The sequence below is a fragment of the Physcomitrium patens genome, chromosome 21 (genome assembly GCF_059467195.1).
Source record: "Physcomitrium patens ecotype Gransden chromosome 21, ASM5946719v1, whole genome shotgun sequence".
NCBI lineage: Eukaryota > Viridiplantae > Streptophyta > Bryopsida > Funariales > Funariaceae > Physcomitrium > Physcomitrium patens.
This window is the reverse complement of record NC_143430.1, coordinates 328,506-383,404: the sequence shown is the minus strand read 5'-3', so window position 1 is coordinate 383,404 and position 54,899 is coordinate 328,506. Positions and strand designations below refer to the sequence as shown.

Here is a 54,899-nt window from a genome sequence, read left to right as displayed (position 1 = left end):
GAAATGTAATAATTGGCTTTTTGATTTTTGATCTGAGAATCACACAAGAAAACCTTAATGTTATTACAATTCAATGACAATACCAACAACTTCTCAATCTAAACATTTGGAAGTAGAAGACATGCAAATTGATACAATATATTTTAAACCTCTTACCAAATAAGAAAAGACTTGTTATCGTCAAAAAAGACTATGTTTATATTGTGGAGAAACTAATCATACTACTCAATATTATCCAAAGAAATGATGCAACTATAAAATGAGGAGTATTTCTGTCAAAGATAAAACATGTTAGAAAATAAATTTGTCTAGCTACAATAGGAAACATGCGACTGGAACCTTGTACAATTCTTAATGAAGGTCCTATTCTCTCCTCAGGACCCTCTCATTGTTTTATAATAGATGTACGTTTAGGATCTACTAATCACAAAGCCTCTACCTTAATAGATTCAAGAGCTTCAACTTATTTTTTAGATGAAGAATTTCTTAAAAGTCATAATATACAGTTAATACAAAAAACTAAACTTGTATATGTAGAAGTCATAGACGATTGTTCATTATCTTCTGGAAATATTATTCATGAAACACTTCCCATAGATGTAGTAATAAATAGTCATAATAATTGTATAATTTTTAATATAATTAGATCTCTTTCTAATCTAATAATTTTAGGTTTATTATGGCTAAAAAAGTATAATTCTATGATAGATTAGATTTCTTATAAACTTGAATTTTCTTCAAACATCAATAAGAATTTTTCTAATTTAATAGAAAGCTATGAATCTAGTCTAATCAAACTTATACTTGTATGTGCAAAAGCTTTTTTGTATGCTATAAAAAAAATATCATCTTTTGTTATTTATGCCACATCCATTTTAAATGATGGAAAGATTTTAAGTGAAATTCCAAGTCAATATCAAGATTTTCAAGATATTTTTGAGAAAAAAAATGAAGATATTCTCTCAGAGCATCATATGTATGATTATTCAATCGATCTTAAAGAAGGAACTTAGCCACATTTTAGTCCAATATATAGTTTATTACAAAATGAGTTAGCTGAACTCAAGAAGTACATTGATGAGAACAATTTTATCTTCAAGCAATGAAATCAACATTGACTATTGATTTGAATTTTTTTAAGCAAATTTAAGCAAGTATGTCCTCTAATCTTCTTGTTTATGATATTAAAAATAATTCCTCTAAGTCTTAAGATACTTCCAAGTTTGAATTTTAGGAGAACCTATTCTGCTTTGAACGATGCTTATATGTTCTAGAAGGAGAAGTACAATTATGTGTTCTTAAAGCTCATCACAATTTTCCTACAATAGAATATTTTGGATATAATAAGACTTTAGAGCTTATATCTAGAGATTTTTGGTGGCTTCAAATATAGAAGGTTATTAAAGAATTTGTGCATACATATGATATTTGTTCAAGATCAAAAACTCCTCGATATTGGCTTTATAGACTCCTTCAACCATTATCTATAGTAAAACAACAATGGTTTTCTATTTCTATGGATTTTATCATGGATCTTTCAATTTTAAATTCATATGATTCCATATTCATGATTGTATATCATTTCACCAAGATGGCATATTTTCTACTATGTACAAAATCTATCACAGGTGAAGGAACATTTAAACTCTTCTTTGACAACATCTATCGCTATTATGGATTATCAAGGGATATTATATCAGATAGATGAACATAATTTTTATCAAGATTTTGGAGAATTCTTTTCAAGATATTGAAGGTAGATATAAAACTATATTTGGCTTTCTATCTTTAAACTGATAGATAAACAAAACAGGTAAATCAAGTTTTAAAATAGTATTTGAGATGTACCATCAACTATCAACAAAATAATTAGACAATGCTTTTGCCATTAGCAGAGTTTTCTTATAATAATTTGGTATATTTTTTTATTCAATAAATACCTTTTTTTGCCAATTTCCGCTTAACATCCACAATTTGACATTTTTGACTTTTCAAAAGTTGATAATCTTGTGATAGAAGATGTAGCAAATCAATTGTGAAAGCTACATAGAATAATGAAGGCATAATTAAAAGAAGCTCAAGAATGACATTAATGATTGTACATAGAAGCCATTTAAGAATCTAGCAAATACATCAGTCAAAATTAAAGCTTTTCATCAATGACATCCATCCAAACTAAGATAAAGAGTCAAGAAATTCTTTGCTATGAAGCAATGTCAAGGACAAAGACTCAATGAGGGAAAATATACACAAAAGGCTATCTCGATATAATAAGTCAAAATATAAACAAGTAGGTATATTAAAAGGAAACTGGAATGGCTATTGCCACAAGACAAGAAACTAAAGACTCTTGAACCTGGACTAGAAGCAAGAAAGGAGTTGACAAGAGTGAAGAAGCCTTCACTCTTGTCTCTATATATACTATCTAACTAGGGGCTATGTGGCGACGTTCTATAGGACCTCCAATATGTGTTGACTTTGTAGGACACATGCCTTGACTTACAAGGCAAGTTTTTCTACGTGTGGGCCACATAGTTAGCTTGATCTTCAAGCTAACAACATGTGTGGCACATGGCCAACTTGTTGACCACGTTTCTAATCCAAAAAGTCAATTAAAGACACCTATGAAGTCAAAGCAGCGTCTATGAAGTTTCTATGAAGCTTCTATATTAAATATTATAGAATTAACTTACTTTTATCTACTTTTACTTATTTCTACCTATTTTTATATGTAATTATTAGCTTACATGATTATGGCCGTGACATTACCCCCCCTTCTAGAGACGAGTTCCACGAGGAGCGGTCATCATATGTTGAGGAAATCTATGATGCGACGAATTGTATTCGCCACATACTCTGATCTTTGTTCTCTTCGAAGATGATTGATAGGGCCTCTCAACCATCGGTAGTGTCCCATACCAGGGCGGAAAGACCACCTAGTTATTTGATCATTGTTGAGGCCTTCGTAACTTCCTTCGAATAGAATATTTGGAACACCATCAGGAGTTGTTCCTACCTCTAGCAAAATCACCAAACATCGGGAGTCCCTCCCCAAATCGTGATACCAAACGCGTTGTATCTCACCATCTATTCGAGGAAGAACATGTCGTTCTTGAAGATGTTCATCTCGATTACGTCGTCTTGAAGGTTGTGACAATCGTAATGTCTCGTCCGGTAGGTCAGCAAACGAAGGTTCTTGAATTGAATCCGCTGGTTGTTAGCTCTCCATCTAATTAGCGTCACAAATGCAAAGAAGTTACAAATAAGGATAGGAAATTGAATGTTATCTTGCCTCAATCTTGTCTCTTTTATAAGAGAGATTTTCATCTTAGTTTTGATGGATTTCGTTGATGAAAAACTTTGACTTTAGCTGATGCATTTGCTAGATTCCTGGATGGCTCCTATGTGCGTTCACTAATATCATATCCGCGCCAATGAACAAGATATTCCAGCTTATTTCGGCGCCTCCTTGAGTCTAATATCTCTTCCACCTCAAATTCTTCATTATTATCTACTTCTATAGGAGGCGGTGGCATTTGTCTTCTTCCTTGTATATCCACTGTCTTATATGGTTCAAGAAGAGATACGTGGAATACAGGATGGATCTTCATTGACTCTGGTAGATGTAACCGATATGCAACTGGGTTGATCTGTTCAGAAACAGAAAAGGGGCCAAGCCTACGATAGTCCGACTTGTCACAAGGTCGAGTAGTCTTGATATTGCGACGAAGTAGCCATACCTTATCACCCACGTTGAGTTGTGGTTGCTCCTTACGATATAGATCTGCGTTTATCTTTTGTCGTTCTTGAGCTTCCTTCAATTGTGTCTTCATTATTGCATGTAACTCTGACAACCGATTTGCCATATCTTCTGCTGCAAGATTATCAACTTTTGAAAAATCAAAAGTATCAAGTCGTGGATGATAGCCATAATTGGCAAAGAAAGGTGTTTGTTGCATGGAAGAATGTACCGTATTATTATAAGCAAACTCTGCCAATGGCAGAAGGGTTATCCAATCATCTTGTTGGTAGTTGATAGTACACCTTAAATACTGCTCCAAGACTTGGTTTACACGCTCTGTTTGTCCATCAGTTTGAGGATGGAAAGCCGAAGATAGCTTTATGTCCACTTTTAAAATCTTGAAAAGGGTCCTCCAGAATCTTGACACAAATTGAGTTCCCCTATCCGATATGATATCTTTAGGTAATCCATGATAGCGATAGATATTATCAATGAAAAGCTTAGCTGTTTCTTCACCTGTGATAGATTTTGTACATGACACAAAGTGTGTGATCTTGGTGAAACGATCTACTATCACAAATATAGAATCATAAGATCTTGAGCTTGGAAGATCTGTGATGAAATCCATAGAAATAGAAGACCATGGTTGTTCTGGTATAAGTAATGGCTGAAGAAGTCCGTAAGGTTGATGACGAAGAATTTTTGATCTTGAACAAATATCACATGATTGTACAAAGTCTTGGACTGACTTCCACATTTGTGGCCACCAAAAATTTCTTGATATGAGTTCCAAAGTCTTATTATATCCAAAGTGCCCTGCTGCTGGAAAGTCATGACGTGCTTGAAGAGCACGTAAACGTGCTTCTCCTTCTGGAACATATAGGCATCCTTCAAAATATAATAGATTATTCTTGAACTCGAACTTAGAAGGATCATGAGACTTGAAAGAATTATTCTCGATATCATAAACAAGAGAGTCAAAGGACATACTGGACTGGATTTGCTTGAGAAAAGTTGAATCAACAGTCAATGTTGATTTCATTGCTCGGAGATGAAATTGCTCCGATTTCAAGGGGACCGTTTTTTGTTGCTCAAAAGCTGCATCTCCTTCTTTTGGTGCAAAATAAGAACGTCTAGATAGGGCATCAGACAAACCTTGTTGTTTTCTTGGCCGATAAGTGATAATGAACTCGAATCTTGATAAAGACATACTCCAACGAGCTTGACGACGATTCAACATGCGTACTGACATGAAATACTCGAGGTTTTTGTGATCTGTATACACAGTGACTGGACTAGAAGCGCCTTCTAGATAATGACGCCATTCTTGAAAGGAATCCACGATCGCAAGAAGTTCTTTATCGTGGATCTCATAATTGATCTCGGTTGCTGAGAATTTTCTTGAATGAAAAGCTATCGGATGAAGTTTGTCATCTGTTCCCATTTGTGATAAAACTGCACCCAAGGCAAAATCTGATGCATCTGTTTCCATAAAAAATGCCTTTGAAAAGTCAACATGATATAAGACTGGTGCAGAGACAAACGATGTCTTCAAGGCTTCAAATGCTGCTTCCGCTTCTTGATTCCATTGAAATTTATCTTTACTAGTCAAGCGTGTAAGTGGAGCTGCAACTCGTGAGAAATCTTTGATGAAGATCCGATAGTAATTGGCAAATCCCAAGAAACATTGGACATCTCTTACTGTCCTTGGAATCTTCCAATCCATGATTGTTTGGACTTTCTTAGAATCCATCATGAGACCATCATTTGAAATGATGTATCCTAAAAAGTCAACTTGAGTAGTGTGAAATACACACTTTTCCATCTTGGCGTACAATCCTGCATCTCTAAGTTTTTGTAATACTTGACGAACATGTATTTCATGTTCTTCGACGTTCTTAGAATAGATCAGGATATCGTCTAGATAGCAGACGACAAAATTGTCTAAGAATTCACGAAATACATCATTCATGAGATGTTGAAAAGCAGATGGTGCATTCGTGAGTCCAAAGGGCATGACATTATATTCGAAATGTCCATACCTGGTTCGAAACGCAGTCTTCCATTCATCTCCTTCTTTGATCCGTACTAGATTATATACTCCTCTTAGATCTATTTTTGTATAGATCTTAGCTTGATTCAACTGGTCAAGGAGTCTTGATATCAAAGGTAATGGATACCTGTTCTTGATTGTGATCTTGTTGAGTCCTCGATAATCAACACACATTCGTAAAGATCCATCTTTTTTCTTTACGAATAGAATTGGAGCTCCTGCTGGAGATTTTGAATGGAGTATGAAATTCTTCGCTAAATTCTCGTCAATATATGTCTTGAGTTCAGCCATCTCATCTTGCGATAAACTGTAAATTGGTCCAAATGGTGGCTGAGTTTCTTCCTTGAGGTCGATTGAACAATCATATGGACGATGCTCAGGAAGAATATCTGCATTCTTTTTCTCAAAAACGTCTTGATATTCCTGATATTGACTTGGAATGCCACTTGAAGTCTTTACGTTTTCAGAAATAGGTGCAACATAAATAGCAAAAGTTGATCCTTCTTTTGCTGCGTGTATAAATACTTTTGCACCTATCAGTACGGGTTTTATTATTCTAGACTTATAATTTTTTACTTGGTTAGTAGAACTATTAATAACGCTCTGGGAAAAGTCAAGTTTACGCGAATTCCAATCTATTCGAGGATTATATTTTTCTAGCCAAGATAAACCTAAAATAACTGGATTGGACGGAGATTTAATTATGTTAAAAGCTATGTAGCTATGATGACCGTCTATTGTTACTTTTATAGGATGAGTTTCATGAGTGACATCTCTAGAAGACAAGGGACGACCATCTATGACTTCTACATGTACTGGTTTAGGTTTCTATACAAAAGGTATTTTACGACTTTTAACAAATTGTTCATCTAAAAAACATGCTGAGGCTCCTGAATCTAATAAAGCAGAGGCTTTGTAATTCTTAGGTCCTAAATATAAGTCTATTATAAAACAAGGAGAGGGTTCTGAGGAGAGGATAGGACCTTCATTAGGAATTATACAAGGTTCCAGCTGCATGGTCCCTATTGTAGCTGGACGAATCCGTTTTCCGACATGTTGTTTTCTTTGACCGTCGTACCCCTCATTTTATAGTTACGTCGCTTCTTTAGACAATGTTGAGCAGTGTGCTTAGGTTCTCCGCAATATAAATATAATCCTTCTTGACGATGACAAATCTTTTCTTGCTCAGTTAGGAGTTTAAAACGTACCGCATCAATTTGCATGTCTTCTACTTCCGAATGTATGTTTGGCAAAGATGTTGATGTTGCCATTGAGTAATAACGTTGAGGTTCCCGTGAATGATTCTCAGATCGAAATTTGAAAAGTTGATTATCACATTTTACCGCAAAATCGATTGCTTGACTCAAAGTTTGAGGATCAGGTAAGTTGAGCATCAATTTCTTTACTTTGTATTGCAATCCATAAAGAAATTGACTAATGAATGCAGCATCATCCCACTTGATGTCAATTGCAAGTTGTCAAAATTGTGAAGCATACACTATTACTGAGCGATTTCCTTGTCGTAGAATTCGGATCTTATTTGTTGCAACACGAGTTACATCGTGTTCACCATACATAGATCAAAACTCCACCAAAAAAGCTTCCAAATTGTCCAATATTGGATTTCGTTGTTCAAGAAAAGATGAAAACCATGATAATGCAGAACCAAAAAGTAGAGTGTCAATAAACCTGACTTGTGATCCTGGAATTGGATAGCTTTGCGGTTGAAGTTCAATTGCCAATTGTACTTGATTGATGAACCCTCGAAACTTTGATCTCGTACCATCAAATTTCTCGGGTAAGGCAATTCTTGGTTCTCTAGTGCTTACAAGGTGTTGTACAATTGGAGAAGGAATGTGATTTGTTGTAGATGTTGAAGCAGCTCCGATCATCTCTATATCTCCACTTTCTGCTATTCTTGTTCTTTCATGTGTTGGTGAATTGAGTTGATGCATGGCAAGCATTAACTCTCTCATTTGCTCTTGCATTTGTGCCATTGCACTCTTCATTTCAACAAGCTCTGCCATAATGACACTAAGAAAAATTTGTTTGATACTGCTCAAAACAAAAGAAAAGAAAGACTTGATAACAAAGAAGATACTAAGAACAATATCAGTTTAGAAGTGGGTAATCCACAAACTTCTAATACGCTTATGTCTTGTCAAGAGAAAGGGGTAATCCACTCTCACTCAAGAAAAACAAAGCTCTGATATTGTAAGTGCACTCTTGTCAATCTGTCAAGGACAAAGACTCGATGAGGGAAAATATACACAAAAAGGCTATCTCGATATAATAAGTCAAAATATAAACAAGTAGATATATTAAAAGGAAACTGGAATGGCTATTGCCACAAGACAAGAAACTAAAGACTCTTGAACCTAGACTAGAAGCAAGAAAGGAGTTGACAAGAGTGAAGAAGCCTTCACTCTTGCCTCTATATATACTATCTAACTAGGGGCTATGTGGCGACGTTCTATAGGACCTCCAATATGTGTTGACTTTGTAGGACACATGCCTTGACTTACAAGGCAAGTTTTTCTATGTGTGGGCCACATAGTTACCTTGATCTTCAAGCTAACAACATGTGTGGCACATGGCCAACTTGTTGACCATGTTTCTAATCCAAAAAGTCAATTAAAGACACCTATGAAGTCAAAGTAGCATCTAGGAAGTTTCTAGGAAGCTTCTATATTAAATATTATAGAATTAACTTACTTTTATCTACTTTTACTTACTTCTACCTATTTCTATATGTAATTATTAGCTTACATGATTATGGCCGTGACAAGCAAAGCAAGCCCAATGGAGATTTTATTCTATCTTGTATCATTTTTTTTTGAATATTTTAGTGCTTAGGAGATGAAGAACCAACAACTTGCAAATTCAACTCAAGAGCTATCATTTACTGAGCTATTAGATGAGACATTGCAACTATCACAACCTTCAAGACAGCAAAATCAAGACGAAGATCCTGAAGAACGACATGTTCTTCTTTAAATACATGGAAAGATACAATGCGTTTGCTACTACAACCTTAGAAGGGATTCCAGATATTTAGTGATACTTTTAAAGATAGGAACCATTCTTGATGGTATTATTAATGTTTTATTTGAAAGAAATAATAAAAGCATCAATAATGATCAAATATCAGGGTGGTCTTTTTGCCCTAGTATAAGACATTATCAATGGTTGAAGGGACCTATCAACTACCTTCGAAGATAATAAAGATCAAAGTACATGACAAATATAATTTAGCACATCTTAGACTTCATCAATATATAATCATCGCTCTTTGTACAACTCGTCTTTAGAATGAGGGAAAATATCATAGACATACATATTTACCTTGATAATTTTCTAGATAATAAGAATAGGTAGAAGTAAGTCAAAGTAAATAAATATGATAAGATCTTGTAGAAAGCTTCCTACAAGCTTCATAGATGCTGCTTTGCCTTTATACATGTCTATAGGTGATTGCTACATTAAAAACTTGGCTAACAAGGAAGCTACATATCAACATGTTGACCACTTGTAGTATAAGTTGGACATATGGCACACACCTAAGAAACTTGTCTTGCAAATTTGACATGTGTCTTGCAAGTTGGATGCATATTAGAGATCTTATAGCATGTCGCTACAAAGTTCTTAGTTAAGTAGTATATATAGACGCAAGTGTGAGGTCTTCTTCACTCTTGTCAACTCTTTTCTTGCTTTTAGTCTAGTTTCAAAAGTCTTCTGTTTTCTAGTCTTTGGCAATAGACATTCCAGTTCTTCCTTGAATATACGTATTTTCTTTTATTTTGTCACTTTCTATTTGACATAGATTCCATGACTTTATGTATCTTTTTTTAGATTGTGTCATTGATAATTTTTAATAATCTATTTATTGAGGCATTAATAGTTGATGCAAAGCCCAATTCTACCATCTATCTTAGATGCAAAGAGTATAGGTGCTTTCCATGATATTATACTTTTTCAAATGAGGCTCTTCTCCAAAAGTTTGTCCAATGTCTTCTATAGCTCTTCAACTTCATTTGGTGCTAGATATAAATTGGCCGACTTATTGGTTTGGTTCTAGATAATAGTTCTATTTGAAAAGAAGCATACTAATGATAATATCATATTTTAGCTTTGTTACCTTAAACATCTATCTTAAGTTGTAGGTGTCACTCAACCTCAAGGTTTTCTCTTCACATATCTCATTGTTAAGGACACAAACCAAAAAAAGATACATAAACTCATAGAATCTATATCAAATGAAAAGTGACAAAATAGAAGAAAGTATGTATATTCAAGGAAGAACTAGAATGACTATTGCCTAGGACTAGAAAACATAAGATTCTTGAAATTAAACTAAAAGGAAGAAAAGAGTTGACAAGAGCGAGGAAGGCCTTACACTTGAATTGTCGTACTATAATTACTTATAGTATGTAAAAATTAGTTAGGACATTTAATATGTTCATTAGTCTTGGTGTATATTAGAATGGTTAAAAGATTAATTTAAAGAGAGTGGATTTAAGAAACTTTATTTTGAATTTTATCTATTTTGATTATAGCATTTAAAAAAAAATTAAAGGACCTACATGTTTAGTATGAAGCCTTGAGAGGAGATTAGAGCCTAAAGAAAAAACTCTTAACTAGTAGGAGGCTTATTGGGAGGGATGAAAGCAAGGCATGGTTGGATGAAGGCAAGGAATGGGAATCTTTATTCCTATTGGTCGAAGGCCATGCCCAATGGGCTTTAAGGAGGCTGCTTGAGGCCTTATTAGGGATTAGGATTTTTCTTTTGAAGCCATTTGAGCTTTAGAGGCTAGATTCATCAAGTTTAAGATTTTGAGTACAAATTGGGTGTAAATTTTGTATGATTTGGAGTTTTTATGAAAGAATTATTGGTGCTCAAAATTAAGGTGTCAATTTTGTACCTACTATCATTCTTTAGGACATAACATGCATTCACGGAGAGCAATAAAAGATCTATGATTGGTGTTGAAAAGAAAACTTTTTTGATTACACTTTTCATGTACTATTTAATGAATTTGGAGTTTGAATGAAGAAATTATAGAGAGTTGAAGTCAATGCATCCAAATCAAAGGCAGTAAGTAAGTGATTTTGTTCATAGTAATGGTTGGAGCCATATCTTCAGTTTCTGGTAGAATTTTTAACTCAAAAATTTTAAAAAAGATAGATAATTGTGTTAAAAAACTATATATACAAACTTTGTGACATTTGGATGTTTAATTTGTGAGATATAAAGAAAATTACATGCAAGTGTATAAAAACTAGGGTTTGAAGCTATTGTTAGGATTTTGGTGATATCTTAAGATCCGCAAAGAATTTGCAATTGAAATTTTTTGTAAGAATTGATAAGAATATATCAATACTCTAAGTAAAATTTGAGTAAGTTTAGATAGTCGAATCAAGAGATATGAGGTATTAAAGTTTGGAAAAATTTTCATATAAGAATATACAAGGTTTTAGAAGATTTTATCATACTTTGGATGTTGTTGATTACTTCAGGCTTATGTATTTGGTACAATTGTTTCAAAAAGAAAAAATTTATATATAAACTTAGGACTTTCCTTATTTTAAAGCTTGATTGAGTAATTAGTGATAGCTAAGAACTTAGTGCTTTCTTGAGGCAAACTCTCTCTATCCTAACACTGTACTCTTTGCATCCAAGGAAACGGTAGACATTGCCTTTGCATCAACTATTGAGGTTTTAATAAGTAGATTGTTAAGAATGCATATCTATTTCTAAGTGTAGATGATCTTTTTGACAAACTTTGAGGTACAACTATCTTTAATAAATTAGATCTTTAAAGCAGTTATTTACAAATACCTATTGTAAGAGAAGATGTCAAAAAGAGAGCATTTTATATGCTATCATATTATGTGTTGTCTTGCTTGGAATGCATTGGGCACCTAGCTGTAGAAGGTGAGGTTGCATTTCACAAACATCCAAAAAATCCTAATAGGTTTCATCCACATGAGAAGAATATAATCCATATTTCAATTCAAAAGTACTGAAAAAATATTCTTCTTAGTAGCTTTATTCACACATAAACCTCAATTATCTTATTAATTTTATATTTAAGCAATTTAAATTTTTCTTATAAGCTCCAATCTTAATCAGTGAGCTTTAACAAGCTGTAACTTCTAATCTGACCATTCACTTGATGTAAAATTTTGCATGTAATTGTCAATGTAAGTCTTCTGTATATTCAAGTTTTTTCAGCCCAATCTAACTTACAAAATGTGAGAAAACCTCCAAAAATTGCATTGATATCATTCAACCACCAACTTAAAAAGTGAAGCAAAAATTCGAGTAGTGATTTCTCCTTCTCTAATTTTTAACTTTGACTCAAAATTGGTGTGAAACTTGATCTTCAAGTCCTTCAACATCATGCCAAATTTTATCTTGATCCAACTCATAAATATCTAGATATCATAGAAATCCTACCCAACTCCAAACTGCCATCTTCCAAAGCCTTCTTGTGATTAAACTAGATATCTCTAAACCACACCGTTCGATTATCACAAATTTTTTTATAAACTTAGCACACCCAATAATATAAATAGTTTAAAATTTTAAACCGTAGATATTACATCAATTGCTTGTTCTAGCCAAAATTGCTAGTCCTAATTATATTGTATAAAATCCAATTACCAATACAAACCTTGACTTTGAACAACCATTGCATAGTCTTTAAAAATCTTATTAAGACAATTCTTATGCCATTAGAATGAGCTTCAAGCTCACTCTCCATTTCTATTCTTCGATCATTGAATGAATCCTTAATTTGTCCTAGGCAGTCATTTTAGTGATCAGAGGTCTGATTTTGATCCTATCTCACAAATCGTCAACCCCCATGTATCAATCTAATCTATCTTAAGGTTTTTTTAGCCCAACACTACCCTCAACTTAATTCTAGTATCAATCATATCAATCATTTACTTCTTCTATTCTAATTTTGAAAATTTGTGGCCTTTATAAGGTAATAAAAAAAATTCTATATCCTAGAAGGTAAAAATACTATCTAACTTTTATCTACTTGCTATTAAGACAAGAAAATAGGCTAAGAAGCTTTCATAAAAGCCTTATTAAAATATTTTTAATTTTTATTAAATTAATATAATAGAGTATTAATTAAAAAATCATTATTAATCATATTTTTACTATATAATCGTATCACAATACGACAACGCACTATAGACATTTTGAATGGCTGATTTTACCTTTTGGCCTCACCAATGTTCTAGTCTCTTTCTTGGATCACATGAATAGATTGTTTTGAGAATTTTTGGATAAATATGTAGTTGTCTTAATTGATGATATTTTTTGTATATAGTAAAATCCTTAAAGAGCATGAGTAACACCTATGAGAAGTGTTAGGCCAGCTACAAGATAATTGCTTCTATTGCAAGCAATGTGGAACTTTGAATTTTGAATATGTGAACTTTGAATTTTGGAATTCATCTTTTTGAGGCATGTGGTGTCCTCCAAAGGCATGCGTATAGAGCAAGATAAGGTGAAAGCAATAATAGATTGGCCAACTCTTAAAAATGCTTCTAATGCCCGCTCATTTTTAAGCCTTGTTGGATATTACCACCATTTTATTTGACAATTTGCTCACGTTGTTGCCTCATTGACAAATTTATTGGAAAAAGGTGCCCTATTTGAATGAAAACTAGAATAGCAAAGTATCTTTGATAGGTTGAAAGATGCACTTATTACTACTTTAATATTACAATCATATGATTTTAATCTTTCTTATGAGCTTGACATTGATGCTTTTAACTTTGCTGTTGGAACGGTCCTTCAACAAGACTTTATTAGGGGCCCTCAACCTATGGCATATGAATCATGCAAGCTCAAAAGGATAGAGTGCAATTATTTTACACATGATTAAGAGTAATTAGCAATTATACATGCCACCAAAAAGTAGCAACACTATCTATTAAGGAAGCCAGTGGTTGTTTAAACTGACCATCAATCCTTGCTACAAAATTTGCATCTAAAAAATATGAAATCACAACATCATTATTAGAAAGAACAATTATAGTTTTTTCATATCTAGCTTAAATATAAGGAAGAGCAATAACATACTGTGCCAGATAACTTATCGCAAAGATTAGACTTGAAAGACAAATCAAAAGACACAATTGAAGTTGCTACCATTAGTAGTGTCATTTCAAATCTAACAAAAGAAGCATAATAGAAAGAAACTATACATGAAGATGCTTATTTCAAGATGATTAGCAATTGACTGAAGGTGAGCAATATATAATATTAAGATTACAGTCTTAGTGTTGACTTGCTCTATTTCAAGAAGTTGATTTATATATCCAATAATGCTATATTTTGGATATGCATACTTTAAGAGAGACATGACATTTGGACATTTGATACTAGAAAAGACTTTAGAAGGGGTTTCAAGGACATAATTTTAGACCAATTTGGATCATGATGTTTGAGCCTTTGTATGCTCCTTCGAGTCATGTCAACATAATAAAGCTTCCAATACAAGGTCTCCTAGATTATTACAACCAATTCAATCATCTACAGCATGTTGAGAGCAAGTGATTATGAATCTCATTACATTGTTGTATAGCATGATTTACAATCTGGGCATACATTAGTTATCTAGCTATAGAGAATTAAGCTTTGGCTTATATATGATGACTTGTTTTTCAAAAAAATCCCTTTATCTTAGACAAAAGCTCAGATTATAATAAAATCCTTCAAAATATTTTCTTTCTCTAAAGGATGTTTTTACCCTAAACTTTGGAAATTTATATCTCTTGATTCAACTATTCAATTTTCTCAAATTTCTATTTAACATAGATTTTATCCTTAAGCTTTACCACAAAAAAAATGAACTATAAATCTATTATCAATCTTTAAGCATCTTTGAAACCCTAATAGATGCTCTAAATCCTAATCTACAAGCATCCAAAAACTATTTTCTTCATATTCCAAAACTCCAAAATTTAAATGCTACAAAATTTGTACATAAAGTTTATTAACATGATTACATACATTCTTAGAAATTTTGAGCCAAAATCTCATCAAATTACTCAAGATATAGCTCAAAATACAACTACTAGTGAATCGGGTCACTTACTACCCTTAGATTTGTAAGTGCTAATTTCAACCTCCAATATCTCCTTCATTTCAACTTAAAATCCATCAAATAATATACCAAAATTGTAGCCAAAAAAGTATTATCTTCAACATTAGTTGCCGATCTTCTTTTTCTTTCTATATACATGTGTTATATTCAAAAGAGTGATAGTAGGTACAAAATCAACACCTAGACTTTAAGCACTTATACCTCTTTCATAAAAACTCCAATTGATTCAAAATTTGTACCAAAATCATAGCCAAAAACCTGAAATTATCAATCTTAGCCTCTGAAAGCTCGAATATTCAAAAGTGTAACCCTAATCCCTAATATGGCCGCAGGTAGCCTCCTTGAAGCCCATTAGTCCTGATTTTTTATCAATAGGAATAGAGATTTATATCATCCATCTCCATTCATTCACATAGGTGCCATAGTTACCTTTTTTGCTATCAAAGCCCCTCTCCAACTCTTTTCTTCATAAGATTTATATAATATATGTCCTAAACACTATATAAGAGAAACAAAATAAGACTTTAAGGATCACCAATATCTAACAAAGGTGACTCTAAATATTTTAAAGTTACTACTAATAAGATCAACTTCAAATTCACTATCAAAAGGAAATAAAGTTTTATGAATTCTAATAGTAATCATTTTAAACAACTTCCTTTTAAAGTAGTAATTTAACTACACTCTACAACCAACTAAAATCTAGTAACATGGCTCTTACCATATTATTAAGTAAATTATACATTAAACATATAAACACATTATTTTCACATGGTAGCCAAATCACAACACAACAACATATTTGCCACAAACACTTTATAATTATACCACAATTTCTATCTTTGTGGATCGACTCTTAAATCAACTTTACTTAATTATGGTACCCTCGGATATTGATGCCTTAGTACTTAAACAGATCTTCTTTAATACAAACTTTCATCACCATGGATTACCTCATGTCATTATTTCAGGTCAAGATCCATGTTTCACGAGAAGTTTTTGACAAGCCTTATTCAAACTACTAGGCACACAACTTGCTAAATCTACAGCTTTTTATTTCTAAATAGATGGACAAATAGAACGTGCAAATTAGACCTTAGAAAATATGCTACGAGCATTTGTAGTGGTTCATCATAATAATTGGAATGAATATTTGACTCCTTTAGAATTTGCTTACAATGATAGTATTTAAGCAAGTTCCAATCATTCACCATTTTTCTTTAATATCAATTAATATTCGTTTATGGCACCAACTTTCCATTGTCTCATCAACACCAACAACATGACCATGGAAGAATTTATACAATGGCTTACAACGGCCTTACAAGAGGCACAATAGTACCTCTTTACTATACAAAATCAATAAAAGTAGTGTGTAAATGACCATCAGCAACACAAGACCTTTTGAGATGATGATTAGGTGTTACTCTCCAATACCAACTTACTACTTATTACATCAATCCAAATCTATAAACTAGTACCTCAGTGGCTTTGACCTTTCTATATTTCTACAGTGATTTTTCATGTTGCCTATTGCTTCAAGCTTTACCACATATTTAGGGCCATCCAATCTTCTATATTTTGCAATTGAAGGAATTTCATACTTAGCCAAAACACTTTTCGGATCAACACCAACTACCACCACCACCAGTTGTAGTTGATGACCAACAAGAATATGAAATGGACAGTATTTTGGAATATTGCTACGTTTGCTATGGCAATGGATGTTCACAACTTCAATACAAAGTTCTTTGAAAAGGTTATTCTATTCACGATGCAATATGAAAACCTACACAAAACCTCACCCATTGCTAAGAGATAATTCAGAAATACCATTAGAAGCAAAATAAGGACATTTTGCATTAGTAGAGGGGGATTAATTGTAACAGGATATAGATAAGATATTTATATTATTAATACATAAGAATAGATAATTAGAGCCATGGAAGTTTTTAGAATTGAAATTAGGTTAGTAGACTGGATAAGATCCACCATAGAATATTCTAAAAATAATTTAAGGTGATTATTTAGATAGGGCTTATCATAGAATTTTCTAAAAAAATATCTTAGGATGATTATCTAGTTAAGGTCTACCATAGAACCTTCTAAAGGGAATTTAAGGTAGTTATCAAAATAAGGTCGACCACCTAGGAACATTCTGAAAAGTCCAAGGTAGTAGAAAAAATATAAATAGAATTGGCCCGAGTCTTTTGAAACATCTGATTAAATTTGACTTCAGATCTATTCTCTTAATACAATTGGATTTTGTATCTTCTTGTTTTTTTCTATTTTGTCTTAATTCCGATTGCTGAGTTTTGTCTTTTATGTCCTATTTTGTTAAGTTTTGTTTAATTTTATTCTGGTCCAGTTTATCCTATTCTGTGATGAGATTTTATGTTGCTTTGGATTAGAAGGGACTTGGATACTTGAGATAGATCAATCTTATTTCATCTACTATGACAATGACTGGAGCATTAAAATAGCAACAAATTCCAACATTAATCTAAGCACAAAGTATATAATAACATATCATGACTTTATTTAAGAGAGAGTCAAAATAGAAGAAGTTCACTTAAATTATGTGCCTTTTTAGATGAAGTTGTCAATATTTTTACCAAGCTTCTAAAACAAGATCTGTTCAAAAAATATACAACTAAATTGAATATTATTTCTATTGAAGAAAAATAGTCCAAACATATTTTATAAATTATATCATCTTGACTTTTTTTATCAAGCCTTTGTGCATATTGATAAGCCTCTATTAGAAAATTACATTATATAATTATGTTAAAATTAGAAAAACAAATCTTTTATTGTCTATTTTTTGTTATTAAAAAACTTTAGCTTCTATTATTTAATTATCTCAATTTTAATGTATCAAATTTAAAGACTAAACTAAATAAAATAGATCATTTGTAATACTAGGATTATATAATAGATTTGGAACAATGACCTTATAGAAAAGGTCTACTAATATTCCAAACAAACAAGAAGCCAAAACTTGAAGTACGTCAATTATCTATTGAAATATATCTTTTTCTTATACAAATTTGTTGTCAATTCTTTAGATCTCTATCTTAACATTGATAGACTCATCAAAAATCCTTCTAATCATCTCTATTCAATTAATAGCTACTAATGCTTGATTAGATGTGGACTGAACAAATTCATAGTTTAAGTGTTTTTATAGAGAAAAATCTTTTGATAGTTGTATCTTTCCATCATTCAAAAACAATGTCTTTTGGTGGAAAAAACCCTTATTACAACTAAATTCATAGCACTTATAGTTTTAGGCAGAAGTAATTGAAGGAAAAAATTTCTATATCATATTACCAAAATTAAAACTTGTGATATCATCTTTAGAAGATAAAAAAAGAAATATCACAATACAACAATTCAATGACACAATATGAATCTTAGGAACCAACCTCAAAATATCCTTCATCTTGATTGTCATAAGAAATATTTTGGATTTTTTTTCTTTAATCAACTTATCTTTGCAAAGCATCAAAAAATGTTCTAGGGTCATAGACACCAAAGCAAATAAAATTAAGTAACAAATTATATTGTATAGAGAATAACTAGAGTTTTGAAGAAAAACATTCATAAACACAAACAAGAGCACATCCACAATGAACTCCATGATCTCCATTAAAATAAAATCTTCATATGTTTTATTGTCAGTCTTTAAGAAATAATTGAAAAGTATAAGATTAAGGCTTACAAAATAAAAGATTGTATCTACAAAACTCAATAGATGATTTTGTAGCAAAAAAAGATATTAGAATATTTGTCTTACTTATCATCAACATAGATGAATATTATAGACAAAGATTAGATCTTGAAAATATGGCTAAGCACTTGGCGTTCAACATAATAACAAATGTATTTATACCTATGAGTTCTATTGTCGCAACATGTAAGTATGTACCATCTTTATTTGATTGTTGTTCATTTTTTTACCTCTTTTATATTTCTCTCATATATGGGATCATTTCTTGTGGCACATTACATTAGAAAAATATAACACTATGGAACATTGATGCTACCATAAAGTTGTGGATTCTCACATAATATTTTTACTTTGTTTTTTATTCTTATTTTTAAAATTAAAATTTATATATTTATAATTAATTATATTAATTATGTAAAAAGTAAGTTTATTATCTTGGAACAATCTCAGTTCTAACAAATATTATCAACTAAACAAACAATATTAGTTAATGGGTATAAATTACACAAGATACAGCTATTCATGAACTAAAAGCTATTAAAGTTTGATCAAAGAATTAAGTATAATTTTAAATGCACAAAGAATGATTTAAGCTCATTATCTCCAGATTCATTTCCAAGGTTGTTGAACATGTTCACTATACCTATTACTCAAAGACTGATAGATATACTTTCATAGAAATATATTAAGAAGAAAATGACAACGTTACAAAGTGCATTGAGCATAAAAAATGATAGAACTTGTTATCACTTTTCGAAATTCTTTACACTAGTTGTCTTGTTGAGTCATTTTCCAGCAGACTGCTTTCAAAGAGCTAAGTAAACACAAGTGACAAACCTCAAAAAACAATAAACCTTGCAAAGGATCTCTGTGTAAATTTTGCAACGGAGGAATGTTGTAGACGAGAAAACCCTAAAGTCTAGGATCTGGGATGGATGGATAAATGAATGTACAGATGAGTGCTTATGCAAGACGCTCTATTCATTCATGGATGAAAAAAGATAATCCCCAGTGACCGTTCCGGGATTCCGTCACCGAGCACCGTGGCGCCGACAGACACCGAGGAAGGGAGGACCCGGTAACCGTGAGGCGTATCACCATGTCCCCGAAGCAATTCAAACGCGGGGGCTGTGGAGGAGGAGGCTTGGACCCTGAATTGCGTTGCGGTGCTTATCGCAATTGGGATTTGCGAGGGAGAGCACGCTCAATCTCTCTCACAATCTCTCTGTCTCGTCCCCGCTGTGCACGTAGCAACGGTCCCCGGACAGTTTTGTTAGGGGCTATGAACAGTTTGCGGCACCTACGTTAGGGCATTCGCGCTCCGAGATCGCGCCGTTTCGGCATTAGTCGTTGGGTATTTGTAAATTTAATCGTCATGGTTCTGCATCATCGAGCTTCGGAGAGTGTGTGAGGGCTGTGTTGCTAGTGAATCTCCAGCGGAGTCGTGTGGAGGAGCTCGAATTTTGAGGGCGGAGGAATGTTGCGATCGCCATCTGGCTAGGTGAGGTGGCCCCCATGGCGATGGTGTGGCGCGACGAGACTGCGTGCCTATGTCTCTCATGAGATGAGGGAAGACTATTTCGCTTGGCTCTTTCCGGGTGGCAGATGTAGGGTTGGCGTTGGAGAATCAATGCCCGCTTCAGTGCCGACGCCAGATATTTGCAGGAGAAGTATGATTCAGTTTCGCCTCGTTGTATCTCTGCCGGTCGTCGTGTTGCTTCTGTTTGCACAGGTTGGGCCTCTGCTGGCGTTTCCGCATCACGCGAATTCTGATGCGGAGCTTGAATTTGGGTTGCATCAGCGGTCGCACCTAGATGCAAAAGCTGGGCCAGAGGGTGAGAGTTTGGCCGGAGTACCGAATTGGAATAACGAAGCGCCAGAGTGGGACGAGCTCACGCGGTGCATCCGGAGCAGTGAATCGGGTGACACGATTGCGAGGTGGTTGAATTGTTTAGAGTCGCTGGAAAAATTCACTGCGCCCGATTCTGCAGCTTTAAGTTCCACAGGTTTGAGCTCGAAGATTGCCAGCAGCTATGCAGACGTGAACGACTCCCTTCAGCTCGCTGAGGACAGGATGGAGCCCTTTGATCCGCTGGCGGGTGGCTCCTCGAAGCTTCGCAAAAATTTGAATAGCTCCGATGGCAATTCTACAGGGGGTAAGGGTTTAGTATCTGCTAGGGTTCAAGATTCTGCTCCGGGGTTGGCAGATGAGAATCGAACATTGGCAGATGCTGATGTGTCGAGGGAGCAAGGATCTGGCACTAGTTCAGGAGTGGATATTGATATGTCAGAAAATTCGGGGGTGTCCCCCTCTCGGATCTCTTCGAAGGAGAGTAGCTTACTAGGTAGAGACAACGCTCTAGGCGATGCAGACACTGCCAGGAGTTCAGCTTCAAAGTGGGAAGCTGACACCTCGAGATCTCTTCAAAGCAGGCAAGATTAACAATTTTTTTGTTTTGTTTTGTTTTGTTTTGTTTTCCGTCCTTCTCCTTATCTGGGCTTATATTTGGTTCTCTTTCGATCTCTAAAAGGTACTTTCTTTTATGTATGATCAAAACTTGAATCATGAGGTTTATTAATTCGTGTTTGTACAATTGATGCGCTCCTGGGAAAATGGTCATATGCTACACAATATTATCCTTATGGTTGGGTTTGCGGCTATGCAGTTCGGGTGACGAGAATGTTGGATGCTTGGAAGTACTCACAGAGGCATCAAATTCCACGTCAAGCACTACTAGATTGCAAAACTTGTTGGACGCTTTGAAGCTGGCCGCATGCCTTGGTGTCGTCACAAAACTCTTGTGGGGAAAGAGAGCGCAATTACTAGCTTCGGGACAAAAGGCGCAGTCTGGCTTGACTGGGCAGGCTGTGGAATGCCTTGCCCCACCTACAAAACAATATTCAAAGGCTGGCTTTTCATCACTAAACAATGATGTTGGGGCTCCAAGTGTAAAAGTTGGAGGTCTGTCGACTCCTCTTGGAATGGCTATTGCCACTGTCATGGCTGAGGTGAAAAATGCCCTATCTCTGATATGCTTTCTGTCTTTTCTGAAGTTTCTAATTACGTTTCAATCTGTAATCGGATTAGGTGCGGACCTGTAGTATGTGATTTGAATTTGGCTGTTGTCTATTTCAACGAAATGTTTATTGGATGAAAAGCCGTGTATGAAGCGTGCTTTTGTGGACAATTGGAAATTGCATATCTTAAATTGTGATTATGTGCATGCTGAATTAACAGGCGCTGCATCAAGAGGATGGTCGAAGGCCACCTCGAACAGCTGATGAGTTATCCAAGGTGTGAATCAACACAGGGCTATCCGTGCAACCCATCAATTATTTGCGTTGTTTCTTATCGCTGTTAGGTCGTTAAATTTCGACCATCCCTCACAGATCAGATTAGGGTAACTTACCATGATATTTTTTAACCATTCGGTCAATAATGCACGAATCGCTACATTACCTGCTTTGCAGCCTGGCCGCATGAGCTAGAAGCATTCATACTCTGATCTTCTGTTTTGTGCAGCTCCTCGAAGCCGCATTGATAGAGACACTTTCGCCGGTTAGTTATCTTATCTCCACCTTGTATGTTTCCCTAGAAACTTCTCAGCTCACGCAAGGAATATGGCATTCAGCAGGCAATACAAATGACACTTCCTTGCCTTTATAAATATAGAATACTCAGTCATGAAATTTACATTTGTCTACTTGGCAGGTAATGGGCAGTGAATGTCCAGGTTTTGTGGAGCAATTCAAGCAGTCTTTTAGTAGCACGTATAGACTTCTTGGAAGTGTTCGCAGCGCTTCTAGCAGAAATTTTGCATCTTCTTTTGCAAATCACAGTAGAGATGTTTCCCAACGGCGTCCTGAAGCACCATCTAGAGAATGTCACAGGCAGACAGATGCTGAAGAGGATGACAGCAGTGGCTTAACAAAGAAAGCAAATCTAGACCTAGCGTTTAATTCTAGATTCAGACTCCCAAATCGCAAGCATCCCGACCCTCAAGCGGATCTTGCAGACCAGTTCAGCAAGTTAACTCTCCCAGTCCACGGACTCGAAGCAGTGGCTAAGAGTGTGGACGTAAAGGGCGCCTCCTCTGATGGTGAAAATTCTAGTTGCGTTGATCAGGAAGTATTTGGAGAACCTGACGACATTAGCTCAAGCGTGGGGCTCGATGATGTATCTGAAGGGTTGTCAGAGAAAGGGACCGGTCACCGTGTACCTCTGGCGGTCCATCCAATTGGAATTAGAAATAGATTGGAGAGGCGCGGATTAGAGAAACAAACAGCAAACCAGCAAATTTACCGACAGGAGAGGGGGAGCTCGCTTGAACCTGGTGATGCCGACCTTGCAATGCAGCCGTTTGAAACCACATCAAATGATCAGCTTGTGGCCGTGTTTGAGTCAAGTCTTGCGCACTATGATAGCGGGACGTGCTATCAGCAGCAGAAGATCCTGCTGTCGCAGCAGGAGATGGAGCTCCGAAAGATGGAACTCAACTTGAAGTTTCGGGAGCTTCACTTGAAGGAGGCTAATTTGCACCTCGCGTCTGAGAACAACACTCTGATGAGAGAGCATGTGGATCTGAGTCGTAACAAAGTAGAATTTAAAGAAGCGGAGTATCAAGACCGCAAGTTAACTGCTGCTCACGCCATCTTCGCGAAGCGTTGCGCTGATGAAATGGTGGCAGGGTTGTGTGTGATGCTGTGTGCTCTCTTCTTCGGCGCCTGGAAATATTCTCACGAGCGTCTTGTGGATATCGTTTCTACTTGCCAACCTACCCTTTATGTAAGCAACCCTCTCGTGCCGTTACTTGATAGTGTTTTCATCGTCTTACCGCATGTGACTTTATGGATGGTATTTACTTGAGTGATACATGAGTTGTGACTGTTTCAATGTGTATCTGCAGGAGCCAAGCAACTCATACGTTCCAGGGTTTAACACGGTGGTCAACTCACTCAACCACATGTCATCACGGCTCCACATGTTCGTGTGCGAGGTCACAGTGGCGAGCCGGATGTTATTAGGATTAGGGATTATCTCTTTCGTCGCTGCTGCGCTACTGCGCAAAAGTGTAGCCAGCAACAGCCAGGCTATGCCCGCCACCATTCTCATTGTCGTGCTCGGCGGAATTTGTGGATTTGCAGGGAAATTGGCGGTAGACAGTCTGGGAGGCTCAGGGTACCATTGGCTGCTCATGTGGGAAGCATTTTGCTTGGTGCACACATTGGGAACGTGCTTCACATCGACGCTTTACCGAATCTTGAACGGAACACCGGAAAGTGTAACTGGGAAGTGGCAGTGGCAGCGGCAGACATATTTCATGAAGCCATGGTTGCGCCGATTCTGGTTTCATGTCACTATGGTGCTTGTGTTGCCGATCTTGACAGGACTTATCCCCTTTGCGCATTTGCGTGAGGTTGTCCAATTGGTTGCTTTTAATTTCTGGCACCTCGCCTACTCGCCCATAGAATCATACTTGAGGAAAAATCATTCCCAATTGACTTCCGTTAAGGAAATTTGACGAGCCACTCAGAGCCACTCAGAGCCACTCAACACCTGAGAAGGAAGTCAGACAAGTAATTTTATCCATCTGAAGCATTAATTAATTTACGGCTATCTGCAAGGAGGTCATCCAAATTAGTGATCAAACCCTGCTGAGATTGACCTTTCACTGTGATTTTTCAAAAATGGTGCTTTTACCTTTCTTTTCTTTTTTTTCCTTTTTTTTCTCTTCTTCCTTCTCTCGCTGTTGACAGGGGTCCTTGTGAAGCAGGATGTAGCCTCGCCTCGTCTGAGAAGTGGCCTATGCAAAGCTTCGACATATTCTACGCCTTATACATGTATATATTTTTTATTTATATTTTTTAAAACATTTTTCGGTGAAGTTATTTTTAACCCCATTTAAAATTTTAATAATTATGAAATGAATTTCTTATTCAATCACAACTTCCACACTGATACTTAACTAACAAGTAAGAGGTGCAAGTAAGAGGTGCAAGTCTTTGCCTAATCTTAACAATTTGTATTGTCTGTATTGCTCAAATTTGATGGGTGTATAATAAGACTACTATCCAAGATTTTAATATGCTACTTGATTAACAATCTAATTCTAATTTGCATGATTTTTAAACTATCAACAGTATGTCTTACTTTCTTATAGAAATGTATCACTTTGGTACAAGAATTTCTTAACTTTAACTAGTGTCACATACCATGATATGTACTCATACTCCAACAATCTAGAATATATCAATTATCTAATTTATTTTTTATTTTAAGATTGTTTTAATTAAATTTCAAAAGTGTTTATTGAATCTAAATTTTTTGTAAAACAACTCTACCAATAATTATTGAAATTATTCAAAATAGTTTAAATCTTAGATTCAAGCATCAATTATTTCATTTAAAAATTTTTAAAAATCTATTTGATAAAATTATTTTAAATTTTGAACATTTTAAACAAAAATAAGAATCCATTTTAGTAATAAGTAGAAGATTTATAACTTTTATAGCATTTCAATATTTTTTTAAACATTACTAAACCTCTAGATAACTTTAAATCTCTACACCAATTCTACCACAATTAGTGGTGATATTTGAAATGCATGCACACACACACACACAACCAATTTAACTCTTCTACATACAACGCACCAACGTGGTACACCACCATCCTCTCATGATGAAACATACTAAATCAGTCCATGTTATTTATAGAATAACTTTGCACAAGTCTAATGTAAGAGGAGCTTGTGGTGGTGCGCGGCTACAGACGCCCTAAGTGGGAACGTGGACGAATCCTTCGAGGGCCGACGACGGTGCCACGTCGGCGATGCGCTGGCGACACCCGTCCAATGCACAACCCCGAATCCGCCACGTCGACGACTCTGACAGGGCAATATCGGAGATCGTTGAAGAAACGAAAACGGGCCACCTGGTCGCCACATAAGCGCACGGCTGTAGGAGGAATATCCAAGTAGGACGGAAGCTGACCAGTGAACTAGGGCCACGCTGTTCCGCCACGGAGAAAGGAAATCAATGTGGAGAACGTGGTGGCGGTGATAGATGCTCATCCTAATCCCGTCCCCCCCCCCCAGGTGGCGTGACTTCCAAGGTCAGAATGTGGGTATCCCGCTCCGATAGTATCTTATTTAGTTGCTTTATTGATTCATTTGTTTAGATTCTGCTATTGATTCACTCCGTTGATTGATTTCGGAAATTGGGTTTCCTTCGTTGGAGCGCGGAGTGCTGTGATCCAGTCTCGAGGCGGTGGTGGTGGTGGTGGTGGTGGAAAGACCAATTCGTGGCCGTTTTTTCGCTATTTGCCGGAGTGTTCGTTGTTGGGTAGGAGCGTGGTGCCTGGTGGAATTGATTACGGTGTTCACTTCTTATTCTGAGTCCTGTCTTGGATGTAAGTGCGGTCGATTTCTGTGGGAGATTGGGAAGGTCTCAGGGCGGGTGGCTGGGGTTTCTCTACTGGTTTTGGCGAGGACAGAGGAATTGTAGCTGTAAGGAACAGGTGCTTATCTCTGGGCTCTGCTCTTTTAGTCAATCATATCAATTTGTCGATAATTCAGTGCGTCGCAATTCGAGCTAGATACTTTGCGACGCACACTAGTAGCAATTTCTAGAACAGCGCTTGCGAATTTTGAGGAGACTTGAGGCTGAAAGTGGTCGCGACGAAAGCTTTGAGCACTTACTGGAACGCACGAACGCTGTGAAGTGTACTTGATTGGGGTGAAATAAGGAGGAACAACTATACCCAAAGGGCGAGAGAACCAATTTTGGTTTGAATTTCTAGTTGGGGTCACGAGTGGCAGGATGGGTCCAGGAGGAATGGTCCAGGTGGTGCAGGGCGCTTCGCTTGTTGCCAGCGCGTGGCTGGTGAAGTCCATCTTGGAAGCTGAAGAGAAGCAGAAACCGATGATCGGAGGAAGGCAGTGCCCAACTTGTAATGGGTCTCGCAGAGTGCCGTGCATGTGCACAAGGTGGTCCGATGACGACGTGGGTTGTAGTACGTGCAGTGGGTCGGGGAAGATGGTTTGCAATAGCTGCGGTGGCTCCGGGACTGGGAGACCGATTCCAGTGCAGATTCGCGCTTCCAATATCTCCGGCAATGGAAAGTCGTAAAACTTCGGCAACCTTCTTTTTTCTCACTTCAAGGTGTTGAAGATTTCAGATTCCAATTCGTGAAAGAACGATTGTGTTGAGCGCATCTTCCACATCACCGCCATCACCATCATCATCAACCCGTTTGGCGATGCATTGAGCTCGTGTCAGTTTTGTAGAACAGTTACCCTTTAGTGAGTAAGATTCTCGCCTTTACTATCATACATTTATGTACTTATTTTTTGTATTCTGTATTTTTATTTTTGACAAAATTCTAAGCAATGAAGTCGAGTACGTGTCTCCCTGTTTGATTTGGCTTGTTTTTGTGTCTGGTTTGACATTTCGGAGGAAATCAAATCTGCATGGCATTGTGAATTAAACTATTATTTTTTAATGGCATTTATTTTGGAGGAGGTTGTGCTACGTTTTTTTGTTTGAAAATGTGCTTTGATAAGTAGAATAAGAAATGAGTTCGATGTCATAGAAGTTGTAAAAACTGATAGTAGTAGTTTGGTGGAGTATTAATTGCAAAGCATTGTCAGAACACCGAAGCATGATACATCCCAAAACATATCTTTAAAAAATTAAATACATGCGGAATCAATACTGGATTTTTTTGTTATGAGTGCATTACTTTAAAATGCAATATTGATTTTTTTAGAGTCTTTGTGTTATACAGAATTCAACCTTCATGTGGTTGTACAGTTCTTAAATAGTTACAAAACTTAACCTAGAAGAGATTAATTTATTGTCTTTTAATGTTCTAAATAAGTGAAACATGAAAGAGAAATTTTGATTAAATTTTAATATGAAATCAACTTATATATTTTAAAATTGAATGGCTTTGATTCTGATCCAAATTAGAAAATTTTGTACTTAATCCACACCAAAAAGAAAATATTAAAATTTTATGTCTAATTTAAAATTTTTATTTTATATAATGTTTTGAATTCCATAATCCATCATTAAATCTGAAAAAATACGAAACTAAATTCCATTCAAAATAATTAATCAAAAAGTGGAAATTATCTTAAATACGTAGAGAATGCCATATTGGAAAAATTGAGTGGAATATGCATTTTAATCAACAGTTATTCACTAGCTACAATAATTTTTTTATAAATCATTTATGATACTGATCAAATAGAAAAGGCTTTTGAACTCAAAGATTGAGTTAAAGTACTATCAAATAGAACAATAGAAGGAGTCATGTCAAAAACAACATATATAACAAGATATAAGTGTTATGAACTAGTAGTAATGTGAATTGGTTCTGTAACCTAATACCTATTTTACTAATGCAATGAATTTAATTTTATTCGAAAAGGTTTAGGATTTTGTAGTTGATACATTTTTCACATCATAATCTTTTTTTTAAATAAAGAATAATACTTAAGTATGACTCTATGAGAAAGCTAAGAGAATGCAAGAGTTAGGTGAAATAAGACAAATGTACTCTCTTTTTTGGAAGAACTCAAAATGAATGATTTGCATCTATGGGTCATTGAGTATCAAAAAACTGAAAAACTTTTTGAACTGGTTAAGAACACTAAAAAATTTGGTTACTCATGCAAAGGCCTGAAGTGAAGATGATGTAAAAGGTGAAGTGCTCTTTGTCACTAATTTACACAATGGAATAGTAACACGGAACACATCATCTTGTTCATGCTCCTCCCAATGCGTATGAAATTTATTGCTATGGTGATTTGCATCTGCAGATACGAGAAACAGCATAAAATCATTCTCGGAGATCAAAGCAAGAGCTGTGCAAGCAAATTCACGAGCTCAGTTTCGAAATCCTTGCATGCATAGACACTCTGTAATGTTACCGAAGGTTTTCCTTCGCAGGAGAAGATGAGACTCGGATCCTGTGTGTGGTTACATTGCAAACAAGGAAAAGACATCGAGGACTGCCATTGTCATCACACAGCTACAGCGTATCATTTGTATTTTTCATTGGGTCATATCAGTCTATACTGCATCTACTCTATCTCTACTACTGCTACCAGGATATCCTGGACATGTATAGCACAAGGCAGTCGTCTAACAACATTTTGTATGAATGTGAGAACTACACATTGCATCTCATGAGGGCTATGAATAAAATCACAACTCGGACCGCCACTGACCACGTTTTTCTGAGTATCATGAAGCTCTAGAAATCCTTCACAAGAAGGGACTTCACCGAGTACAACATCATGTCGTTGCACGAGGTTGTGGTAGATCTCTTGCTGCTCATGAACGATCATGACATGAAGGAGAATCATCTGGAAACGATCGTAGAGAAAGAGCAGGACTTAAGCAAGATACTGAAGAAGATTAGCCTCGTGGACTCTGATGATCTCTAATATCAAGGGCAAAAACTTGAAATCTCGTGTCATCGCGCTGAGAAACAACCTCTTACGCACTAACGGAAGGAAAATGACTCCACAGGCATCTCCACCCTCCAAGTGGGTTTATGTTTGTCTACTGTGGAATTGATTGCTGACTCGGGTGTTCATTCATGATGTCAAAACATGTGTAGTGTTGAAGTGAAATCATGCTGTAGAATTCGTTCATTATTTAAACACTGCATTAGGCATCAGATATTTATATATACATAAAAGTTTTTGGTATGAAGAGTAGTGTGTCTCATCATGCTTTGTCCTCTTAATGACCGTGTTCAGCATCACATATTGACTTGAAATTGAACAATCTATGGTGGCGTAGTGGTACTGGGATGCAGCTTAATGACTTAAGACAATGTACCATGATAGACGGATTGCAGCAACAGGAAGAGATCTCACGAAAGGAACAGGAGATCGAGAGAGAGAGAGAGGACTACGAACAGGAGTCTCACGGGGAGCTGTGTCAGAAATGGAGACTTAAGCAGTCAGAAATGTACAACCAGACCGACGTCTCCAATGGTGAACAGGAGCACCAGAAACCCGTGGACGTTTATTTTTGTTAGTGTTTGAACACGCATGTCTAAATTGCCGTCTTATCATCTCTGAACCAGTAGGGCAAATAGAGAAATCTCAAATTCTGGCCCAAGCCGTTGAAGCCAGAGTGAGAAATGCCCAGAAGAACCAAACGCACCGGATTAATCTGAAGGAGAAACATCATCAGATGCGTCTCTAGATGCAACGGCAGCAGCGGCATGAGGGAACTTTTGCTCTTGAGAATCAGCTCAAAGCAGAAGTAGAAGTGTTCATGACAACGTCCCAAGACAATGGTTCCTTGGGCTGCTGTGTTTCTACCATGTTAAAAATTTGATACTCTCATCCCCTTCAAAAAGCCGAGGGAAAACTACGTGCGCCGGTGGATGCTTTTTTGCCACTGTTCTGTACTTCACCTCGTCTGAGTTATTTTGGTGATTATGCGACAGCCGAAGTGGATGGTTTTATTTGTTTCTGATTTATTGCTCCTTCGTAAGACCCTCCAACCTGTAGCTCATCATTGACAGGAATAGGGGTGTCAATAATTTTGACCATCTTGTGCACTGCCGATGTTTCAACCAGGAAGTTGCAGAAGACCACCAACAAAATGTCCACCCTTTCACTATTTGCGCGGAGAATTGGGCTAACAATCCGACACCAAGAATACATTATGAGTGGTAAGCATGAGCAATTTTACTGTTCTTAAGAATTTAATTTTGGGGTTATTTTTAGGTTTTAAAATGCATATTCTTCTTCCATGGAGCTGATTTTAGTATCATCAAGTTAAAATGATGCCCACAAGTTAAAATGATGCCAGCTTCTGCAGTTCCGCCTTCTGCTTTTGTGGGGCAAACACTGTGGCTGAAACCTGTTGTTGAGCACGAATGAGTTGAATGCCAACGCACACAAACAGTGTGTAAATCTCCGTTTTCCATGCTCCACAGTTCATCGCAGTGCCATTATTGGAGTCAAACAGGTTAGCATGGTAGTTGGTTTTCATTAGGGTTGAGGTCAGGATCCCATCTTGGCCGTTGGAGGGCCCAATGGTGAGTGTGGGAAGCGGGTGGGCCTTGCGTCCCACTCTGAAACCTTTGTGAAGCCTTGCCTTTGCACAGGTAAATGCATCCATTAGCAATTAGACGGGTATTCTGAACATTCACCGAACCAAATCACAGTGTTCTGCCAATTGGGGCCGCCTGATTGCTGGAAGACGAGCTCTATCATGACCGTCTCAATTGCCAAACAAGAACCCTGGGCCTTAATAAGTGCCAATCGACTGGGTGGATCAAACACCTATCAATTCTGTAAGCTTTCCTCGTGGAACTTTGTGGAACCTCCAGTTTTGTCCCCCCTCCCTCCCTGCCGCACTCACACAGGCGTGGATAGATAGATAGAAAGAAAGCTAGATAACTAGATTGGTAAGTAGATCCACCGCAGAATAGAATTTTTCCTCCGTTTGGGACAACAACAACAAGAAATGGGCGAATAGTTTTTCCCCATCATCTCCGATGCGCTGTTACGGATAGACTTTCGCAGGTATAGTGCAGGTGTGGACCACCATGCATACCTGCCCTCATGGAACACCACGCACATGGAAAGGTAGCTCAGTGCTGAGTGTGAATAAAAAGTTGCTTACTCTTACTCTTACTCCTCGTGCGTAGGGTAGGAGGGGTAGTAGGGGTGGTAGGGGTAGAGGGGAATGGAAGTGCACTGGGAAGGAAAGATAAGGGGTGTGGGGATTTTGCGCACACAAGGGGGGTGGGGGTGTGGGCTTTGCAGGTGGGTACCTTAGAGAGCACAGGTCACTTGCCGTGGATTATTTTGGTACCGTGTCCCTCCAATCATGAGGAGCTACTACACAAAAACCTCATGACAAGCCTCCCCCCTCCCTTCCCGGATGAGGAAGGTGTCTCCGCGGGCCCAGGCTGCTGCATGCGTGCGTGCCCACCTTGTGTGTGATCTGCCGAGGTGCTACTGCTGCTGCGACGGATCCCAGTCATGGCGTCACAAATCAGGTCTCCAGTGGTGCCAGTGCACCCAGCCTCCCTTCCTCCCTCCCAGCGAGTGAATGAAGGAGCCACAGGAGGCTGCCTGGCTGCGTTGTGAGCAACTCCATGCCAGTGGGAGTGAGGCACTGGGCTCTCCCTCCCTCCCTCCCTCACCTTCCATGTCCATCACCACCAACATGCCAACTTTGCAGGCCGTTTATTGGGTTCATGGAACATGGCACATCCTCTGTGGGTACTGGAGAAAGAAATAGGACAAAGTCACACCACCACGACCACCAAGTCAATACACCTCCCTCTCCCCCCCCCCCTCTCTCTTGCTTTAATAGCCTTGAAAGAGTTGGAGGAGGAGGGGAAGAGGTTTCGAAGCCTTCACTCCACTCAACAACAACAACAACAACCCTTCTCCATTCCACCTCCAATTTGCATCACATTATGAGTGATCCATCACATGTTTTCTTCTTTCATCTTGTTTTTGTCAACAATTAATGAAAAGGACATCAGTTGAACTTTTGCTACCCTGATTACTTCAACTCAAAAGAAAGTTTAAATAAATAAATCAATAATGACTCAATCATGAAATGTTCCCATATATACATATGTATATATATACACTTAATAATAATAATAATAATAACAGTGACAAATAATAAAATTTAAAGTAATTAAATGAATATCTGGATTTCCAATTTATCCTGCGCATTGTTGTTTTTCTACAAGTTGCTTAACATTATTTTTATTATCCTAATAATATTTTTATCTTGTTGATGTTAACAATGAATATAGTTTAAACTGAAAGTAGAACACTTTCCCTTTCCTTTCCCCCTAAAATTAGATTTTAAAATACTTTACTTGAAACCATAATTCCTAGATTTTGTATGATTCCAAAGCACATTTTCTGCCACAGCTGCAAAGTCATAACAATGTGGAAGGAAGATAGTATCCAAAAGAATAGAAGGGGCTTTTGATGACATGAGGCAGCATATCTTTTTAAGTGCACAGAGGGTCATGCCATGAGAGATCCTTCAATGCAAATATACACTCACACAGAAGTGAATGAATGAATGTGATTCCAAAACTCCCAAAAAGCCACCTACTAATGGCCAGTAGGTGAATTGGGGCCGAGACTACTTGGAGAAGGGATTGGGTGGTGGAAGCCACACATAAACCCCCTCCAATCACTCTGCAAAGAAGAAGCAGAAGAACTGGGGTTGGTTGACAGAATTAGGGCTGCTCTGCATTGGTGGTTCAGGTTCAAGGTGCAACTAGGATGAGATAACACACAGAATTGCAGAGGTTGGCACACTACTTACTGCATATGCTCAAAAGGAGAGAGGGAAAGGTGCATTTGTGGGTGCCTCTATTCTACTGTAGCAAATTGTTCACTAGCAGTCTATTATTATGGTGCAGCCATTTATCCTTTCACCCAGTCCCACCCCCCATGTGCCAAGGATGCTGTGCCATGGATCCAGGAAGATGGGTCCCTTACCCCCCCCCCCCCTTGTTTCCACCCCATCTGAAGGGGAGAAATCAATTAACAAAGGTGGGGGAGAAGAAAGGGAGAGGATTTATTGGGGTAGGAGAAGAATACTCTCTCTCCTCTTGTCTCTGCTCAACTCTCTCTACTCTTGACCTCCTCACCATTACAACCATTACCACAATGTCAGGGTCAGGTCAGCTCAGGATGGGGCTTGCCCCTCCCTATATTTAGAAAACACAAATAGCATCCATCTGCACACACCTACAGTCCACCTCAATTATGTATATATAAAGGGAAAAACAAAAATATATGTTTGGTCAGCTTCAATACTTGTAAACACAATACATATATATCCCAAAGTGTTGAAATTCTATGCAGCTTTACACTAGAAAGTCAAGAGAGAGAGAGAAAAAACACCCAATGCAAACCTTGAAGCCACACTAGCAGCAGCAGCAAAATGCCCTCCTCCTCCTTCAATGAAATCACTCCTACATATTAACATAAATAAGTAATTATAATCCCCATATCTATCTGTATAAATATATATATATATATATATATATATATATATATTGATATAGTCTCAAATGGCTGAGAGGTGTCTCTCTCTCTCTTTAAGTGGGATCAGAATCCAAAAGTTCAGAAAATGTTACAGTTGGGGAGGAACATCTCTTCTATTTCATAATGTGCTATTCTTCTTCTTCATGAATGATAAATGCTTCGGGGGAAGTATTCATGGCCAATCAAGCAGGCCCATGCCCCACGCTGCTATTCCAGGACATTACTGGGCTCCCCCCACTTGAAGGCTGCACAGCTGTCAGGTGCCACGCCATCCCGATCCCGGTTACCGGTCACCCCACCCCCCCCGAGGCACATGCCAGGTTCCCTTGGTTCCACTCCGAGAGGGCACCCTAAACCCCGGCACACCCTGCCCACCATCATGGGCCGGGCCACTCTCCCCATCCTCCCTCCTCGGTAGGGGTGGGAGGAACCCCTTCTTCTTTTTCTTCTTTTTCTTTTTAATGCTCATTCTCCTCCTCCTCCTCTCTCATCTCCTATCCTTATTGCCACCCACCATTCCTCCCCTCCAGTGGGGGGGAATGCAGGAGCCTCGAAGCTTCTTTTCCGCTTCAGGGCTGTTGTGCCAGGCTCGGAAGTCAACCTCCCCCGGTCTCTGGTCCCCGTCCCCGGTCTCCGTCTCCCTCCCGGCCTCTTCGTTTAGTTTAGTATAGCTCCCTTTCCCGGGTCCGCCTACTTCTGGTGTCGCGCCTATCCTCTCCTTCCAGATTAATAGATCTATCTGTACGTGCACGCCGTGTTCCCATGCTTACGTATTAGTCTTCCCGGTGAATGATTGTAACGTTTCCCCTCTCAATTCTGGGAGTTTCTTCTTGGCTCTTCTTTATCATAAATGTATGTGGAGAATAACAATAAAAATAAGCATCCACATCAGGAATTTTTGCTGTTGCCACCTCGGCCCATTACTGAATATTATTCTTATTATTGTTCTTATTTGCGAAGCACGGATGACTTTCCATGAGTGTAGGAGAGGCAACATCGTTCATTCATGTCCACGAAGAGATGGAAGCTAGTTTGAAAGGAGCTAAACTAGAATGCGGTGGATTGTCTGCAACTCCGGAGGGGAATGCCCATTTCCTCGCTTGGATTTGACCACCGGAGCAGACATCCTCAACAACCACCACCACTCTATCTATCGATCTATCTATCTATCTATCTAACTCTCTGTTTATTCGTTTTTTACTTTCTTATGTGATGATGCAACCCAAAGTGCCACAAAGGCGTGTGCATGATGTACATCGGCTCAGAAACCGAATATGCTCCGATTGCCTGCGAAACGATTCCCATGCAGAATGAGTGGCGTGGTCAACCGGCTGCAAGTCAAAGTCTGGTGGTGCCAAAACTCTGCCCCCGAAGGCACGCTTCATGATGGATGGAAACTCATGCCGGTCATCTCAATCCACCCAAACGGCAGCAACAAAATTATTTCCGTGGGTGTGGAGCAGGAAAACTTAGATGATGAAGGCGACGATGACGACGACAAAGAAGAAGAAGAAGAAGAAGCAGAAGGAGACCGGTCTTGAGTCCCCAGTACAAGGGAATCGGAAACGAGCGAGAGAGGGCGTCGGGGGCCACCTTATAGCCGGAATTAGAAAACCTGCTTGGCCCACGAACGGGAGGCCAGGGGACAGGGGGGCGGTGATGAGGAGTAGCGGCTTTCCTGACGCATTTGCGCCACCATCGTGTGCCAAAAGTAGCACATCATGGGGTTTGGACTTTGATCTCGCACTCCACCCGGAGAGCCCAAAGGGTGTCCCTGACATCCATTAGGCAATTTTGGCCTTTAATTTCCTTTTATTTCATTTTATTTCCTTTTTTTTTTTTTTTTTTTTTTATTTGATGCATTCAATGTTTTGGTGGTGACGTCCGAATTCGAGGTTGGGGTAGGGGTGGGGCCGCCTTGAGGTGGTAGAGGAACGCCAGGTGGAGATTCAGTTTCTGTCAGTTGTTCGGACTGACGTAATGCACTGGAAGCATATTGCATTGATGTGGTGTGGTCGACGGATGATCGATTGGTTCACGGCTGGCGCTTGTGACCTAGTTTATTGCTGCAACCAATTCCCATCGAGGGCTTCTAGTTTGGGTGTGTTTATCGATTGCGGGATCGCCCCTGGATTGTTGTTCACCCAGGGCCGAGGTCAGTAATGGACAGTTAACGCTTGCAGTGGATTGCTGTCTTTTATAATCTTGTGGCAAGGCTTTCCTTGGCCTGGCTTGGCTTTAATCTGCTTCAGCTTTCTTGTGGACGGATGTAGATCCAGTGGGATGTGGTGCGAAGAGTGATGTCGTTTGATTGCGTCAGGACGTGGAGTGATCACTAATTCAGAGCACGGAGCGATTCCTGCTCATCGAATCGATGACTGTGGTTATTATGGCGAACGCTGTCGAGGTCTATGGCAGTTAGCGCCAATGCTGTTTGACTCGGGGTAGGTGGTTGGGATCTTCACGCTTCCCGGCAGAACTCCAGAACCAATGCTACCAATCAGTGCCGTGAAATGAATTAGTACTTCTTACGCGCAAATTCAGCCTCCTCTCGTGGCTCTAAGTGATGAGTGAGCCTCCATTCGAATTGCAAGCTCTGGTGGCACTCGTGCTGCTATGAATGCGCTGGGGTTAATACTCACATTCTCGAGCGGCGTCGTAACCACACCGACAGAGACTGGAGCGAGTGGGAGTGGGGGTAGCCACGAAAGGGATTTTCATAATCGATCACATTACGCAAGGGATTACTGTGGGTTTGCGGGAACACGTTCCAGAGTCTCTCGTTTAAGCTACGATTCTGCCGTCAAATCTGCGCGATTATCTCGTTTGTGGGCTCCATCAGCTCAAACGTGAGCATTGTGACGGCAGAATTGAGTTGTGAAATCTCACACTATCCCGCCCGCCCACGAATTTGAGTGACCTTCTTACGAAGAGTACCGACAGAGCAGTGCGCAAGAGGGAGCTTGCATGAGAAATGAATCGTCGCGGTTACGCCGCGGCGCCTAGTAGGTGTCGATCTGTCATTCACTGTTAGCGTTCATGTCTGCAAAGAAAAGGCAGGAATGAGTGCGGAGGACGATTAGTACGAGGAGGAGCGGCTCTTATCGAGACTGCTGATGGTTGGCATTGAGGGGCGTGTTTGGTAACTTACGACAGAACTGCTGCTAAGAGTTTTGGGACCCACCGAGGTGCCGCAGAAAGAGCGCCTCAATTCTCGCCCACCTAGACTTCAAGCAACTCTCCTTCTTCTTTGTCTGCTCCTCGGTCATCACACGTACTCTCTCCAACCATCATGCTCAATTAGTGATTCCACCGCAGACCATCCTCCGGCAAGTGCCTCAAGTGGGCTCATTCGTGCCCGGATTGTCGAGCTCCAGTTTCACTACCGGTGACTACTGTTTTGTGCAGGAAGAGTGTTTGGAGCGTTGTTGTGAGTAATGGGTATGGTAGGAGTGGTGACGTACGAGTAGGGTTGCAGCTGTTGTGGTATTTTTTTTTCCAGAGATGAAGGATCAGCTCGCAGGAGGTGAGAGGGGGCGAGAGATAGAGAGAGCTGAGAGGTCGGGTTCCACAAGCATGATAGACGGTAGTGAATGTGTGGAGAGGGCAGGGACGGAGCTAGATTGGGAGGGGAGGGCGACGGATCAGGTGAAGAGAAGCGCGGATCAGGAGCGGGGGATGGATCTTGAGGGGGAGGATATGGAACGAGGAGCAAGTTCCGTTGCCGACAATGCGTGTAAGAGTGGCGTCAGTGGTGGGAAGAAGACGGAGGACGATAATTTGGGAGGTTCCGCAGTTGATGGTGAGCTCACCCAGTTATCTGCTCGTTTTTAGCCCGCTTACTCTTGTTCTTGTCGAAGCGATAGGAGGGGATTTGGGAACTCGGAGATCACTAGAGATGAGTATTTTTGGAACTGGAGTTGGATTGCGTAGTGAGGTTGAGCTCTTGGTTAGCTGAGATGAGTGTCGTGGCTCTTAAGGAAGCGCTTCGTCTGCACAGACTGCCTTTGTTCAGCTCCTAGTTGGTTGAGGTGGTGTGGAGACGCAGGTCAAGCTGTTGGTCCCCAGGTTTAGTGCGCCGGGATGTCCGCCAATTTCCGTGGTCTCTCCGTTTGCGATGGGGTGGGTGAAGTTACACGCTTTGTTCGTGTCTGTTGCGGGGTTGTGATCGGTCGTCGTAGTTGGCGTATTCTCTTTTGGTAGTGCCGTCGTGGCCTCTGTAACTCCAGCTCCGTGATAGTCAGCTTAAGCTAGCGTAGAGCTCGAGGTTTGAGCTTGTTCGTGAGGTCAGCTTAACTCAGGCCGTATGCCTGTTTCGCTTTTTTCCAATTCTTGGAGCTTAGAGGAGCTATACTTTCAGCTCCCCTCGTCGCCTTTTTCTCGACTTTCCGCATTACAATTTGAAGCGTGTGCGCTACTGTAGAGAATATGCTCAGCTGAACAGTGGAGGGGTAGCCCTTGTGCTGGGCGAAGGTCATGTGCCGGTCGATGGTAGCGAAACTAGCGTCCTCTTAAGCTTGCACTTGCACTTTGAAGTAATCGAAGTCGAGAAAGAAGTTGGATAGATTAGAGGGAGCTAGTTTCGTTGTAATGGATTTCATCGAGTGTCGACCTGTCACTCTGCGCTTCAGGGCAGGCGATCCTTCACGCTAGCTTAGCTTTCGTCGCTGGTCGTGTGGAAGTAGGATGCGGTTGCACAGTTCTTGTGCGTTTTTGCGGAACTGCCAGCTCCCGACGTCTTCGTCTGTCTGCCTTGTCCTGATCGTTACCCTCGACGAACTAGTTTGGAGTGACTTAACTGTGTCCTGCCTATTTTACTTGCATGAAAAGCTTCTAGTTATGTGGAAGTGAAATTCATATTCGCAGCTACATGCCCCATGCATGGATCGCACTCACCTCTACTTGCTCATGTACTTCCATTCTTGTGTATCTGAGAGGCCTCTTCTTTTTCTTCTTCTTCTTCTTACTGCCTGTTTTTCCCCTCTGCTGCTTCTTCTTCTTCCTCCTCCTCTTCTTTCTTTTTCTTATTTATTCTTATTATTTATTTTTTAATTCCTCCTCTCTTTTCTATATTATTTCATTCAATTAAAGCTCAATGATCTCCGCGTGCTCTCTTTCTGCATGCGTTTCGGATTAACGCCTTCAATCGCGATGTGAGCTCAGTATCTTGCTGAGACACGCTGTGACGCTTCTCGTCCGCCACTGCACTTGGGTTAGTTTTGGAGATGGGTTAGTTTGTTGTAAAGCAGTTGGGGATTGGTTTAAGCACTGTCTCATTGGAAGGGCTTACTGGTGCATGCAGGTATGGACATTGATCAGCCAGGTGAAGGCGATATCAGTGTAGTGGTGAAAGGCGAGCTCGGTGAAGTGATTGAGAGAGAGTCTGGCACTGAAGACTACTACCTCAAGGCTGAGGTGAGCAGTTCTAGGGGCAATGCGAGCAACACCAACCATTCCACACATGAGGGCTCTCTGGATCATCCACTCTCGCGCCTCCGCCGGAGCGACGCACTTTGCTCCCGTATTCGGAGAGTGAGCACGGCAAAGACGCGGTCTAGTTCTCTTACATCCCAAAGATCATCGGCCAAGTTGGATCCTCACACTGGAGCTACTCCGGATTTGAAGGTCGATAAAGACGCGAGGGGGATTAGGAAGAGAGTTGAGGATAGGGAGGAGCTGAGACGGTCGTCAAGTTCGGAGGAGTTGCATGGTGATGAGGATGGAGACGGAGACGAGGTAGATGCCACGCAGTACAGGTGTGGGATTTGCAATGAGGAGTTTAGCAGTGCAAAATCTTTGAATTTCCACAAGTGTCACCCCCAGTATACGTTGAGGCGCAATCCGAAGCGAAGTAGGAAGCTGATTGACCAGGAGGTTGGGAAAGAAGCAGGAGCAGTGACGACAATAGTGCAAGTTTCGGCAATCACGAAGAAGACGAGTTCGATGACTGAGGACTTTCCCAAGTCCTGCACCGAATGTGGGAAGGAATTCTTGTCTTGGAAGGCTTTGTTTGGGCATATGAGGTGCCATCCAGAGCGCGAGTGGCGTGGGATCCAGCCTCCAGCTGAGGAGAGCAATGCCCGGGGCCAGGGTAGCGGTGGGAATCATTCCAGTTCCAGGAGGAGGAGACCGGCTCCAGTGCTCCATGTCCATCCGCCACCTGCGCCGGCTCGGGAGGACAATGTCGAGATATCTGCATCCTTGAATTCAAGGCGCGTCACGCATGTATGGAGCAAGGCATCCGACGATGAGAGTGACACGGAGAGCATTGAGGCAGCGTACATGTCCAATGGCGACCGGGACATGGGCTATGGAACCACATGGTCGACGCGGTCGAAGCGGTCGCGTCAAACGCATCGCTCTCTGGACGCTGTGAGCAACGCGAAGAAGGAATGGGTCCCCAGTAGCCAGGGCAATATTGCGGCGGAGTCCACGGACATGGCTGAGACGCTCATGTTGCTTCAATGCAACCCAAACATGGAGAAGCTGGTGCTCATGTCGACGCCAGAGTCCCATGGCAGCAAATCGCGGACACCCGAATTTGGGGTGGAATCTGAGACAGAAGACGTGAATCTAAGAGATGCAAAAACCGAAGCAGCCAGCCCATGTGAGGATACTGAAGAATGCGTCGATGAATTTGAAGCTGGTGAGTGCTCTTGTCACAGTTTTGGTCACGCGTTCTAGTGTTGCCATTGTGTGCATCGAATTTGGGACACCAATATGTACCTGAGGCATGGAGAGAAAAAATTAGTTTACTAAATAGCAACCTATTCTTGTTCCGCAGGGGAGCAAGGCACCAGCACACGACCAAAGTACGAATGTGCAACGTGCAAGAGGCAATTCAAATCTCACCAAGCGCTGGGAGGCCATAGAGCCAGCCACAAGAAGGTGAAGGGGTGCTTCGCTCGCACCAACCCTGACGATGGCGGAGCACTAGACCACAGCATGGACACTTCCATGGATGCGGATGATGATTCGGAGCAACACAATGCCAAGTTTGAGGAGAAGCTGCTCCAGGAGCTCCCAGAGACTTCCCTCACCAGTCTAGAGGAAGACAAGGCGATCAGGGCTGACAACGAGGAGATGCCGACCACGGCCCGCAAGAACAAGTCCCACGAGTGCTCCATTTGTCACCGCGTTTTCAACTCTGGGCAAGCTTTGGGCGGCCACAAGAGGTGCCATTGGGGTGGTGGAGGTGCAGCGGGCGAGGTCACGAGTGCCAAGGCAGTTCAAGGTCAAGGTGTGCAAGGGGGGCAACCGAGCCGGCCCGTGAAAGAGGCAGTGCTGGACTTGAATTTGCCAGCTCCTGAGTATCTTGAGGAGATGATGGCCCAAGGAGAAGCGGAGGCAGGATCATTGCAGCTGCTGAACTACTTGCCAGCAGCAGCAGCAGCCAGTTTGAGCCTGCACCCCGTCTACGCATAATTCTGCATGCTGCATCATTGTACAGGCTTTAGCTAGCACGCATTCACGATGTGGGATCCGTTTCATTTCAGCGCAGCAGCTGAAAGAGGAGGCTTTCCGTCAACGTGCTCGCTAGATTTGCGGATCGTGCGGTGTGTCTGATTTCATCACTTGATGAATCTCTCGTTGAATCTGTGTTGGGAGGTTTCGAGATCTCTCAGATTGTGATACCAAGAGCTCACACAAAAGTGAGCCAGCGCCTTGATGGTTACTTTCATGCTCACGGTACTAGAATGAGCACAACATGGCGGAATTGACATTAAAAGTAACCTCAAGTCTCGGTGCTTTGTGCCCATGGGTGGTTCTTGGTAGAAAGGCATCCCAGTAGCAGCCGCATTATGCTGGCTTTGTGCTTCTTTTCTTTTCTTTTTCCTGGTTTTTCTCCCTTTTTTTCCACATGTGTATGATCGATTTTTTAAAGAAAAGGCACTGTTCATTTCAGAATATCAATACCCTCTCCGGACTAGTTGAAATTTATAGATACTTTACAGCAATTCTCCATACGATGAACGAATTCTTCTCTAATACTTACCTACTGATGCAACACATAAGAGTGCGTCCGTGTGTGTATATGTGTGTATGCACATAGATATATATATATATATATATATATATACATACATACTGCATTATTATTGGCGACGTATTTTTGTTGAGAATAAATCATCGAGATACAGAGAAGCTCATGCAATTAACGAAGAAATGATGTGCAAGAATGGTGGTTCTGTAGCTCATTTCTACAGACATTTTCACCACCGCAAGGCCAAGCTGGTTGTATGATTGATGGCTTCACAAGATTTCTATGTGGCCATGCATCCTGTGCCGTGGTTAATTCCGTGGAAACGACGAAGTCTGGATCCAAACCTTCATGCTGCACGAAAGTGGATAAAATCTTCTGCCGTTTCGAGGTGAGGTTCTTCCCCGGAAAAAGATGAAAATGAACAGTGCCTTTCTTTAAAAATGGCCATGGACTCTACAGTGTTACCTTATCACAATTTCAAGAATGTTCTATTTTGGAAGACACTCTAGATGATAGGATATGATTCCAATTCAATTTAAATGACATGATTTTTTTTTTATATTGCTCGTAGTAGCAAACAATTGTGTTTGAAGCTAGGAATGATGTCATCAACAAGAACCACCAAACTCCCTTTTCGACTAACATGTGACCATTTCAGAATAATATGTGACCAAAAATGAGCCGTATGTTGTGTATGATTTACAAATAGTTGCCATATTTTTTCCCCCACCAATTATTTATTTGTTCAAGTTTGTGATGCCACGAGAACAAGCAGTGGGGAAATTATTCATACTGAAACACCAAACATATTTTTATTTATTTATTTATTTATTTATATATATATATATATATATATATTTTGGTGTTTTTGAAATCGTACTGTCGGTCAAGTTGTTCGGGAAACTCCCTCATATGCTCTTCATCAATGAGTGAATTCAAAGCTGTTGGAAAAAGTGCTGGGCAGTCGATCCACTGAACGTTATCTGTTAAGCAAATGCCATAACGAACAGATTCAGACTACATGGCAGACAGGTCCAAGGGAGAGAGCAAATAGGAGACGAGGAACAGAAGCAGCAGAGAAAAAAAAACTATAAAAAAAACAAAAACAAAAACAAAAACAAAAGAACAAAAGAGAGAGAGAGAGAGAGAGAGAGACGAGGCAGTTGGGGGCTGTAGCATTCAATGGCCAGTGATGTCAGTGACAATGATTGGCACACCAAGAATGAAGAAGCAGCAGGAGGAACTGGGTCCGGGGCTAAGCATCCTTTCGTCCTGTCTCCGATGCTTTTGCCGTTCAACGGAATCCCCCACCCCCACGCAGAAGAAGGCATCGCAGCAGAAGTAAAATATATGCTGAGAGCAGGGTACAATATCATTTTTCTATCAACTTTGTCTCATATATATATATATATATATATAGAAGTTTGCACAAGTCCAATCGTAATATGAATACATGTATAAAATTCATAAGAATCAACTTGTAAAGAATGATTGAATTATAAGTTTTGAAACCCAGTTCTTGATTTTGTGGGCTTTATAACAATTAACAATTTAAAACTAATATACACATGTATGTAGGGGAATGTTAAATAGACCCATACTTTTTCTAAATAGAGTCACTCTTTATGGTTAGGATGGGTGGGTCAATTTAGTAAAAACTTGGGTCTATTTCACATTCTTATATATATAAATAAGTGAAATAATGTGAAATAAACTTGGGTCTAAATTACTATGTAACTAAAACTAGTAATAAATAGAGACACTCAATTCTTATAAGAAATAAAAATGAAATGGTTGAGGGAATCATGTTCAAGTAAGTCTTTATGATTAGTTAGAAATCTTAAGTGCAATCATAAAATTATCATTTATAGACTGAAAGATTTTGCTTAAGAAGTTTATGTCTTATACATTGTCAAAAGTAGTTTATTTTTAAAAGAATCATGTCTTGGAGTTGTTTGTAATCTTTTCTATCTTCAATGATAAATTCATTTTATAATATATACATTATCACTTCACTTTTAGCTTTATATTTTGACACATGTGTATATATATATATATATATATATTTAACTTCATATGCACATTCATATATTTTGCATATGTATGTATAGTTGTCTTGTTGTTGATTAAGCATAACAGTTTGTAAATCATTAGTTTTGTTTAACAATGTTTGCCATGTTCAAATGCTTTTTCAATATCTTCTTTTTTTCTCCTTTGAAACAGCTTCAAAGGTTGTTGCTGCAACACTCACCCTTCAATGGAAGCTACTCAGACGAACCAATATTCTACAATAGTTGAATTCAAAATTCAAGTATATCTCGTACATTTATTATACATTTGATGAAATAGTACTATATGGTATATTTTTTGAATCAAATCTTTTTTTAATGTTAAGAAAATCCAGTACAATGTATTGATTTTCTTGTATTTAAGTCCAAATACATATTGTATTATATTTTAACTTTTTTTTCAATGACTTTAAGACTATGAGTTTTTTTACTCGTATTTGTATTAATAACTATGAAAAAAAAAACATTTTGAATTCTAAGTGTATGTATGCATAATAATTTTCTAATAAACAGAGTCATTAAAATTTACCGTAACTATGAAACAAAAATTGTGAGGGATCAATACTTTTTATAAGCTTGTATTGTCACTTCTTTGAATCTCATTCAAAAATCCGAACGCTTTTTTATTAAAAAAATAAACTGCTTATCACCTCTTCTCACATCACTTAAAGGATTTCAATAAAGATCACTACAGAAAATTGAATCATCTTTGTCCATTATCTACAGAAATATATATATATATATATATATATTGATTTTTGCAATCAGAATTTTTTAATTTTATCCGGAGACAATTAGAGTTTTTCTAAATTAGGCTCTGAACTTCTCGTTTACTTTTTAGTTAACCTCCACAGTAGGCTCAGCGTCGTGCAATTTTAAATTGATATTTTTGTTTATCCGCATCCACTCACTGACATGGGAACTCTGTAGCTTTAGAAAAGTATCTGTATAATTTTGCATCTTGGCATTTAACTTCAAAACAGAATGACAAATATATATATATATATATATATATATATATATTTATACTTCGTAACATACAGTCTGTAGTTATCAATGCAGCATCCTCATCCTCATCGTCAGTTGTGTATTCTCTGTTATAACTCCCTGTTAGTGTGCTGCATGCTCTGCATGGACCACGCTTGGTCCCCACTATTCCACCGTGGCAGCCTAGCAAGCTCTCCGACCGAGTTGCTTCGTCACCCACTTCGTCGATTGGCGCCACCGACACCAACGATTCGCTGTCGAGAACGTGAACGAGGAAGAAGTGGGTGGAGTGGGGGTGGGGTGCTCGGCCCTCCTTGACCCATCATGCTTGATTCTCGGTGCACCATGATTCTGCTTCACTCTCTGGCTCGATCCTCGGACTCTCCGTCATCGCCTGCTTCTTCCCACTTTCTCTCTCTCTGTCTGCAGGACCATATGCTCCACGACACGCCAGAAAAGAAAAAAACAAACACTTACCGGAATCGTTCGGTATCAGCAACGGCGTACTTCGTAGAGTTGAATGAAAAAGACTGTTACGTAGAAATCTTCGTAGAGTTGAATGAAAAAGACTGTTACGTAGAAATTTCGGAACATCACGTGTGTGCAAGAGGGAGCAGTGGATCCGAAGTTTCCGGTTGTCAAACCAGAAAACATCGACGTTGAGGAAATCTTCGCAACGGTTGCCCCCATGCAATTGCCTCTAATCCCCATGAGGTTTACTCTGAGGAGAACTACTTTCGGTGGAAATTTGTCCCGCATCCTCAGTATCAGGATTTCGGATGTTGCATAGAAACGCTGAGGCCTGGTTTTTAATGAGTGATTCATGAGGAAAGGGTGGGAGCCTCGGCTGTCGTATCTCAATTGAGAAAGCTTGGAGCCAACGGGTCACCAGGTCTCAATCGCATTACCATCCACCAAAAGCATGAATGAGTTTGAAACATACTGCAAACTCTGTCAGGATAATCTGAAAGACGAAGTAATCAGAACTCACCGCAGCGTTTTCTTTTGAGATGCTTTCTCTGTGACTACTGCCATAAAGGTGGCATGAAGCTGATGCGTCACCGTAGCGTGAACGCAAGCCTGAATAAGTGCGGCTGCGAGTGCACGTTGGCCACAATCCAAAATTGGGTCGCCACTGGCAGACGGAAAATCCAAATCATCATCATCATCATCATGGTTCTTCATATTTGTCTCAAAAATGATCCTTCAAATCGACTATCAAAGCAAGTTAATCGAAAAACGAGACACAAGTAAAGAGCACGAGGGAGCCATTGAGGTTGCCGAATTAATTTGCAAATGTATTTTACGACTTCTAAACTAAGAGGGAGCTGCAAGTGGTTGTGGACCATCTAATGCAGCACAATATTTTAGTGGCAGTCCGAGAAACGCACTTCACTACATCATCTCAAATTGCAGATCCTTTTGGTGGATCCTCAACGTGCACTGCTTCCCATAGTAATGGAACAATGAAAAGGCACATCACCCTTGACTGTGATGTAATTGTCTAAGAACGGACGATTCGTAGCACGCAACCCTGTTTAAGGCAGTAACCCTAGATTCAGCTGGCTTCCCTTTGTTTATGGAACTGTTTCTAGTCAGCTCTTCGACTAAGCACCAGGGATGTCCATCCTTGCCAGTACTAGCTTGAGACCTATTCTGTCTCATCCTGCAGTTAGTCAGTTTTGGAAAGTCGTGGGAGTTTTACGAGGTTATACTAGTTGACTTCCATCCACTGAAAGCAACTGTTGGAGAGTTGAAGTCAAAACCCACTGTGAAAAAGGTTCCAAGAAGCATGACCAACTGTATTGAAGTCAATACTGGCATAGGCATTCTGAAATAGGCAGATTTGCGGGGCTCTGCAGGCTCCACCAGATCTAACACCTGGGCTTCCGCACCAACGTCATGGACGTGGTAAAAGGCGTTGGCTGCACCTAGTATCCCGGACCACGATGTGACCCCTAAATCTTTTTGTATTCGGTGCTCTTTCTCTTCCCAGCTTGAGCAAGGGTTTGGCACATGTCGATCAACCAGAAATTCTGCGCCACATCAAATGTAAGGCAGTCTGTTACGATATCCGCAAGGACATGGTGTCGAACATGGGCGTAATGAACACATTATCATGCGAGGTCAGGTAACACGGAGAGGCTCACCGTAACCATGAGGAAACAATTGAGACACAAGTCCGGATTATGTCGAAGGGATGAATCGTAGTACCGAAGTTGTCAGGGGTATCAGGCACCAACGAAGCCTGAGGCAAATCCACCTCTAACATGTTGCGGAGATCAATGCTGCAGTAGAGGCTAGGAGTGCGAGGGTGGAGGATTCGATGACTGTAGAGAATTGCACCTCGTTTCCTTAAGAGGACTCGCATTTCCCCTGAAGAAATTGTGAAAGGGAAGATCTGTATGTGGCAATACCAGGCATCGAAGGTTTTGGGGTTTATCACTAGGGATAAGGCGATGTAACTGACCTAGGGCTACAACGGATTCCAGTCGAAGATCCAACGAGTTTCTCATCAGCGAATGTTAGGCAGTTGCTACAAGTAATCGGGGCTTAGATTATCTCACAAGTTAGACCTTTGGTGTATACATGCAATCAAAACATTGGTCTGCCTTATGAAAGAGAGTCTGGTCTTATCTAAATGTGCAACTGATACAGAAAAAAAACCCGACTGTCATACACGTAGTAAACTGACCTCCGATTGCTTGTAAATTGATGCATACAAATCCTGAGATATCAGTAGAACCAATGGAATCCATATTTGATTACTACAGCTCTGTATTTTAGTTAGTATGGCCTAATTACAAAGGTTGACTATTGACCTTCCTCCATCACATCAGTCCTTCGTTCAAGCTCCTGGTCATTTGAACCAGATGAAGCTTGGTCTTCGATAGCCTCCAGAAAGGAAACCACAGTGTAGTTATCTGCACACATCCACGAAGCGACTATAAGTATAATGCATTGCCAAGAACTAAAACTTCCACATTAAATCATCCAACGAGATGTATTCTGAACACGCTAAAACCTCACTAACGGTCAGAGTAGAGAAAGAATGCCTCAATCAAGAGATAACATGAAATTAAGTAAAACAAACAACGAAGTAAACAAGACACAAGAACCCAACACAACAAACGGCTCCAACGGATAAAAACTCAGTTCATTAAGCAGGTCATGCACAAAAGGTTAAAAATTCAGTTCATTAAGCAGGTCATGCACTTACATCGACTAGAGTCGATACCAAATTGTGACAGATCTATCTGGCCACTTCGAATCACCTGCAACAAAGCATAAAATCACAGTTAGTCATAATGTATGTACGTTGGCCAAAAGTCAGTCGCTAATTACACCGCTGTAACTCGAACTGTAGATCGAACTACATGGGTAGAGATGCAGTACTACAAGAGGACAAACCTGAGTGAAAGAATCAAGTTGTTGATGAAACTGCGGGCTTTGCATCAACTCAGCAATGGCTTGCTTTGTCCGAACTCCCTGCACAACCAAAGTCGAAGTATAAAATACATACCACTGAGAAAATAAATACATGCATCATCTCACAAAAAAATAAAAAATAAAAAATAAAAGCGAAGATAAGCACAAAGGATATATCGTCAATAAAAACCAGAATACCAGCTGAAAGTTGTAAAAAAAAAAGTACCTCTGGCAAGAAGGGAGCAAGTCGCTCTTCAAGTTGTAAGGTGTCCAGTAAGGGCCTCACTATATCAGGTCTTAAGAGTTCTGAAAATCCTGGACCTGAAGAGCAAAAACCGATTATTAACGCAATCAATCCTCATTAAAGAGTCATAGGGATTAGAGAATCCTCGTAACTTCCGCTAACATCTGCTCTTTGACAAAATCCACCTAACCCTAATCCAAAAAGGATAAACATAATCGGATATGATGGCTGAAGCCTTCACGATCACCAAATCTACCCAGACGGAGAAGGCAATGCGCAATGCACCTGTATCCCTTGCCATAGCCATGTGCCCATCTACACAGAAAACACACATGTATTTGAAAAGTGAGTAAACAATCGGAATCTAGAATTTTCAGCCCCACACTTAATTAACCAATATGTGCTTACAACATCTGGTGGCGGGACAGAAAACAGCAAAGCTCAAACCAAGGGAAGTAATGTCAGCACCAGCAGCTTGTCCAAGTCCACTTAGTATCCGTTGAAGATCTGCCATCTGGACCACTCCTGCATTTGTACTTCCAGGAGTACTACTTGGCAAGTACGAAGAGCCACCAGCTAAGTCCCTGAAGAAAAACAAAAAAGAAAAGAGAAAAGACCCTAGAAATTAACGATTGCATTACTTCATACGAATTTCAGAAGAAAATTAAGATTAAAAACTAAAACTACCTTTCTCATGCAATATCTCGAAATATTCTTCCAGGTATTAGCAAGTATCCATTAAAACTACCTGGAAGTAGCCGTTGCTTCAAGCAAGTCGCCAGCCATTGCGTCTGAGTTCTCTGATAAAGGCTGTGGAGAATCTTCCAGTTCGTCTTCACCATCAGATTCTGCGCCGGCAAGCCCCAGAATTAATTTAAGTGCCATCTTCAGATTATGAAAACATTTCTGGCTTGGAAACAAGTCAAGAAAAATGAATCCTTCGGTGTATTGACAAGCAGCTTACAATTTTGTACGCCAAATATATGTCTTGTGTAATCATGGGTCCAAGAACTCTTATAAAATCCACAGAATGAAGTGTAACCGAATAATTAGTTAATTTAATACAGTGGTTGAATTATTAACTTGCATGCTATGACATGATTTTTTACAATCCTCTACTGAATGAATTCAAAACTTTCTTCATATTATAGGCTACGAAACACTTCAAAGCTCTCAAACCCCACCCACTAAAACCGACCTGTAGGATGGCTCCTTAATTCATCCGCTCTAAGTACAACGTGGACCATTGAATTACTGATCCATAATTCATCTTTCGTTAGTTCTGTGTAAAATTTAAATTGACCTTAAAATTCACCAGATACAAAAGAAGGACTGAAAGATCTGTTTTGAGCTTCATCGACATCTATCAAGGCAAATCCTGATTAACACGCACCTAATGGATGATTGAGATGATGCGTCACAACGTTGCAAAGATCGGCATCCATATCCTTATCTGCCTCCTGCAAACAGAGTATTCAACTTAATTACTAACGTTCGAATTGTGCAATTTCATATCTACCTAGTATAAGACTAAACCATCGTGAAACTGCACTAGAGTAAGTGAAGAGCACGCGCAGCAAGCAATCATAATACTAATAATACAGAAACCTTCATATTAAATCCACACTATTTATTTCCTCTATCAACGAAAGACAATGGTAATGCTGAACAGTTGAGAAGCCTACCAAAACTGCATTTTCTATGATCAGAGTAGAAGCTGCTAAAATAAGAAATGAGAGGACTAGTTCTTTAAGTGAAACGAGTCAACCAATTACTTGTAAGAGCCAAATTCTAATGGACTTACAAACGAAAAAGACAATTATACCTGCATCCAGAAGAAGAATTTGCGATCGTCATGTTTAAACTTCAGTAGGTAAACTCGCCCGGAAGACTGGCCAACCTAACACATCAATAAACAAACCCTTGTAAAAGCCGTATCGGGTGAATCAGTTTCTCAATACTCCACAATGATCTCTAATAGAAAAAACGACTTTTTTCTTAACTAGAGGAAGATGAGAGCTCTATCCTTGGCATGCACACGAACAACATGAAATCAAAATAGAAAAACCTCCATATATACGAGTCAAAACCAGCTAATTTACAGAAACAAAAAACTCCAATACCTTTTCAAAAGTAGCTTCTTCTGGAAAAATAATTTGATCCTGTGAAGTTTATGGTCAAGGAGAGCTATAAGGTAAAACAGTGCACACAACTCCAGAGCGATAGTGCGTGTACTTTAGGCAAGTGTTAATAAACTTGGACCACATCTCGCGACTACAAGTTCCTGGAGCTCGCTAACTGTTAAGGTTAAAACATGAGCATGTCACTCGTATGAATTCGTGCTTACAACGAAAATTGAATGTTAAAATTCATAAGAAGGATACATCTTCCAAAGTGAATGTAGCTCTATCCCACCACTGAAAATGCAACAGTGTATCTTCAGCCTGCATATTACGCATAACGTTAGAACGACATCAACCACATGCAATAATAAAGACTAAATTTGCAAGCTACTGTTTACTAATACCACTCAAACATCAGTGGCAATATTCTTTCAAACCTAATCAATTACTATCACACGATGACAGACACAACTGAGATAGATCATTTGTAGCGATTGGATCCCTTTCAAAGACAGGGATTGTTACATAAAGCTCTAATCGATCGCGAGGTGATGGAACTTTGTTTTGAGCAGACTTTTCGGGCGGCTAAAATACCTTTTGTCCAGCTATTCATTTCGAAAAGAGATGTGCAATAGCACTAACTCAGTTCCTAGATGCTACAAAAGTTTCACATGTAAGATAAACTCACCTTCACAAGCCTCACGAGGCCTTTCCTTGGGTCTGGAGTGACATGTGTCCCTCTCACAATCATTTTCCCAGCTCGAAATTCGAATAGCGTTTCCTGCACAACAACTTTTCACCACCTTGTGATTCAAAGTTCCACACCACAGAAAGATGTAATAGGTGATTAAGATGACCCGTTTTCTCACGTGCAATTTACAAAGTGGAAGAAATGGTTAACTTGGCTCACTTAATCGCATAAAGTAGACAACCATCATCTCCTAAAGAGAACGGTCTCAAACTTCACAATAGCGTACTGTTGATACCTAGTCTCTAATAGGCGTCTGTGAAGATAGCTTTCACTGATTATACGATAGTGACCTGAAACTTCAAATCCACATGGCATACTTTTTCATGCTTGTAACTATTTTTCTTGAGTTCAAGGTTTACCTGATCAGGAGGTACCGACACTGGAGAATTGCTGGCTGGTGTGAGCCCCATTGATTGATAATTTTGCTTGCAGGTATTCTAAAACCCTAATCAAACATCAAGTTGACATCAGTATGCACTTCCACAAGCTCGTGTACAACATTAAATAAAATCCAAAAGGATAAATTCCCGTTTCAAGCAATATTTTTACTAAAATATGATGTGTCACGTGCTCGAGAAAGGCAACCACTCATCCGACCAAAGCCTGGGAAAGGCATCAAGAATCATCACTCAACTAAATTGACAACAGTAAGACTCGCCCTACACACCGAGAGCAGTACACTCCCAACTCAGGAAACCCCCGAAAACTATAGTGAACAAAAGTATACTTCAATAAGCAGAGGTTCATACCAGGGTCGATCCAATAAAGACGAAAATTAAAATGAAACAAAAAACAGAAAAAGGAAGGCAATAGAACAGAACTAAGCAGATTAAAGAATTCAGAAGAATTTAGAGGCAGATCAAGACATCCTAAATTTCCCGAGACGCTCTATTTTAATCCTACAGCCAATCATTGGTGACACGCAAGGGATAAATCCCAGTAAAACTCTCCGAGTCAACTAAATCATAATTCGCAATATCTAAAACCACAGATTCTTCTAGACGATGTGGTACTCAATACTGCAGAAAACCATAAGAGACAGACAAGGAAACTCAGACTACTACCATGGCATCGGCAGGATATAACAGACCGGTCCAATTGACCCTTTCTTTACCCCTCGACACAATGACCACTCGGCCCTAACCATGGAAAGAAGCGAGAACACAGGCAGCGGGAGACTATTTACAAATAAGTGATGCATCAACCAGAATCCGTAATTGGAAAGAGATGAACATCATTTCAACAGAGTCGCAAAAAGAAGAAAAGAGGGAAATCCAAAGCAGAGCCATAACACAAACAGACAGCGAACGTAGGGAGGGAGAGTGAGAAGTGTGAGCGGCGCTCACCTGGAGCTGGAGCAGGTAAACACGTAAGAGAAGGGAAGAAGGGAATTGGAGACGAGGAGCAGCAATGCAAGTGATGCGATGCGATGCAATGCAATGCAACGGAGGGAGGGAGGGAGGGAGAAGATGCGCGACAACACAAGTGAGTAAGTAAGGCCAGTGAGGAAGGGGGACCAGCAAGCAAGCAAGCAACCCTACCACCACCCTCTCTCTACCTCTCTATAGCTAGCTTTTACTTTAAAGTGCCCTTCCTGCTGGAGTTTCCTGTTTGGATGAATAACTACATTTATCGATGAATTGTGCTGTCCATCTTCCCGGATGAACGGAATGCCTGGCCAGCGTCGTGCATCGCGCGTCCACGTTGCGCTGGGTCGTCCTGCGTGCTGACGACTCTTATTTACGACGAAAATCGTCGACGAAGCGTTGCTCAGTGCCCTTATGTGAAATTCTTCGTCATCCTTTTCACATTTCTCACCAACACTTGCCATTGAAAATATGTGCTTCGTTCTAGTTAAGTTTTTCACTTTCATTCCACTGAGCTTCAGAACATTGCGAAATTGGAGAAGACCATCAAATTACAACTAAAACAATGTAGTATTTTTTTTCATATCCTACACACCTTAATTCCTACATTGATTTTTTTGTAGAGTTTTAATAGTAATATATTGTGTACTATACCATGAAGTGTTCAATGTTTTTTTGGTTTGAATGTGGGAACAAGTTTCTATCTCACAAAAAATTTCCACATAGTTTCCAAAGCACCATAGAATTGGAGACTGATAAGATAAGTAGCTTTATTGTAGTAATCGAAGTAATAGTTGTATCTATAGAAAAATTATTAGATGGTGCAGACTAAATGTTTTTCTTTTGAGAAAATTGAATTAATTTCTTTTCATCCATATGTATATTATAATAATTATAGATCAAATTTGATGACCTATAATACAAAATTAAACCACAAACTTCTATAATATTATATCTTTTAGAATTTAATATCTTCAAGGTAGTAAGATAAAGATGATAACAATTTTAGTTTCAAACAAAAATACATGTGGTTTAAACTTGGACCTAATAGAGAAGCTATATTCATATGATTGATGTATCATAGAAGATTTGTAGTTAATATTTGGCAAGCTTAATTTAATAACATCACTTCAAATCTATGTCAATTAGGTATATATATTCTACCAAAAATAATATCATATACATATAAAAAATATTCTCAAATAAAAAGAATTTTGAATCAAATTTCATCTTTGATCTACAAGTTGATCAAAATCTTTCTATGGCAAGGATCTTAAAAGTCATTTTTCTTAAAAACAAACAATATTTATAAAAGTTATTCTTCTAAGATATAAAAGATTCAAAATAAGATGGTCTTTATTATAAGTTTTTTATTTGTGGTGTTGTTACAAACATACATATTTATTTTAATAATTACATATATAATTACGTAGAAATAAGAAAAAATAGATTAATTTCATAATATCTTCTAAAAAAATTTCACAAAGGCTTCATAAATGCAGTTTTGACTTTGCACGTGTTTGTAGTTGATTGGTGGTTAGAAACTTAGTCAACAAGTTAACCACGTATTTCACATGTTGATAGCTTGTAGGACAAGGTAAATATGTGGTGTTGATATAGATTACTTACTTTCCAAGTTAAAATATGTGTCTTGCAAAGTCAACATGTATTAAAGGTTCTACAAAATATTGTCATGTAGCTCTTAGTTATATAGTATATGTGGAGGTAGGAGTGAAGCCTCTTTCATTCTTGTCAATATTTTTTTAGTCTTTATTCTTATTTCAAGACTTTCTAGTCTTGTCTTTGGCAATAGCCATTTTTGTTGAATATATTATCATCTTTGATTGACATTTTAATCTTTTTGAGTGACATTAGAGTGTATTGAGTTTATTTTATTTAAGATTCATGTCCTTGATAAGTATATATAATAATAAGATAATATATATTCTATCAATAGAAAGAAATAACTATCATAAAAAATAAAAAATAAAAAATATTTCATCTTATATGCTAGCATATAAATAAATAATATAGTATCAAGGACAAAAACTCAATGAAAGTAAATAAATAAGTGAGACTCTCTTAAAGAAATATGACAAAATAGAAATAGAAAAATATGTATATTAAAAAAAAAATTGAATGGTTATTGCCAAAAGCTAAGAAAACTAGAGACTCTTGAAACTAGACTAGAAACAAAAAATGAGTTGA

The 54,899-nt window shown here is 39.0% G+C and overlaps 4 protein-coding genes and 1 long non-coding RNA gene across 7 annotated transcripts; 3 read left to right on the top strand and 2 right to left on the bottom strand.

The window, feature by feature from the left end:
- The first annotated feature begins 19,787 nt into the window (after positions 1 to 19,787).
- On the top strand, positions 19,788 to 24,340 carry LOC112274121 (uncharacterized). The gene is made up of 6 exons (XM_024503301.3): positions 19,788 to 21,095; positions 21,329 to 21,671; positions 21,901 to 21,957; positions 22,186 to 22,221; positions 22,375 to 23,448; positions 23,570 to 24,340. Exons 1-6 carry the CDS (start codon positions 20,227 to 20,229, stop codon positions 24,182 to 24,184), a joined length of 2,994 nt encoding a protein of 997 aa, XP_024359069.1. The 5' UTR covers positions 19,788 to 20,226; the 3' UTR covers positions 24,185 to 24,340.
- A 1,485-nt stretch (positions 24,341 to 25,825) lies between these two features.
- LOC112274122 (uncharacterized) lies at positions 25,826 to 27,054 on the top strand. Its single transcript, XM_024503303.3, has one exon. The coding sequence runs from the start codon at positions 26,485 to 26,487 to the stop codon at positions 26,791 to 26,793; it is 309 nt and encodes a 102-aa protein (XP_024359071.1). The 5' UTR covers positions 25,826 to 26,484; the 3' UTR covers positions 26,794 to 27,054.
- An 8,566-nt stretch (positions 27,055 to 35,620) lies between these two features.
- On the top strand, positions 35,621 to 41,651 carry LOC112273868 (uncharacterized). 2 transcript variants are annotated; one of them, XM_090245795.1, is made up of 3 exons: positions 35,621 to 37,539; positions 39,040 to 40,383; positions 40,522 to 41,651. In XM_090245795.1, exons 1-3 carry the CDS (start codon positions 37,242 to 37,244, stop codon positions 41,160 to 41,162), a joined length of 2,283 nt encoding a protein of 760 aa, XP_090101921.1. In that variant the 5' UTR covers positions 35,621 to 37,241; the 3' UTR covers positions 41,163 to 41,651. The 2 variants fall into 2 exon arrangements, with proteins under 2 accessions (XP_090101921.1, XP_024358654.1); XM_024502886.3 differs by lacking the exon at positions 35,621 to 37,539 and adding an exon at positions 37,593 to 37,859.
- Positions 41,652 to 46,653: 5,002 nt separating this feature from the next.
- LOC149986670 (uncharacterized) lies at positions 46,654 to 47,291 on the bottom strand. The gene is made up of 2 exons (XR_016499675.1): positions 46,928 to 47,291; positions 46,654 to 46,813 (listed from the first exon to the last, which is right to left on the bottom strand). It is a non-coding gene; the product is annotated as an uncharacterized LOC149986670 (long non-coding RNA).
- Positions 47,292 to 47,460: 169 nt separating this feature from the next.
- LOC112273915 (26S proteasome regulatory subunit RPN13) lies at positions 47,461 to 52,803 on the bottom strand. Of its 2 annotated transcripts, none has more exons than XM_024502968.3 (14): positions 52,671 to 52,803; positions 51,684 to 51,769; positions 51,262 to 51,365; positions 50,835 to 50,894; positions 50,574 to 50,612; positions 50,276 to 50,350; positions 49,844 to 49,910; positions 49,199 to 49,298; positions 48,919 to 49,034; positions 48,736 to 48,765; positions 48,433 to 48,527; positions 48,189 to 48,266; positions 47,998 to 48,052; positions 47,461 to 47,701 (listed from the first exon to the last, which is right to left on the bottom strand). In XM_024502968.3, exons 3-14 carry the CDS (start codon positions 51,322 to 51,324, stop codon positions 47,592 to 47,594), a joined length of 888 nt encoding a protein of 295 aa, XP_024358736.1. In that variant the 5' UTR covers positions 51,325 to 51,365; positions 51,684 to 51,769; positions 52,671 to 52,803; the 3' UTR covers positions 47,461 to 47,591. The 2 variants fall into 2 exon arrangements, with proteins under 2 accessions (XP_024358736.1, XP_024358735.1); XM_024502967.3 differs by having other exon boundaries at positions 51,262 to 51,354.
- Positions 52,804 to 54,899: the final 2,096 nt, after the last annotated feature.

Coding starts and splice junctions, on each gene's coding strand:
- LOC112274122 (XM_024503303.3), top strand. CDS start 26,485: ATGGGTCCAGGAGGAATGGTCCAGGTGGTGCAGGGCGCTTCGCTTGTT.
- LOC112273915 (XM_024502967.3), bottom strand. CDS start 51,734: ATGGGGCTCACACCAGCCAGCAATTCTCCAGTGTCGGTACCTCCTGAT. Junction 48,528..48,735: donor GGCTATGGCAAGGGATACAG/GTGCATTGCGCA, acceptor TTTGCTCTTCAG/GTCCAGGATTTTCAGAACTC. Junction 47,702..47,997: donor TGGTATCGACTCTAGTCGAT/GTAAGTGCATGA, acceptor GGATGTGTGCAG/ATAACTACACTGTGGTTTCC.
- LOC112274121 (XM_024503301.3), top strand. CDS start 20,227: ATGAGGGAAGACTATTTCGCTTGGCTCTTTCCGGGTGGCAGATGTAGG. Junction 21,958..22,185: donor CAGCTGATGAGTTATCCAAG/GTGTGAATCAAC, acceptor TGTTTTGTGCAG/CTCCTCGAAGCCGCATTGAT. Junction 22,222..22,374: donor TGATAGAGACACTTTCGCCG/GTTAGTTATCTT, acceptor TCTACTTGGCAG/GTAATGGGCAGTGAATGTCC.
- LOC112273868 (XM_090245795.1), top strand. CDS start 37,242: ATGAAGGATCAGCTCGCAGGAGGTGAGAGGGGGCGAGAGATAGAGAGA. Junction 37,540..39,039: donor GGGAGGTTCCGCAGTTGATG/GTGAGCTCACCC, acceptor TGGTGCATGCAG/GTATGGACATTGATCAGCCA. Junction 40,384..40,521: donor CGTCGATGAATTTGAAGCTG/GTGAGTGCTCTT, acceptor CTTGTTCCGCAG/GGGAGCAAGGCACCAGCACA.